Source organism: Tubulanus polymorphus, chromosome 10, assembly GCF_964204645.1.
Source record: "Tubulanus polymorphus chromosome 10, tnTubPoly1.2, whole genome shotgun sequence".
Taxonomy (NCBI): Eukaryota; Metazoa; Nemertea; class Palaeonemertea; order Tubulaniformes; family Tubulanidae; genus Tubulanus; species Tubulanus polymorphus.
The window spans coordinates 13059832-13131920 of record NC_134034.1 but is presented as its reverse complement, the minus strand read 5'-3'; the positions used below and the strand labels follow the sequence as shown (position 1 = coordinate 13131920).

Genomic DNA, 72089 nt, shown 5'->3' with positions numbered 1-72089 from the left:
ACATTTAAAATTTAAGCGGACTCCAAAACGCTGTAAAAACAAAACGATAAACAAATCGAAAAATTCCCATACATTTTCTTCCGTTTTTTTTTTCGGAGTCTATACCAAACCCAGCTGACGACACATTCCATATATCATCGTCTGTCACGACGGATTTAGCGCTGAACGGAAATACCGGGTCCTGTCACCATAAATGCTTCAGAGAATTAGCTATAATCAGTTTAAGTGAGCAATCACGTCCGCCAGGCTGTTTAGACATTGTTCTAGCGTTGCGATGGGTGTTTAGATGAAGATGGATGATAGTGCGCGCGGGCGCCTTCCCTGTCACTCAATATCTCTATCTACTTATCTCATGGTCCGCTATTTCCCCCTCTCTTCTTTCTCCCTCTCCATCTCCCTCTCCCCCAATCTAACCCATTCATTGTAGGCCATCTGTCGCTGAAATTATCTGCCAGTAACAATAACAGTGCCGCCCCCTGGTGTCGGCTTCCTGTTGCGGTTTTCAATAGCTTAATAGAACAGCATGTTACGCCCCCTGGTGACAAAACCATTGATCAATTGGAAATCGCTAACTCCCCCAGGAGGCAATTAACCTCCATCAGTGACCTCTCGGTTATGTCACAACCCATCGGTGTCAATGCTAAACTCCCAATCACTATGTAGGCATTTTGATGATGTCATTCATAGTGTTTGACACAATGTCTGCTTTAGCTCTACTTGAGGTCGAGCCGGCCACAATCGTTCAGCCACAATCGTTTATATCATTATTTACTGAATAGATTTCTAAATTGAAGAAAAAAAAAACAACACGGAGAATTAAGGGGCATCTACAACTTTTGAAGGAGCTGAATGGATGAGATCACTGTAGTTCGCAATTAATGACGTCATACGGAGACTCACAAAACCGCCCTAACTACTCTCTCTTTTTCATTCTAACCTTTCTTATCATTAGAGCAGGCAATTCGATGACGTCATATCTCCATATATCCCTCTTCCGATCGAGACCGAGGCGCTATAATTAGCCTTTCTTAAAAAAAAAAAAATGTTTCGCCGATCACGATAATGACGAACATCCATCATCGTTTAAGACAATATTGTAGCGATATAACACCGGTGACGGTCCCGCAGGGCTGGCTGTACATCAATATCGCCGACAGTTCACGTTCATTTTATGATGACATTTTCGCACCGGTATTTGAAAAATTGATATGGCGCACGAGCGAAGAGTAAAACGGGCCTACTCATTTCATACACTTCAGGTGATGTCGGAAAACTGCTACTCTTGAAATTCGGCGATTCTTAGAAAACGTTTAATTTTTCGCGTGAGTATTTCTTAACCAGTCTCGATTCGATAGAGTTCTCCGATTCTCAACTCGGTGAAATATTTACAGCAGTCCCAACACGCTACCGAGTTCCCTGATTCTCAACTCGGTGAAATATTTACAGCAAGTCCCAACACGCTACCGAGTTCCCTGATTCTCAACTCGGTGAAATATTTACAGCAGTCCCAACACGCTACCGAGTTCCCTGATTCCCAACTCAGTGAAATATTTACAGCAGTCCCAACACGTTACAGAGTTCCCTGATTCTCAACTCGGTGAAATATTGACAGCAGTCCCAACACGCTACCGAGTTCCCTGATTCTCAACTCGGTGAAATATTGACAGCAGTCCCAACACGTTACCGAGTTCCCTGATTCTCAACTCGGTGAAATATTAACAGCAGTCCCAACACGTTACCGAGTTCCCTGATTCTCAACTCGGTGAAATATTTACAGCAGTCCCAACACGTTACCGAGTTCCCTGATTCTCAACTCGGTGAAATATTAACAGCAGTCCCAACACGTTACCGAGTTCCCTGATTCTCAACTCGGTGAAATATTTACAGCATCATATAAATATGAAGAGTTAATGCTATTCATCTCTGTCGACGATGTTGTTGCCGACTCCTGGAGGGACTAATTTGTTTTATTACGTAATAAGAGAAAACGTTGCCTGCCATAAATAACTTTGCTCTCGTATGTCGAATGTGCGCTGTTGAATTTTGAGTAGATTTTCTACTTACAGCGAGCGCATTAACGAAATTATTCGACAGTCTCGGCACTATTTTCCCTAAAAAATATATTAAGACTGACACGATTTCAGGCTCTTGGGGATAGTTTGACAGGATTCCAGGCTCTTGGGGATAGTTTGACAGGATTCCAGGCTCTTGGGGATAGATTGACAGGATTTCAGGCCCTTGGGATAGTTTGCACTTTGACAGTGTTCCACAACGTGGATTTAATTTAACTCTGAATCCAGTTCCACATTTATGTGGGGGGTTTAATTCACCCTCGAAACGCCTAAGGCTTCGTATAATTTCTACACGTTCATGAAGCGAGTTTCAAATAGTAACTAATCTAAAACGACTTGAATTTCATTTCGTCGACACTGATCTCGAAAATCGTTAAGTTTTCGTCACGTTTCAAGTCGCCACACCAAACTCCAGTCACGCCGGTTATTTCTAACGTGTTTACGCAACCCGCACTTAGAAAACATGACGTTATTGTAGCCGTTTAAGGAAACATCGTTTTGTCGAGTGTCATGCGCGTATACGTGTCGTCGTGAGTCTAGTTTGCACTGCGCCGGGTCGAATGCGCACCGCCCGAGGTCGAATTATGATTCGCAAATAGATAAATATTACCCGGCGGGTGTTTTATATTTCTAATCGATAAACTGCACGCGACGCAGGTAAATTCTGTTGTTGGTGTGATGTAATACATTGGTATATAATAAACGTGTGTACGTGCGTGTCATATCTTCCCGTCTTGAAGTCTGCCCGCCGGCAGCACGCTACATTCCGCCCCTCACCCTCCCTCTCTCCCGGTCTACCCCCTTTCTGCCACGTCGATGACTCCCCCTAAACCTACCAACTTAATTCTCTATCCCATTTTCAAATTTTGTCCTCTCCCCTATCTCTCCCCTATCTCTCCCCTATCTCTGGCCCTCTCGGTTACACTGTAGGATCGTAGAGCGATGGAGATGTCGACACTGTGGAGACAACCACACAGCTAGGACTGTATGGGTGAACTCCACTCCGACCTCTCCCTTCCTCTCCCTCCCTTCCTCTCCCTCCCTTCCTCTCTCTCCCTCCCTTCCTCTCTCTCCCTCCCTTCCTCTCTCTCCCTCCCTTCCTCTCTCTTCCTCCCTTCCTCACTCTCCCTCCCAAGCACTAATAATAGTAAAATTCAAACTTTTATATTTCATCGTCTGTCCGTTTATCATCATCATCATCGTCATCGTCATCGCTTTAACGTTGAATCGATACACTGGGTCGGAGAGTGGGTAGTAGGAGGAGGGGTGGAGGTGGTATTAAACATTGATCTGAGCTAGTGTTGTAAACATCATTAGAAGGTCGAGTTATCAAAGGGAAAACCTCACAAGTTTCTGTTTACTATCGGCTGCAGTAACACAACGCGAGTTGAAGACGTCAGACTGGTGTGACGTTCGAGTCCAATACTGATTTACCGAGAACACATCGCTTCCTCGAAACCGCCGCCTCATTTCCTATACAACTCGTTGTCAATGTTATTTTTTACGATATATACTAACGAGTCGGGTGGATTATATAAATGAAGAAAATACGTTCGAAGTTAATTTGTGTAACTTTTTCCGACAGTTTGTAGCGGTTTTATCTTGGCTTTGTTTTAATGAGTCCTTGATTTGACTCCGAACCCGGTTCCACAGTAACGTGCGGGCTTAACCTGAAGCTAGATCGAGTTCAACAGTTGTGCTGGTTTAATTTGATTGCGAATTCAGTTCTGTCGTTTAATCAGAGCCATCAAATCTAGTGAAATAGAATTCGCCTATATGGTAACGTCGGTGGGGGGTTAATGTCAAGGTCACAACTTGAGGCTCCAGACGGCATTCGCCTGAACGTCTAAAAGTCGCTAGAACAATTTGTCGCCAGTGTCTCCTAATATAGATAGCTGTAGATTTGACGTATAGCCCTAGAGAATGAAGATGCTTATACCTCCGCTCGTTTGTAATCAGTCACAAAGACACAAACGCAGCGTCAGCTTTCATCTCCGTTGATGCCCTTTCGTTCGCTTTGGTGGATTGTGTTGTTTTCGGTATAGCGAACACACAGTAACACGAATCAGGCTTAGAATCCTTCCCTCGTCGTCGATATGTCGTCGCAAATTCCGATGACAAGAGCGCGCACGCGTGCGCACTCGCGGCGCGCCGACCGATCAAAGGCTTTCGTCGAACACAACGAGAAAAGGTCAAATCGCTTTTGTAAATTCGCGACGAGACCCGATCGGAGTATAGCGAGCAGACGAATTTCGGAGTAATCAGCGATTGCTTCGAAGACAAATATGAAAAAAGATTTCTATCCACGGAACTGGCCCCCAGGGGGATTTATTTACAAACTTCGAGAGTTCGTTGTGTAACCGCGAATACGGTGTAATTACGTGAATAAGCACAAGACCCTGTATATATAGGCCACCTGTTGCGGCCTATATTTACGCGACGCTGTAGCGAAAATCGAGACAGAAAACGACTTGAATCTAATTCTATTATCGAAAATGGCCGAAAGACAACGAAATTATAATGATCGCCTTGCCGACTCTCATTTCGCAGCGGGAAGTCGTGATAATTCTGTTGGCTCGTATAACTGAGACGCAATGTATAACCACCACGATAATCACACTTCTGTCGCAGACAACAACAAAAAAGATATGAATCCTAGCGGAAAATGCCCGACAGGCGCAGTACGTGATATTACACCGCGACGAACGAAGTTTTTTTTAGTTTATCCCGCGCTATACAGAAATTCTGGTGTACTGAAATTAACACGATATCTGCAGCAGTAGCCGACAACTCTACTCGATCGTGAGCGATACTCATTCTGGTTGACTATTACGATTCTACGAATCCTGTGAGAGGGAAAGGGGTTGGGCAGGCATCGGTGGCTTCGGCGATCGACCACGCTTTACTTCGGCACGCTCGAACAATGGTCTCTGCTAGTCCACGCTAGAACAAAACACGTGGGTAATCGGTGAACTAGCCTCACTGACACGAGTTCGCAATCAACCCCTCGTAGCGAAAAAAATAGAACATATTCCATTAACAGCACTATATACGACAGCACGGATCGGGTGGTATTTTCTCGAAAGTAGTCGCAAGAAAAGGGTTAATTCCCACACTATGTATGAGATGGAGTCCTCGTTTACGTCACGCCGCTGTTTGGCGCGCGGGATATCAAAACCTCGAAGACGAAACCAAACGGCGAGATGAGAGGAAAAAGCTGCGATGAAACCTGGGGTGGCTCCGACGGAACGATAATATTGTGACAACACTGACGAAAAATGAAAAATAGATACCGTTGCACAATCGTCGTACAATGCGTCAACCACAGTAACGCGTGAAGAAATCCAATTTCGTGTCGGTATTAAATAGGATTTGATTTAAATATACACTTCCGAATCAGCGGCACTTATACTGATTGAAACCGCTTTCAGACCATTGGTTTCTTGCGTAGAAATGCGCAGCAGTTTCTGTTTTCTGTTTATCAACTCGGGGTAGAATTTTACCAGTCTCAACTTTACCGCAGTAAGAGACAAAGTCTACTGTATTTCACAAACTCTTACTCAGTATTTGACACCAACTCGGGGTAGAATTTTACCAGTCTCAACTTTACCGCAGTAAGAGACAGAGTCTACTGTATTTCACAAACTCTTACTCAGTATTTGAAACCAACTCGGGGTAGAATTTTACCAGTCTCAACTTTACCGCAGTAAGAGACAGAGTCTACTGTATTTCACAAACTCTTACTCAGTATTTGACACCAACTCGGGGTGGAATTTTACCAGTCTCAACTTAACCGCAGTAAGAGACAGAGTCTACTGTATTTCGCAAACTCTTACTCAGTATTTGACATCAACTCGGGGTGGAATTTTACCAGTCTCAACTTAACCGCAGTAACAGACAGAGTCTACTGTATTTCACAAACTCTTACTCAGTATTTGACATCAACTCGGGGTAGAATTTTACCAGTCTCAACTTTACCGCAGTAAGAGACAGAGTCTACGCTGTATTTAACAAACTCTTACTCAGTATTTGACACCAACTCGGGGTAGAATTTTACCAGTCTCAACTTTACCGCAGTAAGAGACAGAGTCTGCTGTATTTCACAAACTCTTACTCAGTATTTGACATCAACTCGGGGTAGAATTTTACCAGTCTCAACTTTACCGCAGTAAGAGACAGAATCTACGCTGTATTTCACAAACTCTTACTCAGTATTTGACACCAACTCGGGGTAGAATTTTACCAGTCTCAACTTTACCGCAGTAAGAGACAGAGTCTGCTGTATTTCACAAACTCTTACTCAGTATTTGACATCAACTCGGGGTAGAATTTTACCAGTCTCAACTTTACCGCAGTAAGAGACAGAGTCTACGCTGTATTTCACAAACTCTTACTCAGTATTTGACACCAACTCGGGGTAGAATTTTACTGGAGCTTGTGACGAAACAGAAATGCACCGGTTTGACCGAATAGGTTCACAATTTCTCGCGCAACGTCAACGATACTTTGCTCCAAGAATAATACGCTCGGACGGTTTGCTCCCCATAAACAAATACCCAACTTAGCACGGGAACAATCCTCCTCGATTGCCACCGCAGTAGCATTCCCGTTACCCAATTAGGGAGTGCTCCGAGGAAAAGGTGCATGGCAATGCTTGGATATACCTGCAACCTGCAGCGGAGGCAGCAGAAAGATTATTATTGTTGACAGTTGAAATATCTCATAACGGTCGCAATGCTATACCGCGCGGCGATATGTCGACTCGAGCGGGGCGCTCATAAAATACAATAATATCGTTATATTATCGTCATCGATCGCGCAGACGACAGGAGTGCGAGCTATTACATCTCGTTAAACTCCGCGTGAATTGACGAGATTTTGTCGGGTGAAGGTCGTGATAGAGTAGAAGAGCGCTCTTCGCCGTAGAATTTTACCGGTCTCAACTTTACCGCAGTAAGAGACAGAGTCTACTGTATTTCACAAACTCTTACTCGGTATTTGAAACCAACTCTGGGTAGAATTTTACCAGTCTCAACTTTACCGCAGTAAGAGACAGAGTCTACTGTATTTCACAAACTCTTACTCGGTATTTGAAACCAACTCGGGGTAGAATTTTACCAGTCTCAACTTTACCGCAGTAAGAGACAGAGTCTACTGTATTTCACAAACTCTTACTCAGTATTTGACATCAACTCGGGGTAGAATTTTACCAGTCTAAACTTTACCGCAGTAAGAGACAGAGTCTACCGTATTTCACAAACTCTTACTCAGTATTTGACATCAACTCGGGGTAGAATTTTACCAGTCTCAACTTTACCGCAGTAAGAGACAGAGTTTACTGTATTTTACAAACTCGTACTCAGTATTTGACACCAACTCGGGGTAGAATTTCACCGGTCTCAACTTTACCGCAGTAAGAGACAGAGTCTACTGTATTTCACAAACTCTTACTCAGTATTTGACACCAACTCGGGGTAGAATTTTACCGGTCTCAACTTTACCGCAGTAAGAGACAGAGTCTACTGTATTTCACAAACTCTTACTCAGTATTTGACACCATCTCGGGGTAGAATTTTACCAGTCTCAACTTTACCGCAGTAAGAGACAGAGTCTACTGTATTTCACAAACTCTTACTCAGTATTTGACACCAACTCGGGGTAGAATTTTACCAGTCTCAACTTTACCGCAGTAAGAGACAGAGTCTACTGTATTTCACAAACTCTTACTCAGTATTTGACACCGACTCGGGGTAGAATTTTACCAGTCTCAACTTTACCGCAGTAAGAGAAAGAGTCTACTGTATTTCACAAACTCTTACTCAGTATTTGACATCAACTCGGGGTAGAATTTTACCAGTCTCAACTTTACCGCAGTAAGAGACAGAGTCTACTGTATTTCACAAACTCTTACTCAGTATTTGACACCAACTCGGGGTAGAATTTTACCAGTCTCAACTTTACCGCAGTAAGAGACAGAGTCTACTGTATTTCACAAACTCTTACTCAGTATTTGACACCGACTCGGGGTAGAATTTTACCAGTCTCAACTTTACCGCAGTAAGAGAAAGAGTCTACTGTATTTCACAAACTCTTACTCAGTATTTGACATCAACTCGGGGTAGAATTTTACCAGTCTCAACTTTACCGCAGTAAGAGACAGAGTCTACTGTATTTCACAAACTCTTACTCAGTATTTGACACCAACTCGGGGTAGAATTTTACCAGTCTCAACTTTACCGCAGTAAGAGACAGAGTCTACTGTATTTCACAAACTCTTACTCAGTATTTGACACCAACTCGGGGTAGAATTTTACAATTTTCAATTACTTCGATCAAGACACGGATAGTTCGACATCGAGTATCGGAAGTTGGTGCCATTCCAATAATCTCCTATCAGCAATCGCTGAGGTTTGAAGATCGTTCTATATTTGTATTTGTCGCCCTGTGTGTACACAATGCGCAGCGCGTGGTGAATCTCCGGCGCTATCGTGACACTATCGCACTCGATCGAAGAGCCTGTTGAGACCGTTATAAGTGATCTCGCTCAGTAACATCCGAGTGACCGTTTCGAAGAAAGCGGAAACGTTGATGGTCGTTATCACAACAACAAAACAATCATTACCAACGTCATAACGTCGTCGATGATCTATCCGACCTGTCACCGTATTGTGGCGCCATCTATCAAAACTGAACGCCCCGTGTGCGATTTATAGATAAGAACGAGGAACGCACCTGCGACCTGATATGAATAAAATCCCACAATAAATTAATTAATGATAAAATGTTTATTTTGAAAACATATGAGAAATATTTCAGATGGTTCCTACTACCCTACTTCAGTCTAAAATGACACACTTATCAATACATGAAATAGGACGCGAATCGCTGCGCATTACGTTATGGGGACTAGAGCACTGACATACCTTGAAAGAAGTTTATTATGGGGGCTGAAACCGTTGTTAAGGTTGACGGAGCGACCAGAATGAGTGGAAATCAAAGCAGATTCAACTATATGTCGTTTAGTGCGATTACTGTTGGGAAAAATAATATTGACTCCAGAAATGTCCGGTAACCAAAGAATGCGAGACTACCCCACTTTCTAATTTAACTCCCATTAAACACCTACGCCCTGCTGTAGGAATCGAAGATTAGGTTCGAGCCTGACTGAGTGCTTGTTACGACACCTGGTGGACTAACAGGCGGTTTTTCAGTTACCGTCGCATTATTAACTTTGACCTTGACACTGGATAGTGATGTTTACCCTGGATTCGAAGCGGACGAGACTACGAAAATATAACAATAACATTTCGCAGGCCCGCAGAGAAAGTGATTAGCAGAAGACAATATTAATGGCATCGTTCAGGTTTCTTAACGATGACTTTGTGAGCGGCGCACACAGTGCTCGGTATCAATGTATCTGATCTCAGGTGACGTGGCGGTAATGAAAATATGAATTAATCATTATCCCCGTCCATATTATATCACAATATATCCCTCCCTCTATCAATTCTCTCTCTCTCTCTCTCCGCATCTTACTCGCCTCTCTCCGTCTCCCTCTCTCTCCCTCTCACTCTCCCTCACCTTCCCTCTCTCCCTCCCTCTCACTCTCCCTCACCTTCCCTCTCTCCCTCCCTCCCTCCCTCTCGCTCATTATTGACCGTCTCTCCCCCACCCCTTCTCCCCGTCGCTCAATCCAGGTCTCTCTCCCAAAACCTCATTTCGTCGAATAAAATCCCGCAGGTGAATGAATATCTGGATATAGTTCGGCGCAGTGTATTACCGGGTCTGTCACCGGGGACTTTAAACACTATTACCCAATTAACTAGCCACGAATATGCATCGATTCCCTGAAGACACGTGATCGTAACCGGGTATAATAGCTACGGTAATTCACTTGCCAGAGTTGGCTCCTGACCCGTGAGATTACGCACATACACTGTGTACGCTTAATGAGTGATTGATGATCTCATAGGTGGAAACGGATAAAGGTGCGACCGACATTCATTCCATCACTTTGCCGAATAAGACAGGGGCGGTTCCAGGGATGGCATTAGCAGCACCTATTGACCGGACTGGGGGAATTCTGGATAAAAAAATAAAAATCGAGCCCAACTAGATGCATGGTATCTTGATGTATCAAATGCGCTGAAACGGTTGGTCAAAATGTTGTTTTCTTTTGTTACACCGTCACGAGAGCAAAATCCACCACTGTAAGTGGAAAGACTGGTTCGGTTAGGGCAAGACTTAACACGACCGACGAGAAACCCTGTCTCACGTGGAAGAGTATAAAGAGTCCTTCTATGTTTCCTTGGACCGGTTCACTCGAGCTAATCGTATGCTAGTACAGTGTACACCTGAAGATGATGAAGTAATAAATGAATAATGAATACATGTATTAATAGATTTATAGCCGCATTGGGGCAGATGGGATGGAGAGAGGAGAGAGTGAGAGGAGAGAGAGACAGGAGAGAGTGAGAGAGAGGAGAGAGTGAGAGGAGAGAGAGACAGGAGAGAGTGAGAGAGAGGAGAGAGTGAGAGGAGAGAGAGAGACAGGAGAGAGTGAGAGGAGAGAGAGAGACAGGAGAGAGGAGAGAGTGAGAGGAGAGAGAGACAGGAGAGAGTGAGAGAGGAGAGAGTGAGAGGAGAGAGAGAGAGGAGAGAGTGAGAGAGAGGAGAGAGTGAGAGGAGAGAGAGACAGGAGAGAGTGAGAGAGAGGAGAGAGTGAGAGGAGAGAGAGACAGGAGAGAGTGAGAGGAGAGAGTGAGAGGAGAGAGAGAGACAGGAGAGAGTGAGAGAGAGGAGAGAGTGAGAGGAGAGAGAGAGACAGGAGAGAGTGAGAGAGAGGAGAGAGTGAGAGGAGAGAGAGAGAGGAGAGAGTGAGAGAGAGGAGAGAGTGAGAGGAGAGAGAGACAGGAGAGAGTGAGAGAGGAGAGAGTGAGAGGAGAGAGAGACAGGAGAGAGTGAGAGAGGAGAGAGTGAGAGGAGAGAGAGACAGGAGAGAGTGAGAGGAGAGAGTGAGAGGAGAGAGAGAGACAGGAGAGAGTGAGAGAGAGGAGAGAGTGAGAGGAGAGAGAGAGAGGAGAGAGTGAGAGAGAGGAGAGAGTGAGAGGAGAGAGAGACAGGAGAGAGTGAGAGAGGAGAGAGTGAGAGGAGAGAGAGAGAGGAGAGAGTGAGAGGAGAGAGAGAGAGGAGAGAGAAAGCGAGAGCGATAGGAGTGATCGAGGCTTATACACGCAGCACGGCGATATTCATGTTTTATCGTTTATTTTCCTCATTTGGTTAATTGAAAAATATCATTCGACTGCGCAGTCTCGCGCCGCGGGGCGAGCGGGGAGGGGGCATCTATACGGGGAAACGAACCACGGGGAATTTTCATTAATTAACGAAAAACACTGCGCGCGCAGTACCATCGCTCCATATATCCTAGAATTCCTGTAAATTGCTGTTTAGATTTTGCGTCCAGAAATGAACGCGAGTTGTGTTTAACTTCGAGCACCAACTATTCCGCCAGATGGCGTAACTAGCACTCATACGGGCGCTCTATTCCCGAGTTCGAAACCAGCTCTTTACGTTCACAAAAATCAATTCATTTTCAACTTTGAACTGGCGAAGGGTGACATGGAAAATCTTATAAACCATTATAGGTTCCTTCATTCGTCGTTTTTGATGTTTTTTTTGGAGAATGAACAGTAATGCATTCTCGAATGATTCATTCAGGTGCCCTTCATATTTAAGATCAATACTTTTTTCGATAGGAAAGACAGTGTCCCCTTTTCACGGTGAAAAGGTACCCTTTTTCTTAATATAGAACTGTCCCTCAAAAATCTGGCTCCCGAATCCATACATTATCACACATTCAGAAGTAGACAAAATGCAATTTTCAATGAAGGTCTGTTTAAGTAAGAGAAAAGTTCATTCGTTTTTTATATTGAATTGTATAAGAAATCAAAGCGAGAAGAGAAAATAGTAAATACTAGCGCAGTTCGCGCTTCACATTCTCACAACAATACATAGAAAATCCGGCGCCACTCGGCAGACGATAACCGATTAATTATTCAACGATCAAGAACAAACATCGGTCAGGAACGAATGATCACGCGTCAAAGATATCAACAAAACAGCATCAGAAGAAGAGAGGGAAATATTAAGGACCAAAATTGTTCATCTTTTTGTAAAACCGATTCTGATTGGATACCCCGATCACTATTCTACTTGCGGGACTCTCTTATTGGCCCGTATTCGGACAAACCAGCCTATCGGAGCCGGTATATATGTGAAAACCACTCTGATTGGACTGCATTCTGGCAAACCCGCCAATTAGAGCCGGTCTATATGTGAAAACCACTCTGATTGGACTGCATTCTGGTAAACCCGCCAATTAGAGCCGGTCTATATCTGAAAACCACTCTGATTGGACTGCATTCTAGCAAACCCGCCAATTAGAGCCGGTCTATATCTGAAAACCACTCTGATTGGACTGCATTCTAGCAAACCCACCAATTAGAGCCGGTCTATAGCAAAACCACTGTGATCGAACTGAATTTCGTAAACTAAACCAGCGCCAATCAGTCGGATCTGCTAGTACTGTAACCTTCACCGATTGGACCCAGAACAAACAGGCCAATGAACGTGACTGAAACAAGAGCAGCCAGCATTTTAGCAATCAAAACGCTAGCAACATCAAAGACCGATTTGTAATTACTGACAAAACGGCGGCCGGTTTCAAAGGGAATTCTAAACTCGTTAGATCGATGATGATATTTTCAGTCGGTTTTCGTCCGATCCCCACTTGCCGGCGGCAATCGCGCGCGAACCAGTGTGATTCTGTAACCGCGTTTTGTAATTTCCGCAGACTGCTAGATTATAACGTCGAAACGAAGGTGACATTTCGACGGATGAAGCCGAGCGCCGAATTCGTTTTATCAATTAGGTTTTTCGTCGTTTCGTCGTTCCCTTGATGAGGATGATTCGCTCGCATTCGTTTCGAAGTCACCTTCGCGCCGTCTGCGTTCGTGCGTTGTAAGTGAGATCCGTGAAACGAACTAAACGCGCATCACCGTCACTCACACCCGAGGACCATAATCTAACCGCGTGTGGGTTTAATATGATTCTGTAACCAAGGATTCACAGTATCACAGTTGTGTGTGGGTTTAATTTGACACTGAATCCAGTTCCACAGTTGTGTGGGTTAAACTTGACACTGAATCCAGTTTCACAGTTGTGTGGGTTTAATTTGACTCTTGATCCAGTTCCACAGTTGTGTGGGTTAAACTTGACACTGAATCCAGTTCCACAGTTGTGTGGGTTTAATTTGACACTGAATCCAGTTCCACAGTTGTGTGGGTTAAACTTGACACTGAATCCAGTTTCACAGTTGTGTGGGTTTAATTTGACACTGAATCCAGTTCCACAGTTGTGTGGGTTTAATTTGACTCTGGATCCAGTTCCACAGTTGTGTCGGTTTAATTTGACACTGGATCTAGTTCCACATATTGCGTCCATCTTATGTGTCTAAGGATCCAGTTCCACTGTTGTCGATGCGGGCTAAAGCCACTTTAGCCCAAACATTGATGACGTATAGTGCACACACATGCCCGCATATGATACCCTCAATTATCGTTGAAATGCACAAGACATGAAAATTCATTAAACATAAAAAGAGAATAATGAAATCTTACTAATAAAAAAAATAGATGCAAATTCATATTCGCCGCAATCATCATTATGAAACGCCAATACTGATGACGTAGTGCACATCGTCTGAATCAATAAACGCATAGCAGTTAGCAATATACGAAAACATGTTTGCAAACGTTTTTACAGCTTTAACGAAAACATCACGTGGTTGATATATAAATGCGGCCAGACTATTTGCGCAGTTCGCAGAATTTCTCCTCGTGTTCGCATAATGACACATGACGCGCGTCGAGCTTATGACAACAACCAGGGACCGTAGAAAAAAAATATACGAAACTCGCTTACCGGGGGCCGATCCGTGAAAAATTGTGTACATACCGCGCGTGCGTGCCTACATCTTATCGAGACAAAAACAAAACACCCGTACTCGCTCGCCAGAGACTCGCTTGGGCCAGTGGGGGCAAATGTTTGGGGTCATTTATCGCTGAACTCGGAGCAAACAAGTGACATTGGATTGACCGAAAACCGGTTTAACCTCCCCTCGAAAAACATTATTAGAGTTCATCAGAAATAGAAATAAGAAATCTGACAACAAAAAGACGCGAACATTCACAATTGTATTTATTACTATGAAACGCCAATATTGATAATTTAGTCCGATTCCTCACAAAAACAACGATTAAAATTTATCAAAATAAGACTTATAATATCTTTTGAAATATCTTTTTTATAACAAAATAAAAACAATTCACTCTTATAATGATTGTTTTGAAACGCCAATATCGATGACGTAGTGCACATCGACTGACACAGAACCCCGTCGCATGCTATAGGTATCAATGTATATATAAACATTATTGTATCGGTTTTTACGGCGTCATGAAATTGTGTACACACCAAGCGAGTGTATACAATGTAGATCATCGTAAGCATCTTATCGAAAAATACCACCCGTACTCGCTTACCAGGGAATCATTCCAGCTAGGCTGTAGTTGAATATTGATGAATATCAGAATCATTGATCAATCGCGCTATACTCAGATAGAGAAAAAAAACGGTGTCGGGGTTACGCGAATCATGTAGATTTTCAAGACAGCCGCAAGGCATACACATAATATAATTGGATCAACCAGTGCACCGAATCGAAGTTTACTTCGTTATTCCGTTGTCAAAGGACGAACAACTCTTTTTTAAATGGCCGCGGGGGAGGCTGTTTGCCACCGACCGATCGATGCGAAAATATCGATTACGGAAACGTGATTGAGCTTCTCAAAAATTTTTAAAAAAAAACCGCGAGGCAGCAATCATCGTGATATCGTCAAAGTGTAATCGAATGTTTAATAGTAACTACACCTATTCGATATCGATATAGCTAAAATTGAATTTTTCAAAATGGCCGCCAGGCAGCAGCCATTGTAACATCACAATGGATTAGGTCATACTTCAAAAATAGTTGCAAGGCAGAAATTGATGCGAGATTTTCACAGCCGAAAGCAATATTCAGAATCGATGAAGTCTCGTCATAGCTAAAAAAGGCTTTCATTTAAAAGTGACCGCAAGGCAGCAACCATTGAGATGTCATCATAGATATCTATAGAGGCATACCTATGTTATAGCCAGAATGGCAGAACTAGGCACTAAAACTCTTTTGTCCACCGACATGACCTTGAAGATGACCTTGATAGCTGAGTGACGAGGTTGAAATTCAATCTCGACAAAAATTTAGGTATTTGCCCTAGAAACAACATATACAAAGTGCAATCGGAACCAAGGCATGGTAATTCCGGAGTTCGAACCCGGGCCCGAGAACCGTTGCCGTCGATATAGTGAAAAAATTAAATAAAAAGGGTCGCCAGGCAGCCATCCGTACTAGTGAGGTTGTAAACATCGCGGAAATGCTGCGAGGCGGGGTAGTCCTATTTTAAGGGCAGCTGAGAATGTTGATTTCAAAGTTGATAGAGATAATTCGATAAATAGTGAAAATAGTAAAATAGAAAAATGGCATCCGTACTAGTGAAGTTTAATGAAAATAGCCGCAAGGCGACGAACTTCGATTCGAGGAACGGCTGAGATTGTTGTTGACTTCATTAATACCAAATGTGGACATAGCAGAAGTAAAGCAATCGGCTCACCGGTTGTGTTATTACTGGCGCCAATATCGATTTCCGATAATACGCGCAGGTATATAGTACCGAGCTCCATTCATCAAGTTATCGATTAGCGACCGACAAGTCGTACGGGGAAAAAACCGCGAAAAAAGAAAAACACACGTCCCTCCCACGAGCTGTCAATCAATCAATCTGCTATTAGCCTCACCTCGGTTCGGGGATGCAGAAAAAATACATCATCGCACTGAGCACAAATCGACAGCCGAGCGGTAATGGCCGTCAAGAAGTAGATCGGTTTCTTCAAACCCGCCGAGAAAAAAATGGCAACGGATAACTAATCACGTAGAAGTGGCGGATCCGAGGGGAGGGGGTTTAGGGGGTCACCCCGCCCAGTGTTCGTAAATTTTCTGATAGTGAAGTCAATCATATCAATGGTGAAAGTAACTACAATTAAAATCCTTATCGATTACTTATTCTATAAAGGAAACTACTTAAGTTATTTCAATGATGAAATGAGTATTTTAAACGACAATGTTGACACGAACAATCTTCTCATTCTTTTTCGTTTTCGATATCATTTCAGTTAAGTAAAGCCACGCGAGATGTTCAACCTTCTGAACACGATGTCGACGACGGCAGGGCCATCTATCGTTCAATTCCTCGAACTAGCCAGCGCTTCGGCGACGACCATCAACATACGATGGGCGATCACCCGAGAATTTACGGTCAACCTGATCGGCGCTAAGGTGCACTACCAACGATACGGCAGCACGCTGGTGAAATACAGCGACCTGTTACCGCCGGAATCTACGAATTACAGCATCGACAAACTACTGGCCAACACGAACTACAAGATCTGTCTGGCGCTTTATAACAACTCGAGTTCTGTCGATTCGCCGAGTCGGCACTGTATGGACGCGATGACTACAACCTGGCATATACCGGTCTCAATCGGCAGCAGTATCGGCGCCTTCCTGGCCCTGGCAATTATCGTATTAATCGTGTTAATGTCGCAGTGTAAACAACGTCACATGACCAACCGCGTTCGTCGTAAGAGCAGCCGATACGACAGCCAGTTCGACAGCCAGTACGACTCGGTGGCGCACGATCCCGAATCGAGTAGCTATCACCCGGGCGCGCACGGCGAATTCAGCGATATTACGATACATGAAATACACGAGGAGTGTTGGGAGAACGATAAAGGCGGGGTCATGTTGGAGGTGCCGAATATGAATCACTGCGCCAACGTCGCGCCGCATATGCATATCTGCGCGCATAACCCGCGCTGTTTTAGCATACCGACCTACCCGGGCGACGTCGGTAGTTTACCGCTGTCCTCGGAGCGATACCCACCGCAGACTGTTCAATACAACCAACCGCAGCCGAGCACGTCGCAAAGTCGAATTATTGCGGACGATACCGCCGAAAACTACGACCGCCGCGACGAGCAGGAACAACGCGAGCCGGTCACCCCGACCCTCGACGCCATGTCGCCGGTTTTCTGTCCGATCGCTTCGTTGCCGTATCAACGGTCGTTAGACGCGGGCACGGCGCTACCGCCCCCTGGCGGTAGAATTCCGGGACCGGGGCCACCGCCGACGACGAAACCGTGGGTGTACATGAAAAAATCGCCGAATTCGATGAACGGTCGACTGTCGAATTCCGATCACCAGCTGTGCACGAGGGTGAATACTGTATGACATGTTCCAGATACCTGATGGTTCGTGCACTGTCAAGGTCAAAAAGTGAACGTTTAATTAAAAACACGTATAGTGCTTTGAATACGTTTCATCGCGAACGGCAAGAAATACCAATATATCCGATCAATAATTTATAAGAAGCTATTGCGTGTCCTCTGTGAATGTCAAGGCGAGAACGCAGCAGATCGAGATCAAGGTGAATAGAATGTCAGCGAGAAGAAACGTTCGAAAATCAATAATGTCAAAGTGCGATAATTCAGGTCAAGGTTAAAGTGGTATATCGATGATTTCAGGGGGAGTGTTCCCCGGATGGACGGTCCCCTTTAATAAGCGAGATAAAACGAATTTTGTAAAGGTAGAAATTTCCGAGAACGAAATCAGCCGGAATGGATGACTAAAAATGATACCTTGTTTCTCATTTCTGCTTAGCTAAAAAGTCGACCCGGTCGGTCGCCTGTCAACCCTGTACATTACGTTTTTAAAATCACGATCAGGCTAACAATAACAGACCCGGCAGCTATAGATTACACGTCTTATTGCAGTTTACAAAAGTGACCCGGCTGATTTGGAGAAACAAGGTATCATACTTTTAAGCCTAAAAACCGATGATTAACAAAACGTCTGAAATGATGGGCGTAAACGATTCTTTTTTTGCTGTGTCGTAAGTCGCAATGTTTGAGACAGAGGTAAAATGGATTAAACTGCTGACAAATTATAATATACAGAAATCTAGAAAATAACGATAGATTGATTTGAATCGAGCGGTCGATTATTATTGTACTACGCGTAGATTATATAGACTTCACATTTTATCCGCGTATATAGCTATAGTGTCAAGAGCCAGCTTGCGGTCGCAGTGTTTGCCCAATTTTGCCGGTCGGTCGCAGTGTTTGCCCAATTTTTGCCGGTCGGTCGCAGTGTTTGCCCAATTTTGCCGGTCGGTCGCAGTATTTGCCCAATTTTGCCGGTCGGTCGCAGTGTTTGCCCAATTTTGCCGGTCGCTTTAGCTACATTTAACTAACATGTATATAATTGAATTGGGAATCTAGTGTATCATATATCTATATTTATACATATATATAAGGAATATTATGCATTGTTATGTTATTATATTATGATGTTATGATTATTATTAAAATGAAGCAGCCAGCGCGAAAAAGGGCCCGGTTGAAGATTGACGAAAATGACGAGATGGCGGCCATCGATTCTTTCTTCGTCAGAGAGAGAGAAACTCCACGCACAAATTCAACCGAATTGTAAATAGTTGTAGCTTGTAAGAACTTAAATCAATTTCAATGTTTAAGATAGTTATAATTCTTATCGTTAAATCTGTTAATAGGCACGATTAATCTTTAATAGGATGCTACCGATTACTTGTGTTAGCAATTTGGGTGTCTGTAGAAATGGACGTATCAAGACAAAACATTGATACCTTGTCTCTCATTTCTACCGACCGCTTTTCATATCAGATCGAGATAATAATAACAGACCCGGCAGTAATAGAAATGAACTGATCACAATCTATATTGCAGTTAAAAAATGACCCAGCGGATGAAGAGAAGATATAATTTTTAGCCGTTTTAGGTGAATACTCTTCACAAGACAGTCATTTCAAAATCTGCTTTTTGAAAATTTTCTTCATACATGCATATCTGCGAATCCAATATCGTTTAATGCTTGTGTCGGCAATATAGGTTCCTATAGTTTCTAATGTACATATTTCTACCCTAATAGATTTGAAACGATGGCGATTATTTCACTAACACTGAAATCATTGACCGCAGTCTCTGGAAATCTCGTAGGCCTCGTAATGTCTTCCTCGCAAATCAATTCCTTGAACATCTCGAGAAAGTGACTGTGAAGTATTCGACTTGACAACTCTCCTGACAATAAATCATCACGAATAAATAGAACACAAGTCATAGTGTTTGTTTTCAGGCCGTGTTAATGTATCCGATTTAAGAGCGATATATGAGTTGGATGGTACAGTAGACTCCGCTCAAGTCGGATCTTTTGACTTGAGAGTGATATCTGAGTTGGATGATACAGTAGACTCCGCTCAAGTCGGATCTTTTGACTTGAGAGTGATATCTGAGTTGGATGATACAGTAGACTCAGCTCAAGTCTGATCTTTTGACTTGAGAGTGATATCTGAGTTGGATGATACAGTAGACTCCGCTCAAGTCTGATCTTTTGACTTGACAGTGATATCTGAGTTGGATGATAAAGTTGACTCCGCTCAAGACGAATCTTCGTAAACCGTTGAAAACAAATTCCGACATATCATTAATCAGTTCTACAAATCGATTCAAACTTTTTAAACTCCTTTAAATCTAAAAGGCGGTCCCAAAAATACTATGAATATATATTTTAGTAGATTTTTTTTTATAGTTGATTTTAGTTTAGACAAACATCTACTAATATTTTGTAGCATTTATTTTCTTATTTCACTACTAACACCGTATGATGACTCAGTAGACTCCGTTCGCTAGTACCTCGCGGAAAACGCTGTTTTTGGGGTCGTTTTATAGCAATATAAATGGAAAAATATTTCCATTGTATTCTCAAAAGGGCGCGGGACGGGAGCGCGTACTCCTTGTGCCCCCCTCCCCCCATGGATCAGCCCCCTTAACCTAAACCTGTTGTACGAACCAGATGAATTCTAGAGTAATTTTGTGGTTCTCTTCTTTCTAAATTATAATCGTTTTTATTTGTGTCAATTCTGTTTATCGTATTTTTTTAAATTGATTTATTGATTTATTGATTTATTTATCGATTGCACTCCGCGACGTGAAAAGTATATACGTGTTGTCGATTTACATCTAGACTTTGTCGTAAAAAAAATCTGGATAGAATATCAGGACATAATAACATTCCAAACATCTACTCGTATTATTAATTTAGTAACGTAGTGGCTGTAACTAATTAGTAACCATTTCTAACGAAACGAATTAGTAACTGTTTACATCATCGATCCGGCATAGAAATAGTCTAGATAATTTTTTTCAATTTGTACGCAATTTCGACTATAAGATCAAGGTGCATTTCTATATCGTCAGTGTTTAAACAACCCAACCGTCAGATGGCGTCACTGAGCCGGTGAATTATACAACGCCGTCTTTTTCGAAGTGGTCGCGATTGCCCCAAGGTCAAAAAATTCCCGAACTTTCCAAGACTTTTCGAAACCCGTGAGAACCCTGGTTCAGATGTGATTCCCAGGGTTAAAGCTCGGGCGAAACTTCTAAACCAGTCGGTCACGCCCTCTGGCGGCGGTAATTCTACGAACGTTCCAAAACCCGAGAGTCGGTCATAACTATCTTGATTTTTTTGAGAATCTTAAAATGGAATTTTTCTAAAAATGTCTCCCTATACGAACTTATAACTGTATATGTAAATAAATATTTCAAAAATAAAAACGATATATTATTTATATTATCAAATGCATTTTTTTACTTCCTTTTTTTATTTTACGGTAAAAGGCGGATCTGTATGACGTAGTCTCATGATGCCATCAGGTTTAAATCCCTGTAAAGGAAGGATGTGTCTACTAGGACAGGGGTTTGTACTGTGACAGAGTCTCGCGATGTCATCAGGTTCAAATCCCTATGAGGGAGGATGTGTCTACTAGGACAGGGGTTTGTACTGTAACAGAGTCTCGCGATGTCATCAGGTTCAAATCCCTGTGAGGGAGGATGTGTCTACTAGGACAGGGGTTTGTACTGTGACAGAGTCTCGTGATGTCATCAGGTTCAGATCCCTGTGAAGGAGGATGTGTCTACTAGGACAGGAGTTTGTACTGTGACAGAGTCTCGTGATGCCATCAGGTTTAAATCCCTGTGAGGGAGGATGTGTCTACTAGGACAGGGGTTTGTACTGTGACAGAGTCTCGCGATGTCATCAGGTTCAAATCCCTGTGAGGGAGGATGTGTCTACTAGGACAGGGGTTTGTACTGTGACATAGTCTCATGATGCCATCAGGTTTAAATCCCTGTGAGGGAGGATGTGTCTACTAGGACAGGGGTTTGTACTGTGACAGAGTCTCATGATGTCATCAGGTTTAAATCCCTGTGAGGGAGGATGTGTCTACTAGGACAGGGGTTTGTACTGTGACAGAGTCTCGTGATGCCATCAGGTTTAAATCCCTGTGAGGGAGGATGTGTCTACTAGGACAGGGGTTTGTACTGTGACAGAGTCTCGCGATGTCATCAGGTTCAAATCCCTGTGAGGGAGGATGTGTCTACTAGGACAGGGGTTTGTACTGTGACATAGTCTCATGATGCCATCAGGTTTAAATCCCTGTGAGGGAGGATGTGTCTACTAGGACAGGGGTTTGTACTGTGACAGAGTCTCATGATGTCATCAGGTTTAAATCCCTGTGAGGGAGGATGTGTCTACTAGGGCAGGGGTTTGTACTGTGACAGTGTCTCGCGATGTCATCAGGTTCAAATCCCTGTGAGGGAGGATGTGTCTACTAGGACAGGGGTTTGTACTGTGACAGAGTCTCATGATGTCATCAGATTCAAATCCCTGTAAGGGAGGATGTGTCTACTAGGACAGGAGTTTGTACTGTGACAGAGTCTCGTGATGCCATCTGGTTCAAATCCCTACTAGAGCAGTGAGGTTTGCGCTGTTACAAAAACAGATTCACGATGTCTATCAGGTTGAAAATCCCTCGGCAGAAAGAAACATAAATCGGTCATATTTCCTTCCATCTCTCTGAAGACTGAATCGAGGCTTTATCAATTTTACGAGAAAGCATTAACAGAAGTTACCCGTCACCCGTCGACCGAAATCGTGAAATATTAGCCCGGGTTGAATTTAGTTTATGGCGATATCGCGGGATGGAGAAATTGTTTACTCCCGTTGCTAGGGGCGATCACACACGAGGCAGACGATCATTTTTTCTTCATCATTAATTACTGGTGTACTCGGAATATTCTGATTTACGGCCGGCATTATTGATTGGGCCCGCGCGCAATCTCTCCGCGGATTAGAGAAATAAGAACATGCGCGCGCCGCAATAAACCATCCAGGCATCGAGGAACGTACGTTCAACCGTGTGTTGCGCGCGCCGTCGCTTCTGATCGGGGGAAAATTAGGCTAATAAATTCCACCGTGGAAGAACCTGACACCGGCGCGAAATCGATCGATTCTCGAGTTCATTTAAAGGCGATTTAACGACAACCTAACGAATAAAAACCTGATCTGTAGAAACAGTTTATTTCCTTACAGCTTCGAGGTTAAAACTACATCTTCAGAGGATCAAAAAAAAATTTAAAAAATTTTTTTTCGCTTAGTTTTAACCTCGAAACTATAAGGATATAAACTGTTTCTACAGTTGGTTTTTATTTGTAAACTCTACACTGAGATTTATATCAGTTCACTGCAGTCATAACGAGAACCTATTTAGGACAAAATGCTAGTTCCGAGCTATCAACATAACTTAACGAGCCTGCCTCAACGAGAAAACTAACTTCAGGGTCGTCACTGGGATCTTTTAAAGGGGGGGGGGGGTCAGAATTAATACAAGCCGGACTATGCCATACTTTGCACCGTATCCGCTGAGCATTTCTGAATCCTTGCAATTGCTTTATGAATACTCTTAAATAGTAATAATAATGATAATAATCTAATAAAAATAACTAAAAGAAATGTATATGCCGCACTACACTGCGTCTTGCGGTTTACAATTAACACGAGGCCATTAAACGCACTGCGCTGCTGCCACCACCACCAGGATCCGACTCTTTCTATAGCTGATTTCTGACAGTCGTCTCTTCTGCTTACCTTATTGAGAAACTTCAATTCGGCCGATATTTTCCGATGTAGTTTGTTACAGCCGCGGACCGCCGACAGTTCGTTACAACGCGAAATCAACAGCTCGGCCCAAACAATGTGATCCTCTAGCGTTACACAACTGGACATCATAATCTATATCTACAACAGATACGGCATATATACGGTCAAAGTCCGTTATAACGCTGCTGCCGAAAGGCGCTTAACGCCAAAACGCTTAACGCCAACATTTTTCAGCAGACAATCTTATTGAAAATCAAAGGGTTAAAATAACATGACGCGTTGTTTCTCCTAATGGGCCGGGTAATTTCGTAAACCACAATTCAATTTGTAATGAGTTCATCATCTGTAGTGTAAGATTCACCTTCTGGCCATGTGAGGGATGCCGGTGGCCTCCAATAGGTGACGATACGCACCCGGGCCGCTCCACCAGCAAGAGACATCATAGTTCACATTCATTATGTTCATAAATCCTAGGGAGTGCTTTTACTAAATCCTCAACCAGTGAATCAAAAAGTTCTTTAAAGGGCTTAAACCGCACGGTCAGTCAGTGGTTTCTACTAGGTCTTCGCTAGTTGAATTCACTTCTACCTAATAACTATAACAAGGAACTACTTTATTGACACCTTAAAAAAAATATCACATGTATTACGTCGACGAAATAATATAATATTATTCATATGATATGATATTTGGGATCAATAAAGCTCTACTTTCGATTTGAATATTTCAATAATTGAATTGAATTCGGTACCGGCAACCAGTCTAACTGCAGGTAGAGACCGGTAACCAGTCTACGTTCTGCACATACTCTCAAAAATATTAAACAAAATGTGATCAAATATAAATTAAGCGTTATGAAATATTTATAACCTGAGAAATTGAAATGCCGAAATTCGCTATTTTAATTGTAATTTTGAAACGTCGATATTGACGACGTAGTGCACGGCTCCAACAGAACCTCATAACGCATAGTAGTTATACGCATATCGTACTGTAGGCTTACTGCGTTTACAGCGTCAAAACGGGGATTCAAGCATGCACATACCACTGTGCTTGTAAGCATTTTAACCACTAAAACTAAAACGGCCACATTCCAATTCAAAATCTTTTTAACTTCATCTGTAGCCTAACCCTACGGCCTAGCCTCCCTAACCAGCAATTGAAAAAGCGGCCATTTTGTGAGACAACGTCACGCTACTGCCGGAAATGGAATGGAATATTCAACACCTTTGCTCCTCCGTCGCCTAACTAAAATGTCAGAAATTAAAATTGAATGGATTCGAATCTGCTGCTGATTCCACCACTGCCTCACCTTATAAATATGGTTATTATTGGCTTCCGCAATTTATCCACAGAAAAACAACACGCTCGACGACCTTGAGGTTGTATTTAAGACGCATGGACCGGACTTTTGAGCTGTTGCAGGTCCGGTCGACGCCGCGGGTGCCGGCTCGGTTTTTTTGTGTGGGATTTCCCCAGTTATATCTTCCGATAAAACTAGTAAAATTGTTTAAGTAACGTTTTGTCTTCGCTCTTTGCTCCGTTTTACTTTTGTCTTGTGTATTACATTTTGTTGTGATTTATGGGTTTTCATAATAAAGTTAATTCGAATTTGATACGGAAAACACAAATTCAATTCCCAATTCATAATTTATTGTAACATAGTACGGTGTCACATTTTTCCCTCGCTAGACGGAAATATCTTTCAAACCAGCTTAGTTCGGTGAGATCTGACGGCAAATAGCCTAGTTGAAATGATACTCGAAAAAGATGAGCCTTCAAAACTTAGTTGATTTAATAAATCAATAGGAAATCGCCCGATTCTACTTGTAAAGCTCAATTCAATTAACAATATATTGGACGTTTTTCAGAAAATGTGTACGTTTCGTCGATAATATGTCATGTCATTGTCATCGCTGTTTGTGAGATCTAATTATATTTCAATAAGAGAATCTTTGGTTGGTCGAAAAACACAATTGTTACCAATAATTATTGATAGGTAGGTGTGTGTAAGTAGGGCTAATATTTGTGAAAATATCCAATTCCTCTACCTACCTACCTATTACTGGGCAACTTCAACATGTTGAAGATATTTGCCAGGTACGGACTTTTGTTGTTAAATCCGTGAGTCGACCGGCACTGATATGTGTCCTATCTGAATGCATGGTTTCACTAGGATTCGAACCCTCAACCTCTCAGTTGTGAGTCCAACACCTTATCCACCATGCCACAGGACAGGACAATCCAATTCCAAGTGCGAAACTAAACCACAGACAGGTTACTGACTATAGTGTACGGCTAACATCGGTTTTTGTAGACTTATTGCAAACTTAATGACACCATGAATCACGTCAGTTTGTCGGAACTATTCAACCACAGGATTGAAGGCAGTCACCCAACAGGATGGCCAACATGTGAAATGCTGAACTATACGGCCTTCGATTATTTGCTTCGACGACAGGTCATGACTAACTATAAAAACCGAAATTTATTGGACTGCTGTCTATTGCGCTAGATCATTACCAAATCAATGGTGGAAACTTTCATTTAATTGATTAAGTTTTGTCAAAAGATGCCCAGTTTCATTTTCACATATTTCAGATTGTCAAGAGTGATGTCATCGAAAGCAGCGACCGATGGCACTGTCCCTGTTGGTGATCTGAGCCATTCGGAAGGGACTCAGGACGAGCAGAATAAGCGCCCACAGTTCGGGAATAGATTCCTGACCGGAGAGAAGAACGTATTCGAGCACAACGCCTGGTAAATATTCGTCCTCATAAACCCCTGTCCTAGTAGACACATCCTCCCTCACAGGGATTTGAACCTGATGACATCATAAGACTCTGTTACAGTACAAACCCCTGTCCTAGTAGACACATCCTCCCTCACAGGGATTTGAACCTGATGACATCACGAGACTCTGTCACAGTACAAACCACTGTCCTAGTAGACACATCCTCCCTCACAGGGATTTGAACCTGATGACATCATGAGACTCTGTTACAGTACAAACCCCTGTCCTAGTAGACACATCCTCCCTTACAGGGATTTGAACCTGATGACATCGTGAGACTCTGTCACAGTACAAACCCCTGTCCTAGTAGACACATCCTCCCTCACAGGGATTTGAACCTGATGACATCACGAGACTCTGTCACAGTACAAACCCCTGTCCTAGTAGACACATCCTCCCTCACAGGGATTTGAACCTGATGACATCATGAGACTCTGTTACAGTACAAACCCCTGTCCTAGTAGACACATCCTCCCTCACAGGGATTTGAACCTGATTACATCAATGGCAAATTTTATTTTTTATCCATCAGGGATAATGTCGAATGGGATGAGGAGCAGACTGTGGCAGCTGAGGGTAAAATAGCCGAGAACAGCGAAGTAATTCTTCCGAATGAAAAAATAGGTACATGTTATTTGAAAATCAATGAAGTGCCATATTACAATACATGTTTTAAAGTAAGATCTTTGAATCTCTGATAATTATCTTCCATTCGTATCTAAATATTCATTTCTGTCGTTTCAAGCCGAATACGAAACCGACGCCGACCGGTTTTGGCACGAATTCTACGAACAGCATCAAAATCGTTTCTTCAAAGATCGTCACTGGCTGTTCACCGAATTTCCCGAACTCGCTCCGAATTTGACGCTCGAAAAAATTCCGCGCAAAGTCAACGTGGGAGAGGAGAAAGAGACTTCTGTGACATCTAGTCCTGTGATGTCTGCTCCTGTGACGTCTGCTCCTGTGACGTCTGCTCCTCAGGCGTCTGCTCCTGTGACGTCTGCTCCTCAGGTGTCTGCTCCTGTGACGTCTGCTCCTCAGGCGTCTGCTCCTACGACATCTGCTCCTGGCCCTGTTGTGTCTGCTCCTGTGACGTCTAGTGATGTTTACCCGGGTTGTAATGCTAGTTATCGTGTTTGGGAAGTAGGATGCGGTGTCGGCAACACTGTATTTCCTGTCTTACAAACTAATGAGTACGTCTGCGATTTTGATAATCTATAAAGTGTGTTAGATTGATTCTTAACTCTATGAAATAATACTTCGTCCTAACCTCACCAGTTCCCTGATTCTCAACTCGGTGAAATATTTACAGCAGGTGCTGAAAATGTTTAAAAATCATCTTATTTATGTATTTTTAATCTTTTTTTTAGCGATCCCGGTTTATTTGTGTATTGCTGCGATTTCGCCAAATCCGCCATACAGCTAGTCAAGGTACGCAGATAAGAAATCAGGCCCCAGTTCCGAAGTTCTCATTTAAAATCTGACCCCTTGGACTCTGAGGCTTGAGTTAAATCAAAGTTCATTTCCAAACTCCTTGTCAACTCTTTAAAATCCAGGAATGACTGGTCTGTAGGGATCATGTCACAAATATGGAACTGGGTGCCGAGAGCGTAATTAATGCAGTCCTCTAAACTGTACACGGTTATTTTTTAGGAACACAATGAATATAATGAGAAAAGATGTTATGGTTTTGTTTACGATTTAACCGATGAAACGACTCCGTTACCGTTTCCGGACCGATCCATTGATGTCATCGTTCTTATATTCGTCCTGTCAGCTATTCATCCCGACAAGTGAGTAACAACCAGGAATTTAGATTAGTTGGAGGGTTGTGGAAATATTCTGGTGTTCATGCTTTGTTGTGAGATACTGAGTAAGAGTTTGTTTTATACGGTAGACTCTATCTCTTACTGCGGTAAAGTTGAGACTGGTAAAATTCTACCCCGAGTTGGTGTCAAATACTGAGTAAGAGTTTATGAAATACAGTAGACTCTGTCTCTTACTGCGGTAAAGTTGAGACTGGTAAAATTCTACCCCGAGTTGGTGTCAAATACTGAGTAAGAGTTTATGAAATACATTAGACTCTATCTCTTACTGCGGTAAAGTTGAGACTGGTAAAATTCTACCCCGAGTTGGTGTCAAATACTGAGTAAGAGTTTGTGAAATACAGTAGACTCTGTCTCTTACTGCGGTAAAGTTGAGACTGTTAAAATTCTACCCCGAGTTGGTGTCAAATACTGAGTAAGAGTTTGTGAAATACAGTAGACTCTGTCTCTTACTGCGGTAAAGTTGAGACTGGTAAAATTCTACCCCGAGTTGGTGTAAAATACTGAGTAAGAGTTTGTGAAATACAGTAGACTCTGACCGTCTCTTACTGCGGTAAAGTTGAGACTGGTAAAATTCTACCCCGAGTTGGTGTCAAATACTGAGTAAGAGTTTGTGAAATACAGTAGACTCTGTCTCTTACTGCGGTAAAGTTGAGACCGGTAAAATTCTACCCAGAGTTGGTGTCAAATACTGAGTAAGAATTTGAGAAATACAGTAGACTGTCAAAGTTTGGGTACTCATGATTAAAGTATTCTTAATTGGTTTTTCTGTTTTTTTCAGAATGCAGAGCAGTATAAATCGTTTGAGTCGCTGTTTAAAACCCGGTGGTCTAATCGTGTTTCGTGATTACGGTCGTTACGATCTCGCTCAGCTGCGTTTCAAAAAAGGCCGATGTTTGTCCGATAATTTCTACGTACGAGGCGACGGAACTCGTGTTTATTTTTTCACGCAAGGTATCGCACGAAAAATACGCATCGGGTCCCTACGACTCCTTCATTCCTAAAATGAACTCATTCTGAACGGAAATTGCATTTAGAGGTCCTCGAAACTACAGTCGACCCCCGATATACGATTTTGGCGGTATAGAGAGTATGGCGGTATATCGGGGGTGTTTTACTATGTATTTGTATAAAGATGTACGGGAAGGTGGGGTGGCGGTGTATGGGAGGGCGGTATATTGGGGATGTTTAACTATGTATTTGTATAGAGATGTACATTGAGAAGGCGGGGGTGGTGGTATATGGTAGGGTGGTATATCGGGGGTGTTTTACTATTATGTATTTGTACTGAAATGTACATTGAGAAAACTTGGCGGTAGGCAGGGGTGGCGGTGTATGGTAGGGTGGTATATCGGGGGTGTTTTACTATTATGTATTTGTACTGAAATGTACATTGAGAAAACTTGGCGGTAGGCAGTGGTGGCGGTGTATGGTAGGGTGGTATATCGGGGGTGTTTTACTATTATGTATTTGTACTGAAATGTACATTGAGAAAACTTGGCGGTAGGCAGGGGTGGCGGTGTATGGTAGGGTGGTATATCGGGGGTGTTTTACTATTATGTATTTGTACTGAAATGTACATTGAGAAAACTTGGTGGTAGGCGGGGTGGCGGTGTATGGTAGGGTGGTATATCCGGGGGTTGACTGTAGTTAAATTTTTCATCAAAACGCCAGAAACTCCTTCAATTTTGACGAATAGAAAATTAAAAATGGTGAATGAGTAAATCGGTACATTTTGACCAGGAATTCTTTTTCCCCGATTACTTTTAAAAATGTTAATTTGAAGAGGGCAGTTGGCAATGCAGGGGCTGAAAGCACGAAGTATAAGGCTAAACAAAAATGATGATACCTTGTTTCTCCGCAGCGGCCGGGTCATTTTTGTAAGATATGATAAAATTTGTAAACAGTTCATGTCTATAGCGGCCGGGTCTGTTATGGTAAAATTGATCACGATTTTAAAAAAGTAATGTATAGGGTAGATAGGCGGCCGACAGGGTCAACTTTTAAGCTCAGCAGAGCGGAGAAACAAGGTATCATTTTTTTAGCCTAAGTTGCAGTATCAGATCAGTCCGCATGTTCTCAAAGTGTGTATTGTCATTTATTGCAGACGAACTGCGGGACATGTTCACTAAAGCCGGGCTCGTCGAAGAACAGAATCTGGTTGATCGACGACTGCAGGTCAATAGAGGGCGCCAGTTGAAAATGTATCGCGTTTGGGTGCAGTGTAAATACCGGAAACCGTCGTCAGTACCGGAAGCGGACAATAGATGACGATCTCGATGACAATATTTTAGTTGAAATGTATTTTTAATTTTAGTCTAATACGATGAGCATTTTTAAAAGATTTTTTTAAATAAAACAAGAAAAAAGGGTATGAAGTTCAAAGATAGTGCTATGGCTTATTTTTATCGTTTCGCTATTGCTCGTTTTTCGCTTGGAATCTACGGAATTGGAATCCCCCCCCCCCCCCCCCCATTGGAAACGTCCTATCGAATACAGTGAACAGTGGAACCTCGTTATAACTACCCCGAATATGAAGATTTATCAGTTATTACAAACCTAGGATTTCATCCCAAAGAAGACAATTTAAATGATTTCAAACTGGATATGACGAACTATCGGTTAGAAGGAAGGTGTCAATCTGGGGAAGAATTCGCACCTTATAGTTTGAGAGGTTGGGGGTCTTCCCCAAAGAGTCTTTTTAATATTGTTGCATTTCGAAGGCTCGTAGGGCTATTTGAGACCACGGTTTCCGGTGATTGAGGTTGATTGAGTCGCTGATACGGATCATAATGTTTTAGAAGCACAAAGCTGTTTCATAGTCCATTCCAAAACACGTTATCTGAGGCAATGGGAGCAGGTCTAGCTGGGGTTTTTTTAAAAAAAAAAAACCTTCATGAAAAACTCTTCATCGGCAGAATCATTTGCCCGGTCTAACCATGGCCCTGCGATCTTCGATACATTGATAGAAATTGAACTACAAACACCAGACACACCAGCATTCTTTCTGAAGCTGATTTATTCATTATACAAGATAGGTCTTCTCCGGTCAAAATCCGGGGCTAACTTAAGATGGACGGTCATCACACGACAGTCGGCTGGCTCCCGCGGTCTGGTTTGATGAAGGCGAGGATAGAATTTCGACCAGCCGGAAATTACTGAATCACAGCAGTCTACTCACTAATAACGCATCGCGCACCGCGTGAGCGCGTGTCGAAATTCATTACGCTGAATCCAAACTCATCGCCACACGGCCGCGGCCGGATCACCACTGCTCGCAAAGGCTGACAAAAAAAAGAAAATGGTAGGTGAAAAAAAGGTGTTTACGTGTCTGTGTGTATTTAGATCGGAATTATGTACACCGATACTGACAACATTGGTTACTCGGCGATATAAACATGAAACTATAGCACCCACGATAGATATAAATAAACTGATTACGCTTTGTAGTTTATCTAGATGACCTGCCCGATTAGGAGAAATATATTGATGATGTCATTTTTCTAGCCTTTTTCCGCCACTTTTGAGCGTGGTTTTTCGAACAATCGTTGTTTTCTAATATAGGCCTACGATGCACAATGGAACAATCCATCATTTTTTGGTTCGATTATTTGGTTCCATAATTTTCATGGCCATTCATAAACACGATAGTGCTCAGCCACGCGTGGCTGATCGTTGCATTTTAACATTACAACCCCGAGAAAACACCCGGGTCTACCAAATTTACCCCCCCCCCAAAAAAAAATAAGAAATTCATTTCAATTATAGTTAATGAATAACTAATCTTAGAAGTTTGGTAACATATTTTCTGAGACACCCTCGTTTTTGTTGTATTAAGCAGGCGATTGCATCGACGTCATCGGCAATGCCGAAGGTGAGATTGGAAAAGAATTCGATAGCGGTTCCTGCAAGTGAACAACACGGCCGTCAAGTATCGCACAGTAAGACGGGAAGTCAGAGACATTCCGAAAGTAAGGGATTCATGAATCTGATCCCGCGCGGTAGGCCTACGCGGGGTATTCAGTTTGAGCAGAATTGCCACACAAGTAGAAATTCAATCGTTCATAAAGAAGATGATTTCCTGACCAAAATATAATACTCTCTTAAACTTTCGAATCCCGACGCCATATTTTCGTGTTTTCAGATCACGCGTTGACGGTCGCAGCGGGGTTAGTCAGAAAGGTATCGACGGTCAACGAACAAGTCGAACTGCGAGAAATTACCTCGGAGACACCTAGCGGTGAAATATCTGATGATATACTGGAAAACATTAGCAGCGATCAACTTGGCATATTCGGTAATTTAATGTTGACATTGTTGACCAGAATTGACCGTTGGTAACAGGTGTAGCTTTGAAGTTAGTTTTGTCACATCCTCCCCTAGTAGGGATTCGAGCCCTTCTCCACATTAGACCGGGTGCGTAGCCGCATACGAAGCTTAGATGATGTCAATATTAGCCAGTCAGATATCCCGTTTCATTTTATCACGGGTTTCAATTTATAGTTGATATCTGTGAAATTTGCCTCAACGATTACGCAACAGGCAATCTGATTGATGCGGCAAGTTTTCGTGCGCATGTACCTGCGCATGTACCTGTGCACCCGATCTAGTAATTTGATCGATATTTTCACTTCGTTTCTATCGTCATCCTATCCAGAGATACGAACGAAATAGAAATAAGAAAATTAGAAAAAATAGGGACAACAAACATTATAAGATTCAACAATGCGGACCCAGGGGTACCCAAAAACAGCGCCCGGAAACTGTAATAAGTCTTATTAAATTCATTTAGATTCCAATAGATCCAATTTATCATTGATACACGTGATAATATTATTAAATCCGTTTCTAATGATTATCGATAGGTTTCTCGTGCAAGCCTCCGGATCCTTTGTCGGAGTCCGGAAAGCGCAAACAATTGATGAAAATGCTCAGTATCACCTTGGTGCCGACAGTTGCATTGGTTTGCGTTATCACTTACTCACTGGTGATCAACACAGAAGCTCGTATCACTTTATCTTCAGTAAGTTTGCGCTAGACGCGTCTTTATTTCTTTCAGTTACATGTGTACAATTGAATTCGATGCTGAACCCAGTTCCACAGTTGTGTGGGTTTTATTTTACTGTGGATACAACAATTGTGTGGGTCTTTGATATGACTCTGGACCCAGTTCCACAGTTGTACGGGTTTAATTTGACTCTGGATCCAGTTCCACAGATGTACGGGTTTAATTTGACTCTGGATCCAGTTCCACAGTGATGCGGGTTTAATATTTGAATGTGGATCCAGTTCCACAGTTGTGACTCTGGATCTAGTTCTACAGTTTTGTGGGTTTCATTTTTACCCTAAACCCAGTTCCACAGTTGTGTGGGTATATCCTATCTGTTCAATTTGACTCGCACCTTCACCCAATATCCAGTTGCGTGGGCCCGACTTGACCATGGATCTAATTCGACACGGTCGTGTGGGTTTAATTTGACCTGGGACGGTGTAGTAATTCTTTGCGAAATCGGCATTGTTTCATTCTAGTGACCTGTGTTACTATTATTATTGTTACCCAGGCTAAGAACACGGTGGAGTTCTCGATACAAATCGGAACTTTGCTGCACGAGCTGCAGCGGGAACGCGACATGTCGGCGTTCTATTTGAGTTCGATCGGACCGAATACAAACCAGTTCTTGCACGCTCTCTGGGCCAGCACCGACGCACAGGTACGTAGAAAAAATAGTCGTTGTACGCACACTGTTCCCATAGACATAGACGTCATGATCCACAAGTGGAGACGCTGGGATTCGAACCCGGTGGTATCGCGAGACTGGGAAACTCGCTCATGTGACAATCGAGGATTCCACCAGGTACATAGAAGATAAAACATTTATAAAAATCAATATTACTGTAACTGTAACAGGTATCGTTGGAGATGCGGGGTTTCGAACCCCGGGCCTCCCGCATGCAAAGCGGGCGCTCTACCACTGAGCTACATCCCCACAGACAATATATCGAATGCTCGTCACGCCATCTGGTGAATAACTGTGTTGCAATTTCCCCTCCGCCATGTTGTGACGGGTGACTAGTCAAACCTTGTTGTGACAGTTCCGTATCGCGCTTTTAAAGATAACTCTCTCGTTTACCAATAGGTGGCCACGATCCCGAATTGGCCGGAGAACCCAGACCTGATCGCCCGACCCGAGTTCAAAAACAAATACTCGTTCATCGCTCACCTGGCGAAACACCGCAACGAGATCGGGCGCAAGGACCTGAACTCTTCGCAAACGATCACCGAAGAAATCATATTCTACTCGGAAATCCAGTCCGTTCTCGTTCACTGGCTATACGACGCCATTAAAGCCACTGGCAGTGGCCTGCTATGGCGGCCGATGGTCGCCTATCAGAAGATTCTGGCCAGTAAAGACGAATGCGGCGCCGAGAGGGCGATGGGTACGATATTCTTCGCCATGAACGGATTCGCCGACACCGACAATTTCACCTTCTACATGAACCGCTATCACAGCTACGTGACGTTTTTCCGCGGCGCGCAAAACTATTCGAGCATCGTCACCGAAGTGTCGAACGCCATCACGAACCAGTCGGGCATAGACGTCGAAAAGCGCATCAAGTCGTATCGATATCAGATCAAAAATCGCAACACGACCGGCACGTCGCACGAAATGGCCGCCGATTGGTTCGACGACATGACCGAATACATCAACGCCCTGTTGAGTATGCAAATTAAGCTGGCTGACGTCATAACCGACGCCATTGATCAGAAGATATCATCCACGGATCGGTCGCTGGTTCTAAATTGCGTGATGATCATCATAGCGCTGGCCATCAGTCCGATCGAAACGAAACTGGTCGTCAAAATTACCAACGACATGCAACGGTACGCGTTGACTTTAGCCGACAAGACGAGAGAACTAAACGAAGAGAAGAAACTCACCGATTCGTTGCTGTATCAAATGTTGCCGCGCACGGTGGCCGAACAGTTGAAGTACCATCGCGAAGTGAACGCCGAATATTTTCGAGAGGCGACGATACTGTTCACGGGAATCGCCGGTTTCAACAAGATCACGGCGAAAATGGTTCCCATCGAAATCGTCGGTTTGCTGGGTAATTTGTACAGTCTTCTGGACGAGAGGATCGACTTGTACGACGTTTATAAAGTGGAAACGGTCGGGGATAAGTATATGGTAGCATCGGGTAAGTAAACGCCAAGACCCGGTTACTGTTAACTTTGACCCGATCAGTGCATCTTCGATGTTTTTAAGCCCCCCCCCCTTCCCTCCGAGGAATTTTGGTAGAAATGATGCCCTTTTTGGAAATATTGTTATATCCAACACGCCTTTTTATAGTTTCCAGGCGCCATGTTTTTGGGACTCGCCGGCGTACAATGTTAGAATCCTTCACTTGGGACTGACTTCACTTGGGACTGACTTCACTTGGGACTGACTTCACTTGGGACTGACAAGCACTTTTCAATGCCTAACAGAGTTATTGATAGGGTCTTTAATCGATCGATGTTTGACTCGTAATTGCCAAGGGTTTCTCTGCCCCCGCTGCCTTCTACAACTTTCAAATGCACAATATCTGGAGGAAATAGCTCTTGAAAATGGTGAATTTTCATCCTCGTGGGTTACGTTTGTGGAGTAGAAGACATTGCAGGCTTGGGTGGAAAGCGCTCTTCTAGCCTGACCCTTACTATTCGATTCTCAATTTCTGAATAGTTTTTGATAAATCGTTTTTACCTTTTTCCGGATTTTGCTTTATGTTTTTCACGTGAAATGAATACCGAATATTGAAATGAATATCGTTAGGTCTGCCGCAACATAACGGGCGACGTCACGTATCAGAAATAGCCCGGATGGCCCTGGATGTCATGAAGGTAGTTTCCGAAAAAGAGTTCGACACTTCCGGTAAATTGTCTCTCCGAATAGGAATACACTCCGGTAAGTGATCCTTCCCTGTTAAAAAGCTAATTCCCTCTCCCTCTCCCTCTCCCTCTCCCTCTCCCTCTCCCTCTCCCTCTCCCTCTCCCTCTCCCTCTCCCTCTCCCTCTCCCTCTCCCTCTCCCTCTCCCTCTCCCTCTCCCCCATCATCAGGAGTGTTTAATCTTTTAAATGTTCTATAATGGGTCTCCTCAATATTATCACTTATTGTAGGAACTGTTGTAGCCGGTGTTGTGGGCACAGCTTTACCTCGATATTGCCTGTTCGGGGATACGGTCAACACGGCCTCGCGTATGGAGTCACAAGGTTTACGTAAGTTCATCAGGAAATTGGCACACAGCAAAAAAAATATTCTTTGGGATGAACACCTAGGTTTGAAATATTTACAGCAGTCCCAACGCTACCGAGTTCTCTGATTCTCAACTCGGTGAAATATTTACAGCAGTCCCAACCCGCTACCGAGTTCCCTGATTCTCAACTCAGTGAAATATTTACAGCAGTCTCAACACGCTACCGAGTTCCCTGATTCTCAACTCGGTGAAATATTTACAGCAGTCCCAACGCTACCGAGTTCATTGATTTTCAACTATTTATCATAGATTATGCTCGGAACCTTTCCATTGCAGCAAATCGCATCCACATCAGCGCCAGAACAGCGAGAATGTTAGAGAAAACGGACATGTTTGCAGTGGAACAGCGCGGAAAAACTGAAATTAAGGTTTGTTTCGAGCGAGAAATCAGCGCGTGTTTTAATAATGACAAAAACGACTGTTTGATATGAACTACAATCAGCAACCATATGAACCACAATCAGCAGCCATATGCACCACAATCAGCAGCCATACGAACCACAATCAGCAGCCATATGAACCACAATCAGCAGCCATATGCACCACAATCAGCAGCCATACGAACTACAATCAGCAGCCATATGAACCACAATCAGCAGCCATATGCACCACAATCAGCAGCCATATAAACCACAATCAGCAGCCATATGCACCACAATCAGCAACCATATGAACCACAATCAGCAGCCATATGCACCACAATCAGCAGCCATATGAACCACAATCAGCAGCAAAATAAACCACAATCAGCAGCCATATGAACCACAATCAGCAGCCAAATAAGCCACAATCAGCGGCCATATGAACCACAATCAGCAGTCATATCAACCACAATCAGCTGCCATATGAACCACAATCAACAGCCATCATTTACTATTCTGATTTTCTGTGTTGCAGGGTAAAGGTGAAATGGTCACCTACTGGTTATTGAAATTCGAATCACAAATCAAGTTGAAAATCGGCAAAGACTCGACGATCGAGCTGAAACCGGAATGCGGCGTGCAACAGCCTATTAGAAACTTCGTCGCGCAAGAATCGTTGACGTCACGTTCGATTAAAACGCAACAATCGCAAGTTTCTGAATAGATGGTCAAAAAGGCCGGTATGAACCCTCGATTGCCGCAGTAGCATTGGAAACCAAATTCCCCATCGGATTGATGTTTACGCCACCTAAGATACGAGAAAGTCTGTATACCTAGTTTCCAGACAAAAAGAGCTAACGTACTCCACACAGACTAGTGAAGAGCCACCTCACTATGCAACTATGCTCATCTCGCACCCAAGACTAGTTAGGAGCTATCGCACTCTACATGGGTGTCACACCAGAGGGGTCGGGGAGGGGGGGGGGGGTAGTGCGGACGATCCCTTTTAAGAATCAACGTTCGCATCGTTTAGTACCGAATTTTCTTGTTTTACATTCCGAAATTTCGTAAAATGTTTCGCCATAAAAGGTCCAGTAAACATCGCTCTAAAAGAGCATCGAATTTCGAACTTAGGCTTTTTAAAGAACATTCAAGCAATTTCAATTGCTTTGACAGCGAATACGATGTAAAGCATATGTGGCATATAGTTCCACGTGTATCAATTCGGATCCTTTAAAATCCTAGTTACGACGCTGTCTACGCGACGGGAGTCGGGCTAGTTATGGTACAATTCAATCGGTCCTTCCTTATCCACAGGAACCCACGCGAACAACCACGAAGCCCCAGCACTTATATAGCCTACTGTATGATCAGGAAATCGTCAATAAATGTACACATAAATAGATATTATATATATTTCGTGATTTTTCTTTTTGGGCGATTTTTGGTGGCAACCAACGCTCGGTATACATCGAATTTAGTTAGTTACCTAATCGTTGGTGGTAAGCTTTTTATAATCGGATGAGTGGTTTGTGAAAATATCCGATCGTGAAACTAAACCACAGACAGGTTACTGACTAACATCGAATTGGGATTTGAGAAGTAATTTATGTCCGATGCTGACGCAACCGATCGAATTGGTCGACGACTGTAGCCGGCATCCGGTCAACTATAAACGACTCGTTCACACCGGTAATAAACACGTGACCGTCGACTGTCGATTCGTTTGTCGCAACGTCGTAAAGTGCACTCGTAAAAGAGTCAGGGCGAACTTCGATTATCGGAGCTAGTCGATTATAGTCGAACTAAACGAAAAGCGAATGTCAGTTAGGCGGAACTATGGTCCGGAAATGGTCGACCACGGGATTGAGCACAGTCGCTGTAGTTCCGACCCATTTCCCATTTCCGCGCTATGGTGCGTTCGGTTATTAGTTCCGACCACTAGTCGACTAGCCGGCCGCGAAAACCGAAGTTGGCCCTGGTCGACTACAACAACTCGATCATCGCCGGGTCTATAAGTCATCGTAGCCAATCAGGGAGCATCACATGAGTCACTCGATTCGTAACTGGTCACTGATGGCTACGATCGGGTCGTAGGAATAGAAAGTGTTTATCCTTGCGATTTGGCTTACGATTGGTCTGCGATCAGTTCGTCGCGATCGTAAGTACATTCAACGTCGAAACGGTTCCCAACAAGTAGAATTCGCGACTTAGAGCTAAGAGATCATTCATGTATAACGTACGCATTAGGGGAGGGGGAGGGGTCAGTGCAATTGTGTACTGTAATGCTTAATGTATATTAAAAAATGGCCGATTTTGTGTTGAGGGAAAGGGGGTTGAAAAAGTCGAATTGAATGAATGATGATCCTCTAATTCACCGCGATGTGGCCAGGTATTCATATGCAAATCGCAGACTGTTGCGACGATAAGGGATCGGGTTGTATAAGTCGTCCTGAGCTAGCGTTCAGTTCACGATCTTCAGATTTTCCAAGTCACGTTCAATCATCGACGACGATGCAACAATAAAAGACAAAATAGAAAACGAACTATTTCAAATACGATTCTTGTAAACTTTATTTCAAATTTCTTCGCTTGCTCGTAGTTGGCCCCCTGTTTTATCTTGTTTAACTCGTAACAGTCATGATGATAAATTGTCATACTTTTTCTTAAACCTACCATTTCATCACACAGATTGATTATTAAGTAAAGCGCCCGAAATATGCAGCGGTAGATCCAGAGGTCAGTTCTGAGAGACTTGTCAAAAAGGCAATATCATATCATGTTGTGTACTACTAATTTTGAAGGATTTGTCACATTCCAAAAGGGAAGTTGCTGATTAAATAGAAAAGGTCACTCGAAACATTTGACGAACTTGTACAAGTCCCAACAGTCCCCCTGGATCGTTCCGCGTATCACATTCCAATAATAACCCAGTCACGCTGGACGATACACGATGAGACAGGTGTGAGAATTTCCAGGTTTCAATTACACGATTCCTGCCCGTGTACGAGGGAATGAAGAATAAGATGATTATACAAGATTATTTCAAATATCTAGAAAATGTTTATACTACACGAATTAACGTACATCATCACCAAACCCTGGCAACCGTGATAATATATCGACTAACTTGAACCCCAGGGACCTGTTTCGTAATTATGACTTGGGATTTCAGACCAGTTTAAGCTGATTTTGGTTCTGTAGCCAAGCTATGAACTTAGAACCGGTCTTCGACCATTCTATAACCAACTTAGCAGCTTGAGACCAGTCTAAGCTCATTCTGGCTCTATAACCTATCAATCTAACAACTTAAGACCAGTTTAAGCTCATTGTTTCTGGTTCTGCAACCAATCTACCGACTGGTAGATTGACCAGTCAAAACTCAGTTTGGTTCTATAACCAATATCACAACTTAAAACCAGTCAAAATTCATTTTGGTTCTATAACCGATCAAACAAACAACTTAAAACTAGTTTAAGTTCATTCTGGTTCCATAACCAATCTTACAACTCATGACTAGTCTAAATTCATTTTAGTTCAACTTTAGGCAAGTCTAAGCTGATTTTAGTTCTAAAACCAATCTAACAACTTAAGACCTGTTCTCAACCATTTCCAAAGACCAGTGAATTCAACGATTCAGTAAAATTATTATTAATTTCCGTACGACAAACTTTCTCATTCTCAATGAGTTCAATGATTCAAAGTGATCCTTAAGCTCATAGGATTTTCTAGTCTACGAAAATAAGGTCCCTGCTATAATATCAATACAACTTTAGCACCTTAAACAACAAATGTTCAACATTTTTTTTTTCAAATACAAATTTCCCAATACTTAACGATCGATTCACCATAACGCGAATCAACGATTACTATATAATTATTTTTCTTAGAAAAATAGCGTCACATTTCACTGCAAAAACGTTTCACACTTGAATGACTATTAAAACATACACGGTAGACTCCTTCCTATCCCTTGAGGTAAAGCACTCAAGCTAAGGTCAATTCTACTAAAAACCATTCGTAATTTCCCCGATTCTCAACAGTTATTTACGGTCCCGATGCTACTTTTTACCGTGGCCCGAATCAACCGCCGTAGTTCTCAGATTCAGAACTCGGCGAAATATCTACGGTCCCTCTACGGAATTTACGACCCAAATCTGGTTTATGAGAAATCCAGATTAATCGTAATATTTGTCTGTACACTAATGTATAAAATGAACCTGAGCTTGGATTCGAGGGGTCTACTGTATGAGGTACCGAATTTACATAGAATTTTCTCTCGTAGAGAAAATATTCTTATTAATCTTTATCGTAACGCCTTAAACCTAATCCCGTCGAGACTTAAAACTGACGACACATACACTGCCCATTCTTTCCCAAACCGAAAAAAAACTTGTGACGTACAGGGGCCAGTTGGTTAGAGTTAACCAGTGGATAGTTGGCATAGTGACAATTAAAGGTTCATTGTTACTATGGTATTCATCGGCCGGTCATCTTTAACCAACTTTTGAGCAACTGACCCCTGTAATGGATTTCTTTGAAGTCACTATTTTCATACGAAAGTGCAACGCAAAATGTTGACAGAATCAAAAAATCTTTTTACACAAATTCGTTCGGAAATAATTCAAAAATACAAAAGATTATAGAGAACATAATTATAGTCGATACACAGAGGACTTGAGAGCGATTCCGATGGATTTTGTTGAAGTTTGACTCTGGTTTATTAGTTCATACCGAATGTCTATTAACCCTATTTCAACGCTGACTAATTATTAACCCAAGGTGCTGGAGATAATTTGAAAATTTTGAAAAATTTAACCACAGTGGGATGTATAAAGGACGTACCACTAAAGCGCAATCTACATTGCGGTGCGATGTATTGTTCGTTACAGATACTGCATAATGTCTGACAGGTGCTGCCATCTTAAAATAGAGATGATAACTAATACCCTATTGCATAGATACCCCACGACACAGTGTACTCGCAAAGTTCATCGGCATTATATACACTGCACTACAGTGTAGACACAATGAATCGGTTGTAATAACTAATTACTTATCATATCAAATACACTGCCATGTGATGTACTAGTGAAATTCATCGGCAATTTATACACTACACTGCAGTGTGGATGCACTGAAAGGTTTATAATAACTAATTATATATCAAATCAAAATACACTGCGATGCGATGTACTAGTGAAGCCCCTCACCAATTTATACACGGCACTGTGGTGTAGACGCACGGAAAGTGTTAATACTAAGAGTCAAATTCCAACGATGAACCGCCGAATTGGATCAAGATTATTGACATAGTATAATTTGTACATGCATCAAGATAATAGAACGTTCGAATAAGATTTTAAGCTCCCGAGTTTTTTTTTGTGCACATGATTGAAATCGGCAGATTTTAGTGACTCGACGACGATCAATCATACGTTTTCAGCAGTCTGTTGAATTTTCTATTTACACAAACGGATTCAATTCAACGATTCAATTTACTAGAAGAAGGAGGATGAAGATGATGAGTCGATTGAATCGGGAAGTAGAAAATGGTGGAGGGAAAGGATCCGTTGTTCGACTTCAGTTGAATTTCACGCCGCAAAACCACGAATGCGGAATCAACTCGTTCAATAACCAATTATCCTGAAAAGAAGAGAATACCGAATACATTCAACGTTAACTCCGTATTCTGACGCCGTAAAAAGCATTTTATCGGAACACTTTCAAAAACTGATCGTCCACATTTCAAAGGTGTTCGGGATTTCACCCGAGACATTTTTGATTGAAAATGAACTGCAAACACCAGACATTAGACATTTTATCAGCACACTTTCAAAAACTGATCGTCCACACTTCACATGTGTTCAGTACTTCACCTGAGACATTTTTGATTGAAAATGAACTACAAACACCAGACATTAGACATTTTATCAGCACACTTTCAAAAACTGATCGTCCACACTTCACATGTGTTCAGTGCTTCATCTGAGACATTTCTGATTGAAAATGAACTCGAAACACTAGACATGAGACATTATATCAGCTTACTGATGGAAAACTGATCATTTACGCGTAACATGCGTTCAGTAGTACTTCATCTGAGACATTATCGATAGATATAACCCCAGGCATCTGACATTTTATCAGCAAAATTTCAAAGACTGATCGTACACATTTCACACAATCCTGAATATCTGAAAAGGGTAGTATTAAATTGTGTCGCCTGCAGAAAATAAATGCCTACAACGACGCACTACTTACAGAAATAGCCGGACAGTTCCGCCGAGCGTACCACTCCATGGAATATAGGGCAAACAATGTTCCGGTTCCGGAGAATAACATTACCCACATCATAATGTTCCCGATACGTCTGTTAGCTTTATCGCTAATGAACGCTAAACCGACTGCAATAGAACGACGATAAAAATGAAATAAATCTTCAGGAAGGGAGTTCAGCTATCGACGTACGCATAGAAGAGATACCGATAAAAAACTCTTATGCGTAATACAGTAACTATTGGTATCGCTTTTATGGATAAAATGAAATAAGTTTTCCGTACTAACTAAGTCCAAAAGTGGTCTTAAATCTTAAGACTGGTCTTAAGTCATTAGATTGGCTACAGAACGAAGTTGGTCTTAGATTGGTCTTAAGTCTAAGTCATGACTATGCAACTGGCCCCAAGAATTAAACTCAAAGAAATTTGATCCTTTTTTTAAAACAAGCCCTAACTCAAGAAATTCATTCTTTTCTAGACGCGTTTTCCCCTGTGCACGCTTTTACGAAAATATCTAATTCCTTCATGAACTGAAGCACTTTGCAGCAACGCGGTCAAATAATAGGCGAACTTGGTAGAGTTTTTTTTCTCGAATACTTACACCCGACTCCACCAAACATGACGAACAGAATAGGATAGAAAAATCCGCACGCGACGCAAATCACGTATTCATGAACAAATGCCGATAAACCGAATACAGCAGCCATCGATAAAGCTCGACATCGGCCTTTCATCAACTACAAATATATATATATACTACATTTTAAATACAGTACCAGTTATAGAAATACAATACCGTAACTACCATACAATAAAGAATAATCTACATGACAGTCAATATTCTGTCCCTATTCTTCCTTAGAAAAGTCGATATCTTTAAATTACTGTATGTCATTATTTTGTTATTTTCATTTCTCTGATGGGTCGGTGAAGTTTTGTTAAAACTTTGAAACTGTCAAATTGTTAAATCAGCAACTGTGGGTTTTGTTCATTAACTCTGACATACTGCGATTAATATCAGTCTCTAACAGTTAAATCTAATGTCCATTTATTAATGGATGAGACCGGTTTCTCTGGGATATTTCACTTTCTTTTTAGGGTATATACCTCATTTAGGTCTTAACAGAATGCCAATAATCGTGGACAACAACTGAATATCCGATATTATTCCAGTTCTGTACCAATTAGAAGGATTGGCAAAAAGTCTCCTTTAATTCAGTTGAATAGGAGAGAAAATCCTCCATTTTGTGAAATTTCTTGAATTTGAAAATTGTCACCATGCCTACGAAATGAAGTCATTTTTCTTGTGGGTTTCAACAACTAAATCAGGGTGGCGTAGAATAATATCGGATATGCAGTTGTTGTCCGCGATTTTTGGCATTCTGTTAAGACATAAATAAGGTATGTACCTCAAAAGGTAAGCAAAATATCCCAGAAAGACAGTTCTCATCCATTAATAAATGGACATTAGACCCTGCCGGTCACATTTCGACTCTGTATCGAGTTCGAATCGCAGCGGGGGTTACTCATACTCACGTAGTCGACGTCTTTATAAACGTAGCTGTAAAGCCAGTCGTGAACGACGACGTTCCACGTTCGGTAATAGTTCGAGAACGACGACGAATTCCACCAGTCTTTATAAAACAGACGATCGCCGAATCTCAACATCTCGGCGAACGCGTTCAACCACGAGTGCAACAACGCGAAAAAACCTGCAAACATACGATCGACGATGATTTGTAAACGATTCATGTTTTCAATTTGGTATTAACCCTTTCAGTGCTGACTTAATAATACCCTTTAGTGCTCGTGATAATTTGAAAATTTTCAAAAATTCCACCCGTGTGTTGAATAACGGGAATACCACTATAGTGTGTCTACACTGCGGCGCGGTGTATCGTTAGTTACTAGTATTCCACTGTTTTAGAATCATTTTAAGCTTTTCCCTTTCAGTGCTGACTAATCAATACCCTATAGTGCTGGAGATAATTTGAAAATTTTGAGAAATTCCACCCTCGTGTGTTGAATAACGGGAATTCCACTATAGTGCGTCTACACTGCGGTGCGGTGTATCGTTAGTTACAAGTATTTCACTATGTTTGACAGGTGCTGCCATTGTTCGAAGAGAGATTAATACTAATTACATCAATACACCGCACTGCGGTGTACTAGCAAAATCTGTCACTGATTTATACACCGCACTGAAAGGGTTAAAAGGAAGATTTAGAGTTTGTGAAATAACAAACGGTTTCAATTACCGGTAAACAGCACGAGGGTCCCGGGAAGCATACAACCGAACATGCCGAGTACCATTTTACGCGCGTTGATCGAACTGCTGTTGAAATTCTGGAACACTGGTATACAAAACCGCGCGAATATGTAGTGAATGTAGAACAGACACGCGACGACTTGCAACAGATTACTGATCACGTAGTTCCATCGTACCGTCGGAGTTCTACGAGTGAGAAAAAGAATCGGAGATAAAAAAATTCAAATCTTAAAAAAAAAATTAATTAAATTTAGAATCGGAAAATTAGAAATTTTGAAAATGTAGATACAAAGTAAGAGGTAAGTTCGTATTTCATTTCTAAAATCTGAGATATAATTTGAAATCGAATAAAAGATGTTTTGGAAATTTGAAAATCAAAAAAAATATGAATCATTGAATGAATTAAATTTTGATTTTAATAATCAAATTTTGATTGAAAAACGAACCTCGGGTAACTGTTTCTGTAGACTAAAGTCGGCGCGAACAGGAAATAGAGATATTTCGAGAAATCTGGACACGGTCCACCGACATCTTCAACATCGTCATCTACAAATAAAACAGCACTTTACAGTTTTAATCCACTAGAAACTTCAGTGCACTAGGAAATCTGTTCGCGATATAACTGATTCAGTGGACCCTCATTACAACGAGCTTCAAGAGACCAGAAAATCTGTTCATTATAACCGATAGTTCAATATAGTTCTTAATATACACAGGAACCTGGTTACGACAAACTTCAGGATCCAGTTCCGCAGTTCAGAGTTCAGATTTAACTCTGAGTTAACCCATCGAAAATGAACTAAATCTAACTCAGAGTAAACTCTAACTCAAAACTGTGGAACTGGGCACCGGAAAATCTAACCGATAGTTTATCAAACTCAGTTATAAAACCCAGTTTTTACTTAGTCATTTTTTGTCGAAATTCTATTAATTCTGCAGAATACATCGCGTTAGAAAAAGCGCAGCTCGGCCCACGGGAATACGTACCAGATTTTGGTTTATAGTTGATCGCTCGTGGAATGTTGTATCTTACGAACGCGTGAGCTTTCATTATCAAACGAACCTACGAATGAAACATTAAATCATTAAAGCAGCGCATTAGAGAAACTTTACCAATAACTTAACTCGACCCAGGGGCCAGATTGATGAACTCTGGAATTTTCACTTTTTCCTATCCTGACAATATCGGCATTTTTCACGACAAAATAACAGATGAAAATAAACTTTCTTATACTTGAACAAAGTTTGTGCATAAATTCTCAGCTATTTTGACGGACACTTCTCGACACACATCACCGGTCATAGTTTTCAGAATTTTTAGAATGCTTGATTAGTATCCACTCTAGCTAACCTGTTCAAGAATGGCGATCAGTTTCGACGCAATCGGCAGTTGATGTTGAAATGACGTGATCACGGGAAGAATCAAAAACGCCAAAATATACGCGATGTAAAGAGCCAAATACACGTAGTCATAGTAACCTAAAATATAACAATGCACATCGTTTCTTCAGAAATCAGTATCAATGATACCCTCTCTGAGGCACCAACGCCAGGGGTGATAGGGTTGCAGTTCCTTCCCAAACTCGGAGAGGAATTGGCAACAACACTGCGGCAAGCGAGGGTATCTCTCGCGTGGCAAGTGAGGATCCACCAGGTGTCGCTAGCGAGGAGAGCAGTAGGATACAACTACCGTGGCAATAGAGGATGCCACTTGCAGCAAGTGAGGATCCAGGTGTCGCTAGTGTGCTGTAGGACATCAACTACCGTGGCAATAGAGGATTCCACTTGTGGCAAGTGAGGATCCACCAGGTGTCGCTAGTGTGCTGTAGGACATCAACTACCGTGGCAATAGAGGATTCCACTTGCGGCAAGTGAGGATCCACCAGGTGTCGCTAGTGTGCTGTAGGACATCAACTACCGTGGCAATAGAGGATTCCACTTGCAGCAAGTGAGGATCCACCAGGTGTCGCTAGTATGCTGTAGGACATCAACTACCGTGGCAATAGAGGATTCCACTTGCAGCAAGTGAGGATCCACCAAGTGTCGCTAGTGTGCTGTAGGACATCAACTACTGTGGCAATAGAGGATGCCACTTGCGGCAAGTGAGGATCCACCAGGTGTCGCTAGTGTGCTGTAGGACATCAACTACCGTGGCAATAGAGGATTCCACTTGCGGCAAGTGAGGATCCACCAGGTGGCACTAGTATGCTGTAGGACATCAACTACCGTGGCAATAGAGGATTCCACTTGCAGCAAGTGAGGATCCACCAGGTGTCGCTAGTATGCTGTAGGACATCAACTACCGTGGCAATAGAGGATTCCACTTGCAGCAAGTGAGGATCAACCAAGTGCAATCATAGTATTCATTCACGTTACGAGCCTTTGAAAAATAGAACATACCAACTTTCTTCGGTCGGTTCCATGCCCAATGTTGGAATAGCGGATACAATACTACAGTATTAGCCAGAAGCATACACACCCATATCGTCATCACTATCGGCAATTTACCGAAACCCCAAACAATCACTTCGAAATTAAACAGGTCCGGTCTGAAAAATACAAGAAAACATCGAAATTTATGATAGATTTCTAGAGTTTTCCGAGTTGTCCAGGTTAGGTGACCCTAATATAACGATATCAACTGATTACTTTAGTAGCTGATTCGGGCCATGTAAAAATAAACTTAAAAAAGTCACACGCATTGCAATTTTTAATGAACGCCTAAAATTACGAATTCTTTTCGTCGTATCGCCCCACACAACAAAAAAGACCGGAGGGGGGGGGGGGGGTAAAAATGAAAATCACCGCGATAAAACGCGAAAAAAGTTTAATGCATGATAAAACACAGTTTTATCGAATCAGCCACCATTACTTGAAATTAAGAATGACCCAAATTTTCAATTTACGAACAGTGAAATCATTTCACTAAAAAGTGCTGTGCTGGCAATTTTATATCATATATTTATACTGATTTACTATACTTATGCTATGTACTTTTTCATCAGGTTATAATTTGTATATTGTATATTTTTTTGTTCTGCTCAATGAGCGTTGTACTTAGCTGTACGAATTTAAAAATTCATTATTATTATTATTATTATAGATTACCGATAAAATCACGCGGAACGAAACACGTCACACGGCGAGGCAACACGAGACGTTTCATCGAATACTTACTTCAGACCGTTTTCAAAGATGTCGTAGACGACCGTGTTCAGAGAGAAAACGATCAGAATCGCGACGAAGATGTGATATATCGTTCGTATATGATCAATTTCGAGCAGCTCGCTGAGAATAGAAAAACAAAAAACAATTAATAAAATAAACAATTAATCGAGGGTGAAAACAATTAAAACCCGAAATCCTAATTAACCGTTACTTCGTTAAATATTCAGTTCACGTAGGATAGTTGATTCGCGATAATGTCTACGGATAAAGTTCCGAAGTTCTAAGATTTTATCAGCACACATTCAAGAAACTTATGAAATATCTAATGTCTGTTGTTTGTAGTTCATTTTCAATTGAAAATATCTCAGGTGAAGCACTGAACACATGTGAAGTGTGGACGATCAGTTTTTGAAAGTGTGCTGATAAAATGTCTAATATCCGACGTTTGTAGTTCATTTTCAATTAAATATGTCTAACGACGCGACACAAGTAGAATCTTAAAGTAAAATTGAATACTAAAAACGTACGTCAGTATAGATTGCCGCGATACGAATTCCTTATCGGGAAGTTCGCCGTTTTTGCCTCGTTTACGCCGTCGTTCGGCACCAGCGGCATCGCGCGTCTCTTCGATATCCTCGACTTGCGTGATAATCTCGTCGACGAGTTCCGTGAAATTACCGCTCAACTGTTCGCACAGTTCTCGTCTACATTTCTGAAATACGAACGCGACAATGCAAAATTCAATACGGCCGCATGGCAGCCATATAGGTAAGATGGCCGACATTACGAGACAATTGTAGTTTTGATATTCATTATGAAAACGTATTCAGTATAGCAATTCAATGTTTGTCCCGAATTTAAGAAATTAGAAAAATTCAATACGGCCGCATGGCAGCCATATGGACAAGATGGCCGACATTCAATAATCGTAATAGTCTTGATAATCATAATGCCAAAATCGGACAAACTGGGACCAACAAAATCAGTCAGAGGTAAGCAAAGTCCGAGCTAAAGATGGGAAATTAGAAAATCAGAAAACTGATTTCGTTTTTGTCTGAGATAGTTGAAAGTGCGATTTGGTATCCAAAATTAGTGATCTTTGCCGGTTGTTGAAGTATACGCACGTATCCCCCGTAGGACCCAGATTTAAGAACACCTCCTACCTGCGCTTTTTCTTTTATTTGTTGTAGATTATGTTTTCGGATGAACGCTTGTTTTTGCGGACTCACATCTGAAATAATACAGGAACAACAAATAAAGCAAGTTTACTTCAAATATTTGGGTTTTCTAACAAAATTTTCCAAAACTATAGCCACGATCAAACATGCACTTTTTCTTTTGCGAAATTACAAACTTGGCATGAACACACAAAAAGAAAATTAGTTTATTTCCCCGGTTGAAGTTTCATTTCAAAACTTTTCTGCTGCAAGCAACAAAGGGTAAATTGCAATTTTTTCACAATTCTAAATTTCAACGAGAATCTTAGTCGACAAAATTTTCAGCGATTAACTGAGAAAAGTTTTGCAAATTTCAACTTGAAAAATTTCGTTCTAAAAATCTAAATTTCAAAATAAAATTTAACAAAAAAATTTCAAATTTCAACCATTTTAACCTTACAAGTAAACACCTTCGAATTTCATTGATTTTAAAGTTAATTGCGGAAAGAGCTTGAAACATCCAAAGCCCGTATTGAAAAAGACCCCATTTTTTTCCTAAATTGAAATTTCAATCGTAAAAATGCGACCGACCTGAAATCTTTCGCCACCAAATCGACCGATATCCGTTCGATTTCATGATTCTAATCTACGCCGAAAAAACAAACGAGACGCGCCTCTCGTATTCCTACATGCAATCAGGCGTTAACTGTACGCGATTTAATCGCGATAGAAACATCGAAAATCGGCAAAATTCAGCAGCACTTTTCGCAGTTTAAAAGTCAGCGCTTTCGACTGCAATCAAAGACCGAGTTTCCGGCATTTTCTATTTCACAAAAGATTTAGGCATTTAACATGAAATTCATGTTCACTCGCGTACCTCAAATTTTATCAATTCTGATAACAAAACAAAACTGTTTGAATTTAGCCTAAGTTGAAACTGGAGAGACAAGTCCGAAGCAATTTCCCAGGATGACGACTTGAGTCCGAAAAATCCATTCGCGATTTCTCCCCAATAGCGAGCACCACGGCCTATCGTAGATTTTTCGAAACAAAGTTTAAGCAACTTCCAGAATTTATCAGACTCGCCGCAATTTTTTCCACAGTTTCTAGCGACGCCTGACGCCTGATTTCCGAAGACGCCGCGAATCTCGGAATCTCAATATTCCTCGCGATCTTTATCGCTTGGAAACTCGCAATTGATCGGATCACGAATACCAACCGATCACAGTAGAAGAAATGCCGATTTTATCGAACTGCCTGAATAGGCGAGCTTTACGACGCGACGATACAACACTCTACAGTAAGGTATACAAATCTCTACCGAAGCCGTCGTCCCTTGACAAAAAACCTGCTCATTCATGCACGCGTGCATAATTGATCCTGTACAAAACAAACGACGATATTTTTTTCGTTTATCTCTTTTTTACGAACAAGAGGATTTCAGAACTAAAACCCCCCCGGTGGTAGAACTACTACGCAATAAACGCGCGCTCGGTCACCGATTAAAATCTCTGATAAACGAAAAACACCGATCTGATAAGATATGGGGGCGGCGAATATCGATTATCGCGACGATATCATTATTCGAAATCAAGAATCGCGATAATCGCGCAATTTAGCGGACGTAAACAACCGGCGGTGAAATCTTCATAAATACGACCGCGTTCGTTTTTGATCTATATCTTTAAGCAGCGATCTCGTTGAGCGTTTTTGGCCCGGCCACGAACGTCGGACCAGGCTGAATTATTGGACTGGTCAAATTATTGTGCGTGAATGGCAACTTGTTTACTTCAAATAGAATCTGGAAATGATTCACTTCACTTTGTTGGATCATTGTTAAGTGGTTTACCTGTGAACGCACGCGCTCTCTAATTAGACACGGGTCAAATATGACTCGGGCCTGATCCGCGCCTATTTGGCCTGGGTCAATGAACCTTCTAATAATTCACTCAGCCTAAAATCTAAATGAAATACATACACTGGGTTAAGCACCCCCATCCCCCCACATGGATTTTTAGCCTGTACCTAATTAAAAAGCGCATTCACAAAGCGGCGAAGTGAATCATTACCGGGGCCGTTTGAAAATTTTGCTCTCAAGCCTGGTGCGACATTTATGGCCCCGAAACGCTCGTGTGATCGCGACTATAGACACAATCAACGCGGTAGAATTCATAGCATCGGACATATAAAGGATCGTAATATATTTCAACGAGGCTAAACGAGAAAAAAACTTTTTCTTTAAAAAAAATAAATAAAGTTCGAATGAATGGTAAACCGGTTTGATTTGACCTGCAACGCGTTGTTACACCACAACCGCAATAATATCAATATCTAGTCTACGATGAGTACTTTTAGGTCAGTTGTAAATGCGCCATTAAAGAGACCGTTGCCAAATTCGGTGCATTCGCACTGAAACTAACGAATAAAATATTTACGACTCGATCGATGACATAAACAGTTTATATATAACCCCCTTGAACTTTTGATTCCTAAACACACGTAATAAAACTTCCACAAGTAGCGGTGAACGAACGAACTCCACGGCAAATTTTCAATAATTTCAATAAGATTATCGATAACTCCTGAGTGCCTAAAATTAGTAGCTGCTCGGATGTTACTACTAACTATTATTAACTAGACTATACGTCTATACGTCCATGCTACTGGTAAGGTAGAAATGACATATAATATATATATATATATATATATATATATATATATATATATATATATATATATATATATATATATATATATATATATATATATATATATTCATGAAGGCATTAGTAGAACAGTGAAAAAGAGATAATGTTAAATCGCCTCCTTACCAGGATTGGACGCCATTTCATGTTTTACAATACGTGTAACATATGTCGCGGATTTGACGTTCATGAAATACGGTATCGAATAAGAGAACATCATCCCGTACAGCAACAGCTGTGTCTGAACGAACGCTTAAGAATTATATCGAATATCTTTGAATTGTTCTTTATGCATCCGCAGTAGACTCCGTTTATCCCCCCTTCCCCCCCGGGAATCTATTGTCTCCGATCATCGGTTCACCCCCCACCTGACAAATACATCCCTTTAAACTGATCAAATTCATGAACAAATCCTACCTGTCAACTCGTAGTTTAATGTATTTTCCATATTAGTTCTATAGGAATATCCTTAAATTTATCACTGCGAAAAATTGCGCATTCCCTCTATACATGAGAAATGACAGCAAGTCTTTCGTTTACAATGCATCAGAAGCACTAGAATCAAATCGACAAGCTCCACTCAGCATCAGGCTATAAATACATCACTGACAATATACCGCGTCTAATATATTATGTCAATTTACCAGTATTTTTGGATCAGAAACATTTTTTATCCGAGACTAATTCCGGTATGAAACTGTTAAGTACATCGTCCTTACTCGGTCTGTGAACTGAATCATCCTGATTAAGCTGTACTAGGTTAACTATAATAAAATCAGTGCCGAACCAGTAATTCGGTGGTTTTGTGAGCACAGTTTTATCCCTTACACGACCTAAACTCGGTTTTTTCAATTCAGTAACCACCTTATAACGAAAAAAATATCCCGGTCCTAACTGTACCGACTTAGGCGCAGTCTGATTTAAAAGATTTCTTATAATAGCCTAATTCTCAAAATTGAAAGTGTTTCGGGCAATTTACTCAAATTCAAGCAGCTTTAAAATCATTTTCTGTTTAGCAGTTTATAAGCAACCAAGGGACGCTGATTTATTACACACACGCACTTGACGTTTCCTGGCAGTCAAACAAACCCGTGACATAAGTACTTTAAATTGAGGTTACATATACGCACAACTTGAAAAACGTTGAATCAATAGTTAATTCAAACACCTGATGATGATTCACATTCAAGTACGTACACCCAGTCATGAAATAATCACAATTCATTATATCAAACCCAATCATCAACTTGTGGCTGTTAGGGTTATTCATCAGGATAAAACCCCTGTCCTAGTAGACACATCCTCCCTCACAGGGATTTGAACCTGATGACATCACGAGACTCTGGCACAGTACAAACCCCTGTCCTAGTAGACACATCCTCCCTCACAAGGATTTGAACCTGATGACATCACGAGACTCTGTCACAGTACAAACCACTGTCCTAGTAGACACATCCTCCCTCACAAGGATTTGAACCTGATGACATCACGAGACTCTGTCACAGTACAAACCCCTGTCCTAGTAGACACATCCTCCCTCACAGGGATTTGAACCTGATGACATCACGAGACTCTGTCACAGTACAAACCCCTGTCCTAGTAGACACATCCTCCCTCACAGGGATTTGAACCTGATGACATCGCGAGACTCTGTCACAGTACAAACCCCTGTCCTAGTAGACACATCCTCCCTCACAGGGATTTGAACCTGATGACATCGTGAGACTCTGTCACAGTACAAACCCCTGTCCTACTAGACACATCCTCCCTCACAGGGATTTGAACCTGATGACATCCATGAGACTCTGTCACAGTACAAACCCCTGTCCTACTAGACACATCCTCCCTCACAGGGATTTGAACCTGATGACATCACGAGACTCTGTCACAGTACAAACCCCTGCCCTAGTAGACACATCCTCCCTCACAGGGATTTAAACCTGATGACATCACGAGACTCTGTCACAGTACAAACCACTGTCCTAGTAGACACATCCTCCCTCACAGGGATTTGAACCTGATGACATCACGAGACTCTGTCACAGTACAAACCACTGTCCTAGTAGACACATCCTCCCTCACAGGGATTTGAACCTGATGACATCACGAGACTCTGTCACAGTACAAACCCCTGTCCTAGTAGACACATCCTCCCTCACAGGGATTTGAACCTGATGACATTATGAGACTCTGTCACAGTACAAACCCCTGTCCTAGTAGACACATCCTCCCTCACAGGGATTTGAACCTGATGACATCATGAGACTCTGTCACAGTACAAACCCCTGTCCTACTAGACACATCCTCCCTCACAGGGATTTGAACCTGATGACATCATGAGACTCTGTCACAGTACAAACACCTGTCCTAGTAGACACATCCTCCCTCACAGGGATTTGACATCATGAGAGTCAGACAGGAATTTGAACCCGGTAACATCATGACTCTGTCAGCTTCCTGGTTTGAATAGGATGTGTCTCTATGCTATCTACAGATTTCAAAGCTCTTAATGTTTTACAATTATTGCGTTAAAAGATCAAATATGAAAATTCTATGATAAACAACGTGCAATTAAGATGAAATGAAACACATCCAAAACAAAAAACCTCCAAAACTAAACTAAATAACGTAAATGAAAATGTTCAAGCAAACAAATGAACAAATAAAAATAATCAATCCGTTTGATCTAATGGCAAAATAAAAATCATCCATAACACATTTCGAGACTTACCATTAAAATTTCTCTTTCTATCCTTCCTGAAACCTGAGAATCAATAATATTCTAAACGCTGTGGCTACCCGTACGGGGATCACTCTGGAGGCTACCCGTATGGGGATTACTCTGGAGGCTACCGGTACGGGGATTACTCTGGAGGCTACTCGTACGGGGATTACTCTGGAACCTACCCGTACAGACCCGTACGGGGATTACTCTGGAAGCTACCCGTACGGGGATTACTCAGGAGGCTACTCGTACGGAACTAGGATCTGTACGCTAATAACTGTCGCTGATTGGACGCCACGCATGCGTACAGAGGTGCGCGACTTAGAAAATTCAAGGAAAGCGCGGAGAATATAGTTAGAGAAAAATAGCGGATCGAGCGAGACTGGAACCCGCGCCAGTAAATTACTAGCGCAGCATCATACCACTAGACCATCGAGCTCGCTGACAGTCGATCGAATGTTTTAACTACATATAGCCTCACCTTACCCTAACCCTAACCCTACGAATAATTCCAGAGTAATCCATACGTGTCCGTATGAATAGCCACTTGATTTTTTTTTTTTTGGGGGGGGGGTGACTGGCCACTACATATTCTAAACAACTGAATCAAAGAAACATGTATCATAGGAGACGGCACTTTAGAACAAGCAGGAGTCAGTAACCTAGAGACATTGAATTTAGTCAGTAGCCAGACTATCATTCAGTCAGTAACTGGACCGTAGTTTTTAGTCAGTAATCGGACTACACTGTGGACTGTACGACTTAAATAATCGACCGCATTGCATTGTAGTCAGCAACCAGGATTCAGTTTTGATCTTGTATATCATGACACTCAGTAATTAGGCCTGATTATCAGGGGCGGATCTAGGGTTCGAATCAGGGAGGGTAAAACCCCCCCAAAATAGGGGATCAATTAAAATGGCACCCTGAAAGCAACCTCGCTCCGGAAAATATTAACTCACTTTTGAAAATATAGAGAACAAGCTTATGAATGTCAACATTTTTAGATATCAATCCATCATTTATATTTTCCCGTGAAATTTCAGGGCATCTTGACTTTTTTGGGATGGTCGGGAGGCGGACCCTCCCATGAATGATGAGGCATTCCCATTCATTGTCCGCCCCTGAAAGTCTCAGGACGTTTAGGCATTAATTTCTAAGATTTAGGTACTCGAATGATTCAGGAACGGGTCGGGAAGAAAAGGGTAAAATTATCAACGGGTAATCATCGAAGAATTCGACTAATTAGCTAAAAATCATATTCGGAAGGAGTAGACACAGACTAAGCTAATACTTCGTTCTCTCATCGGAAACTCCGGGTTCCAAAGCGATTTCGGAGCGGAAATTTTTCTCGACGTTCGACGATAAACTCCGAATGAAAATAAATTCGGTAAATTGATAATCACTGACCTGTAGAGTTGTAATTACCGTTCGCCAATTGAACTCGATCGGCGCTTTCTTCCGCCATCTTCGCTAGTTATGACTCAATCGAAGCTAGCGCGACCCGGTCGTACTAAGAACCGAAAGTTACGCGTCGGAACGTATATTAGTCATACTCGCTTGCCAAAGGATGTGGCTTTAACGGCAGCGGCATCGTGCCATGGCAAGCGAAGTCTGAATACCAGACCTTCTTACATTTACCAGTACTTGTTCAAGGAACAGCGGCTTGATAATAGACTATAGCAAGCGAGGCGGGATCCGATTTCACTCAGTGATTTCACTCAGTTCAATGAGGCATAATTAAGACCTTAGAAAATAACCCGACTCTGATGCCTGTGAGACAAGAAGACATTTGCTATTCTTTTGGATGAAAGTTTTCGAAAATCTTTCAGCATAATCACTGATAAGAATTTCTGAGAAAACGTTTTGTTACTTATTTTCTTATTACTGAAAAAATTATACGGAAGTGCGTTTTCGACCTGAACCAGGCGCCGGGGAATTAAAACTGATTGGAAAAATTGTAATCGATCGAAATCCACTCACAGATGGTGACCATTCAACTCACTAATCCTATACCAGGCTCATCAATCACCAGGAACTTCGAGCTACCAAAAACACGCCACCGGCCCAAGAATAAGTCCCAACCACAGCTTCAGTTGCTAATTGGGCAGCCATATCCTTAACCCTAGCTCCACAATAACCATAATCTTAGCAGAAGAATTCGGTTTGCCAGCCGAAGAATGGTAAAATATGAGAATGGTCTATAATTCCAGGGGCAGCTATACGGAGCGATTTGAAGATGCCCTTTTCATTTCAGAGTTTGTTAAAATAAATATATTTCAAACTGATTCTGTCGGAAACTGCATCTCTTCGTCGGATGGAGCGGCTTCAGTGATGTCTGAATCCCGATTACACAACCTCAGTCTGCCATACCTTCAACATGGCTGCTTTATCCGTGTCAGGTCCTTACTCGGTCTTTCAGACCCCGGCAGTCTTCCAATATTCATAGTCCACCCCTGCATTCAACTATTACAAGATATCTAACCTCAAATCAGTTTTACTTTATTTAAGACTTGTGGAACCGGTCGGAAGATCTGGGGATAGTGGCCGGTCCAAAATATGGCAACGAAAAACGTGTTTATGCTTTGTGTAGCTTAGAATAAAACTTCCATTACAGTTTTAGAATTTAGGATGTAGATGATTCATGTAATAATAGGTTATAGAATTATATGTGTTTTATTGATCAAATTCAGAATTGAGAAATATCGTATATCATACTTTACGTGGTCGTGCACTCTGCACTCGGCTAACAGAAATTCGAATCCGATTGAAATCAACTTCACGAATCGATGATCAAACAATGTCTCGTTTCCGAAGTGCTTCGTTTTTCGATATAAAGTTCTCATAATTCGATTGCAGTGAACGGACCACGCGCAGCAGCCGAGGAACCTCGCAGTACAAAACCGTAAGTAAATGTCCGCTGATACTTTAGGTAGAATGTCTGTTTTAGTTTATCTCCAATTGAAAATGTCTCTGATGAAGCTGTGAACGCTAGTCGCTGTTTTAAAGTGTGTACATGAAATGTCTATTTAATGCTGTTCGAAGTTCATTTTCAATAAACAATGTCAAATTGGAAATTGCAAAATTATCTAACTCCGATGGTGAAAACATCACTCACAATCCTAGCTATATATCAAGCTTTGATACATTTATGAGTCGTATACGTGAATGATAACTGATGTTTTTTGAGAAGTGTCAGTCATAGAATATGAAGGAGTATTATAGACTTTGAATACAATGTTGTATTATCTTTCTTCCTAGGCCTCAATTCGCCATATTCGACTCACTTTACGGGTGTCTTACCAAAGGTAAAATGTTTGGTAAGTACATATTTAGTCGTTTTTGGTTATATGGAGTAGTATAGTAGGGGAGGATATATAGGAAATTCATGTATAATTGCTGAACGTATTTCATCTATAGATTGTATTTGTTAATCGTTAAACTGTCTGTATTTTATCATATAGTTTTTGCGTGTAAAATGAAGTAAATCCAGTTTTCACTGTCAATTCTCTTAATCGTTTTAAGCGCATATACGGGATGGGCGTAATGAGCAGTATCTTTGCTTATGTGTCCCGTATCGGTAGTATTTCAAAATGAAATTCTGACATCCTATTTCTATGAATCTACTTGTAGTATTTTCTTTCCTTTTCAGGACAGTTAACCAAATTTGCCGCACAATTTAACGCGATATTCCTTATTTTCCTCTGGTTTGTGACGCTCGCAGCAGGCAAGGAAAAGCGTTTTGATAGGTTTTTTTTTTCTAACTTTTTTCAACGTTTTTTCATGAGTCGAGGCTAAGCATAATGATAACTCTTTCTAAACAGTGTTAGATTGGCTGTAATAATGTAAATTAGCCACCACTGCTTACCTTCATAGTTTGCGATACAATTTTGTTTATAAGACATAGATTCAAATAACCCAATAAACATCTTGTTCTATCTGTAACGATGTAATTGTATCTATATGTTATAACAAAAAATAAAGTAATTGTCATTCCAGTGCATATATTTTGTCGACTATTGTCTTGAAGGTTTAATATTGGCTAGGATTCGAATTGATTTAGCCCAGTCGTTTCAATGGGTATCCTATGATTTCTTGTGGCTTTATTTCATACAATTATAAACGGTACGTGTTTAAAAGCGTACATATGTCAAATCACACCGTGGTAGGAGCAGTTTTTTATTGGTCTCGACCACGATTTTCCCCAGAGAGTAGATCACGAGACGAGGCGCATGCGCGAACGTATTCTGTCACATATTTTCGATGAATTTCGTAAAGGGCAGTTTCGGTATTTTTTCGGCAATGCCGGTAAATCGTCGGTCAAAGTTACTCTGCATATCAGTGTATTACTTGCTTCCATCTGGATGGTAATACTCGAGGCAAGCTAAGGAAAAGCAGGATTTTCCTAGTCAACCATATCGCGCGCCAAAGTTCGCCAGGGCTCATGGTGGGACTTCGTCTGAAAATGAAATGAGACTTTGTAGAATCCGTTGTCTAAAGCGACCAGAGTAAGCCAAAAGACGAAGCGACAAAAATGTTGTGATGGTAGTCGTAGTGATGGTAACGTTAATCAAGGTAAGGATATCTCACTTTATCAGTAGCAGCTCGTGCGATCGCGGCTTTTCAAAAACAATCCTCTTCACATTTGGTTTTTTTTTTCATGTACGAATTAAACGGTTCTATCCTCAGTCAGTTGGGTCGGTTGATCCTGACTTAATCTGTTATCTTATACCGATCTTAGAAAACTAGATGTCTTAACCCGATGATAGGTTTCTGCTACCTTTCGGCTTGGCGGCTTTTGAGTAATGACCTTCCTTTTCTCTCTGAACGCGGCGGTCTTCCAATTTTCCTAGGTCCGCCCGCGTATTCGACTAAGTTACATTTACCACTACTTGTTCAAGGAACAGCGGCTTGATAATAGACTATGGCAAGCGAGGCGGGATCCGATTTTACTCAGTGATTTCACTCAGTTCAATGAGGCATAATTAAGACCTTAGAAAATAACCCGACTCTGATGCCTGTGAGACAAGAAGACATTTGCTATTCTTTTGGATGAAAGTTTTCGAAAATCTTTCAGCATAATCACTGATAAGAATTTCTGAGAAAACGTTTTGTTACTTATTTTCTTATTACTGAAAAAATTATACGGAAGTGCGTTTTCGACCTGAACCAGGCGCCGGGGAATTAACTGATTGGAAAATTGTAATCGATAAATCCACTCACAGATGGTGACCAGTCAACTCACTAACCCTATGGCCAGGCTCATCAATCACCAAGAACTTCGAGCTACCAAAAACACGCCACCAGCCCAAGAATAAGTCCCAACCACAGCTTCAGTTGCTACTCATTGGGCAGCCATATCCTTAACCCTAGCTCCACAATAACCATAATCTTAGCAGAATTTGCCAGCCGAAGAATGGTAAAATATGAGAATGGTCTATAATTCCAGGGGCAGCTATACGGAGCGATTTTGGAGATGCCATTTTCATTAAAACAGAGTTTGTTAAAATAAATATATTTCAAACTGATTCTGTCGGAAACTGCATCTCTTCGTCGGATGGAGCGGCTTCAGTGATGTCTAATCCCGATTACACAACCTCAGTCTGCCATACCTTCAACATGGCTGCTTTATCCGTGTCAGGTCCTTACTCGATCGTCTTTCAGACCCCGGCAGTCTTCCAATTTTCATAGTCCACCCCTGCATTCAACTATTACAAGATATCTAACCTCAAATCAGTTTTACTTTATTTAAGACTTGTGGAACCGGTCGGAAGATCTGGGGATAGTGGCCGGTCCAAAATATGGCAACGAAAAACGTGTTTATGCTTTGTGTAGCTTAGAATAAAACTTCCATTACAGTTTTAGAATGTTGAATGTAGATGATTCATGTAATAATAGGTTATAGAATTATATGTGTTTTATTGATCAAATTCAGAATTGAGAAATATCGTATATCATACTTTACGTGGTCGTGCACTCTGCACTCGGCTAACAGAAATTCGAATCCGATTGAAATCAACTTCACGAATCGATGATCAAACAATGTCTCGTTTCCGAAGTGCTTCGTTTTTCAATATAAAGTTCTCATAATTCGATTGCAGTGAACGGATCGCGCGCAGCAGCCGAGGAACCTCGCAGTACAAATCCGTAAGTAAATGTCCGCTGATACTTTAGGTAGAATGTCTGTTTTAGTTTATCTCCAATTGAAAATGTCTCTGATGAAGCTGTGAACGCTAGTCGCTGTTTTAAAGTGTGTACATGAAATGTCTATTTAATGCTGTTCGAAGTTCATTTTCAATAAACAATGTCAAATTGGAAATTGCAAAATTATCTAACTCCGATGGTGAAAACATCACTCACAATCCTAGCTATATATCAAGCTTTGATACATTTATGAGTCGTATACGTGAATGATAACTGTGTTTTTTGAGAAGTGTCAGTCATAGAATATGAAGGAGTATTATAGACTTTGAATACAATGTTGTATTATCTTTCTTCCTAGGCCTCAATTCGCCATATTCGACTCACTTTTCGGGTGTCTTACCAGAGGTAAAATGTTTGGTAAGTACATATTTAGTCGTTTTTGCTTATATGGAGTAGTATAGTAGGGGAGGATATATAGGAAATTCATGTATAATTGCTGAACGTATTTCATCTATAGATTGTATTTGTTAATCGTTAAACTGTCTGTATCTTATCATATAGTTTTTGCGTGTAAAATGAAGTAAATCCAGTTTTCACTGTCAATTCTCTTAATCGTTTTAAGCGCATATACGGGATGGGCGTAATGAGCAGTATCTTTGCTTATGTGTCCCGTATCGGTAGCATTTCAAAATGAAATTCTGACATCCTATTTCTATGAATCTACTTGTAGTATTTTCTTTCCTTTTCAGGACAGTTAACCAAATTTGCCGCACAATTTAACGCGATATTCCTTATTTTCCTCTGGTTTGTGACGCTCGCAGCAGGCAAGGAAAAGCGTTTTGATAGGTTTTTTTTTTCTAACTATTTGCGACGTTATGTCATGAGTCGAGGCTAAGCATAATGATAACTCTTTCTAAACAGTGTTAGATTGGCTATACTAATGTAAATTAGCCACCACTGCTTACCTTCATAGTTTGCGATACAATTTTGTTTATAAGACATAGATTCAAATAACCCAATAAACATCTTGTTCTATCTGTAACGATGTAATTGTATCTATATGTTATAACAAAGAATAAAGTAATTGTCATTCCAGTGCATATATTTTGTCGACTATTGTCTTGAAGGTTTAATATTGGCTAGGATTCGAATTGATTTAGCCCAGTCGTTTCAATGGGGATCCTAGGATTTCTTGTGGCTTTATTTCATACAATTATAAACGGTACGTGTTTAAAAGCGTACATATGTCAAATCACACCGTGGTATCGTAGGAGCAGTTTTTTATTGGTCTCGACCACGATTTTCCCCAGAGAGTAGATCACGAGACGAGGCGCATGCGCGAACGTATTCTGTCACATATTTTCGATGAATTTCGTAAAGGGCAGTTTCGGTATTTTTTCGGCAATGCCGGTAAATCGTCGGTCAAAGTTACTCTGCATATCAGTGTATTACTTGCTTCCATCTGGATGGTAATACTCGAGGCAAGCTAAGCAGGATTTTCCTAGTCAACCATATAGCGCGCCAAAGTTCGCCAGGGCTCATGGTGGGACTTCGTCTGAAAATGAAATGAGACTTTGTAGAATCCGTTGTCTAAAGCGACCAGAGTAAGCCAAAAGACGAAGCGACAAACGATTTAGCTCAGTCGTTTTAATGAGAATCTAGGATTTCTAGTGGCTGCATTTCGTATACTGTTCTTACTGTACTGATTTAAGAAATGACTTGAAGATATATTAACTGTTGATATAACATCCCTCTCAAGTACCGAGGTAGTAACTCAAATTCTAACGAAAAACAATTGAATATGTTTGCATCTATATTGAAAGGGCGTCCTTACGAGGTAACGGTGACATGAGTATGTTATATTTGTATGAAACATTGTGTTTTGCGAGCCTTTTATAGGCTGGTTCTACTTGATGACATTTTGATAAACTATAAGCGTCGAAATCACCGTGTAACTGGTATCGTGAGCAATTCACATCGTGATGACGTGATAAGCCGTGTTGGTTTTATACGTTGTCAAAATTAGATCGGGATTTTTCGACTCCCGAATCCATATATCATCACAGGACCTGTCGAATAAAAAATTGATTCATTTTTCTACTCCAGATATCGATATAATTTCCATGAATGACTGATTTATCCCAGGAAAAGTTTCATTCAGTAAATTATTACAAGATAATCCACATCGATACGATTTTAGACCCGTGGTATACGTAACGTTTTTAGCTTAAATTTCCTTGCTAGAACCATTTCTTTACATATTCTCACACATAGTTTACTCATCAATTATATGCTGATACTATATAAAACAGGTAATATCAACAGTATCATTTAAAGCTTAGCTTCAATTATTGCTTATGACATCATGATTTCGATAAGGACAACAATTCAGAAACTAAACAGAATGCAGATGATCCAGACGACTCACGTATGTTATAATGGATGATAGAATTGTAAGTGTTTTATCGAACAAATTCAGTTTTCAGAAATATCAGATATCATACTTATGTAATAGATAGGCACGTAATCCGAAACGGATCTCGGATGTTTTATCGATCAAATTCAGAATTGAGAAATAGATATCATGACATGATACCAAAAAAATCAACTGCATGAATCGATGATCTAACTTCCGAAGTGCTTCGTTTTCGATATGAATTTCTCATTATGTACTTTCACGAATCGCTGTGAACGGATCACACACAGCAGCCGCAGAACCTCGCAGGACACAACCGTAAGTAAATGTGAATAAGTCGAATGTCTTGAAGTTCATTTTCAATTGAAAATGTCTCTGATGAAGCTCTGAACACTCGATGAAGCCTCCGACGCGCAGTGGCCGCGTGGTTGAGGCCGCCGGTCACTGGTCTCGTCAATCCAGGGTTTATGGGTTCAAACCCTGGTGGCGACAGAGTTCCTTGGTCGAAGGTTCTTCTCTGGTCTCTCCCCCATTGGGAAAAAGAAGCATCGAACCCACTTATAATGCCCTGCGTGGCGCTAAGCGGGTTGAAGCCTCTGTACGGGGCGGTATTTCAACGTGTGTTCATAAAGTGTCTATTTTATTTCAAAGTGTTGATTGTTGTCTTTTCAAATAAGAAATCTCACTGGGCACATTCTCACGAGCCTATATCGAACTTCAACATATTCATTATTTGTTAAGTATAAGCAACAGAACATGAAGAATTACGACATCGATCTTGATGACATCTTCGCATTGTATTCCATTTATTCCAGGCTTACAATTCCTATTCATTCCCGCGTTATTTCAGGAGTGTTATCACAGAAAATGAGTAAGTGAAATATTTGGTGTTTTCTTGTAATCGGTCAAAGGTTTTAATTGATATAATTTGATTTCATTAAGTTCCATAATAAATAGTGAAGATGAAATGTTCACTTTTTACCAAATTCAAATTCAAATCAACTTTCTTGGTCCGCAATGTGGAACAAATACATCATTGGATAAACAGCTCGATAAAGTACAGAATATAGACTCCAGCTCGTGCTGTCCATGTGACGTGCACAAACTGACAAACTGAGCAGTTTCTCAAACGAAACTTTGATAGTATTTTCACTCATTCTTATTTCCTTTTTTAGGCTGGTTAGCCAAAGTCGCTATAAATGTCTGCGCAATATTCATCTCCATCTGGGTGACGACGCACGCAGCGGGCAAAGAAAAAAGGATCTTTTCTATCATTCCGTCAGTGAATTCCCAACGTGTCAGAAAATGATAACTGGTCCTGAATGCTATAGATTGTCATCCTGCCAAATATAAATTTAATTCATTTTGCCTATTCAGATATCGGCTTAGTTATCATTAATGATTGATTTCTTCGAGAACAGTTTCATTCGGTAAATATTACAGGAAAACCTACATCAACTGTGGTACGGAACAGGAGATCATGGGGGGGGGGGGGGGCGGCCGGCCTAAGGATGTTGTACCGAAAACCCTTGTTCCTATGTAGCTGAAAAATAAAACTTCCAATGCAGTTTCAGAATGCAGATATATCCAGACGACTCACGTATGTTTTTAGACGATAGCATAGAATTTTTAGTGTTTTATTGAACAAATTCAGAAATATCAGATATCATGCTACGTGTACTCAGCACTCTGGTCTCGCCGGATCTCGAGTGTTTTATCGATCAAGCCACGTGATCGTGCCGTCTGCATTCGCGTTTTTTCAACTGAAATTTGAATCCGAAAAAATCAACTTCACGAATCGATGATTAAACAATGTCTCGTTACCGAAGTGCTTTGTTTTTCGATATGAATTTCCCATCATACTTTCACTGATCGTAGTGAACGCCTTTAACAGCCGAGGAACCTCGCAGGAACAAAACCGTAAGCAAATGTGAATAAGTCGAATGTCTTGTAGTTCATTTTCAATCGAAAATGTATCCGATAAAGCTGTGAACACTTAATGAAGCCTCTAGAGGAAAGGGACGATATTTTAACGTGTGTTCAAGAAATGTCTATTTCAAAGTGTTGATTAGTCATCTTTCAACAAAAAAATCTCACAATTCTGGGCACATTTTCACGAGCCTATATCGAACTTCAACATATTCATTATTTGTTAAGTATAAGCAACAGAATATGAAGAATTACGACATCGATCTTGATGACATCTTCGCATTGTATTCCATTTCCAGGCTTCCAATTCCTATTCATACCCGCGTTATTTCAGGAGTGTTATCACAGAAAATGAGTAAGTCGAATGTTTGGTTTTTTATTCTCTACTCGGCCAAAAATTTCAATAAACATAATTTGATTCCATTAAGTTCCATTATAAATAGTAAAGATGAAATGTTCGCTTTTTACCAAATTCGAATTCAGATTAACTTAATTAGTCCGCAATGTGGAACAAATACATCATTGGATTAACAGTTCGATAAAGTACTGAAGATAGACTACAGCTCGTGCTGTTCATGTGACGTGCACAAAATGACAAACTGAGCAGTTTCTCAAACGAATTTTTGATAGTATTTTCACTCATTCTTATTTCCTTTTTTAGGCTGGTTAGCCAAAGTCGCTATAAATGTCTGCGCAATATTCGTTTGCATCTGGGTGATGCCGCTCGCAGCCGGCTGGGCGATGCCACTCACCGTAAGGAAAAGAGGATCGGTCCTATAATTTCGGCAGCGAATTCTCAACAAGTTAAAAATCGATAACTCGCCCTGAATTTTTAGTTATTTAAGATATAGATTCAAATAACCCATTAAATAACTTGTTCCATGCGTAACAATGTATTTAGCGATCATTCTGTATCTATATGTTATAATAACGAATAAAGGTGTCTGAAATTCCAGTGTAAATATTGTATCGCCTGTTGACTCTGGGGTATTTTTGTATCGGCTATTTAACTCGATCTAGCGAAGATCTACGTCTTCTTAACGAGAACCTAGGAATTGTTTTTATTTCACAGTACATATTTCATAGCGTCGCCTTTTCGGTGGCGATCGGGTCGTGTTAAATAGCATTCCTAAATGTCAAATCATTTATATCAACCGCCTTGACTGTGACTGGGAGTTATGAGCCTGGTTATGTTCAGTTCACTGCTGTTGTGAAATAAGAGAAATTACGCGTCATACAGAATGATACTTATCGTATATCGTACCAGGCGATCGTGTATTCTGCAATCGGGTTACTGAAATTTGTATCCAAAAAATCATTCTTATGAATCGATGATCGAACAACGGAAGTGCTTCATTTTCAATATGAATTTTTGTATACTTTATACTGAACGGCAGCCGAGGAACCTCGCATGACAAAACCGTCAGTAAATGTGTGACGATACTTTATGTCTTATGTCTGTTTTAGTTTATTTCCAATCAGAAAATGTCTATGACAAAGCTCTGAACACACGTGAGGTCGCTGTTTTAAAGAGTGTCAAATAAATTGTCTATTTCAAAGTGTTGATCAGTTCATTTTCAGGTGACAAATTAGCGAATGACAATTAAGGAATCGCACAATTTTGGGGTGTAGTTTTAAGAGCCTATATCGAACTTCAATATATTCGTTATCAGTATAAAAAACAGAATATGAAGAATTACATTGACTTTGATAACATCGTATTCAATCTCCAGGCTCCACATCCTACTCGTTCTCGCGTCATTTTGCTGCGTCAGAAAATGAGTAAGTAAAGTTGTAATCGATTTTTGATTTCATTGCGTTCTATATTCTGAAATTGTAAAAATGGAACGACCACTTTTTTACCGCGCGTTTGAGTAGACCGTGTTCATGTGACGTATGACGAATCGAGCAGTTTCTCAAATGAAACTTTTTAAGAATTTTCGCTAATTCTTCTTTCCTCGTCAGGCCGGTTAGCTAAAGTTGCTAAACTTTTCTCTTTGTGGTTGCAATCTACCATCGCTCCCACGTATTCACTGCATAAGTACATAATATGAAGCAAAGCCACCAGAAATCCTAGATAATCTCATTGAAACGACTGGGCTAAATCGATTACAATATTAATTAGCCAATATGAAATCTTCAAGTCAACAGATGACACGATACAATACACGGGAATGATAATTACTTTTTTAATAACTTAATAGATACAATATTGTTCGCTAAACACATTGTTACAGATTGAACAAGAGTTATTTAATGGGTTATTTGAATGTATATTTTTGAGAATTGTATTGGAAACTGTGGCGAGGTGAATGTATGCACAAAGCGGCGATCTTGATATTTAGGGAGAGTGATCATTTTTCGAACCGTTCAGTTTCCAGTGGCAAATTATTAGGGAACAACCGTTTTTCCTTGCCTGTTGCGGGCGTCACCCAGATGGATATGAATATTGCGCAAAGACTTATAGCGACTTTGGCTAACCAGCCTAAAAAGGAAAGAAAAATCAGTAAAGTCAATATATTAAAAGTTTCATTTGAAACTGCTCAGCTCGTCTTTTTGTACACGTCACATGACCAACTGCACGGTCGCCCTACTCAAACGCGCGGTAAAATAGCGGACATTTCATCCTTATTATTTCAGAATATAGAACTTAATGAAATCAAATCAATTAAAACTTCAGGGGCCGGTTGCATAGTCATGGCTTAGACTTAAGACCAGACTAAGACCAACTAAGTTCTATAGCCAATCTAACAAGTTAAGACCACTCTTAAGATTTAAGACCACATTTTGACTTAAGTCTCGACTGTGCAACTGGCCCCAAAAATTGGTTAATGATAACCGACGAATGAATATCATAGCAACAATGATATTTCAATTGTCACTATGTCATCTATCCGCTGACTAACTCTAACCAACTTTTCAGCAACTGGCCCCTGGACGATTAGAAAGATAAACACAATACTTAACTTACTCATTTTCTTTGATGAGACACTAAATGTACGGGAATGAGAAGATGTGAAGCCTGGAAATGAAATACAATACAACATTGTTATTCAAGTTTACGTAGTCCTTGTGACTGACACTTAAGGGGCTGTCAATAAAAGACGTCCACACATAAGTATGGAAAATCTGACCCCCTCCCCCTATGTCCACATAAGATCCATATCAGCTTGACCCCCTCCCCTTGTCCAACGGACAGTGGACCTTAAGTTCCACACATTATAAAGATTTGATGCATGGTATCATTATCATAACTAGTAAAGTTCTGGTAACTAGTCATAGGTGATTTTACCTATACTTCTATCCACAAAAGATGTCGCTAACTAGTGAACGATGTCGCTTTCAAGATGGACATCCATATCAGAGGAACCCCTCCCCCTTGTCCACAAAAGTCCAAAAAATCTAAACCAACCCCCCCCCCCCTACAGCGTGGAGGTATTTTATGGACGGCCCCTAACCGAAAATTCACTTATCTAAATATGCAAATATGTCGTGTAGGTATGATGATAAATTTATATAATTTCGATATATAACACGCACACACGCACGCATGCTCGCACGCACGCACGCACGCACGCACACACACACACCAAAGAATTTACAATTTATGAAAACACTCTAAAATAGCGAACGTCCAGACGATGTTCAGAGACATTTTCGATGAAAAGTATAAATCACAACAGCCAAAAAGGTGGTCTTACGGTTCGGTCTTGCGAGGTTCCTCGGCTTCTGTGCGCGGCGGCGATCCGTTCAATGCGATTAGTGAAAGTATAATGAGATATCTATACCCGTACACTCGGGTAAATGAAATTTGAAGCCGAAATCATCTTCATAAATCGATTTCGGCTTCAAATTTCATTTACCCGAGTGTGAAGTACACGATTCCGGAATGATATTTGATATATATTTATTTCTCAATTACCTGATGGGTGGATGGACTAGAGTGTAGATCGATAACTCTCCATAAATCTAACTATGGTTAACGCGTGAAAGTGAATTCGCTATTATCAAATACGAAGATGATTTTTCGAGCACGAATTTCAGTAACCAGTATCGTATATATATTTCTCAATTCTGTCAATTGTCTCAGAGGGCTGGTGAGACGAAAGAGGCATCGACAAACATATTTTGTTGCATATTTTCAGACGGATTTCGTTAGAGGACTCTCAGGGCTTTTAGACAGCACTTTGCGGCGCGAACGAGCATTCCTAAATGTGTGTAATTATTTATATCAACCTCCAGCACTTGCATACTCTGGTAGAGTAATAAATACTATTTTGAAAAACGTTTCTCTTTAAGATACGTACTACATAGACTTTGTTTCCAGTAAATGATTTTTGCACGGAACCATAAGCGGACTTTTGAACGCGAGCAAATATCTGGAGTTGACCAGTTGTCACAATTTGATCAGTTAACTCCAGTTGACCGGGCATGCCAATGCTAATGCGAACACAAACCCTGGCCGCAGACCCCCCCCTCCCCCCTCGTTGGTCTATAACGCCGCCCAAGGTTGCGCCCGGACAAGATGCCACTCAGCGGCCACCAGTCTATTCGTCTAGCCAATCAGATGCGTTCCTTTTTTTTTACCCGGCAGTTATCCAATTAACCTACATCTTCCAACCATGTATTCAATCATAATGTTAGACTTAGATGCATTTTACCATATCCAACTAGTATGGTACCGCCTGGGAGACCCGTGGTTATGGCCGGCCCAAAATGTGGTACCAGAGAGCCCGTTTCGAGGTAAAACTTATTCCAATGTAGTTTTAGAATGATGATAGATCCAGAAGACTCACCTATATGTTATATTAGATGATAGACAAATGATGATAGAATATTCTATTGAACAAATTCAGAATTGAGAAATATCATATCAGATATCATACGGCACGTGATCGATCGTGCACTCTGCACTCTGGTAACTGAAATTTGACTCCGACAAAAAATCATCTTCACGAATCGGATGATCAATAACGTCTCGTTTTCGAAGTGCTTCGTATAGTTCCCATACATAGTTAGTTCTCATTACGTATAGTTCACTAATTCCAGTGATCGGATCACAAGGAACAACCGAGGAACCTCGCAGGACAACCCGCAGTAAGTTATTATACGTTACACTACGCCTGATGAAGTTCATTCAAAAATTGTCTCAGTGAAGTCCTGAATACGAAGTCGATCGCCATTCCAAAGTGTTCTGGTGAATATTGTGTAATTTATGATAGCGCTATAGCAGTCAAAGTTGGATGAAAACCTCATTCCTCACGCTAACTAAAACTTGACGTTTAATAGCGTCCTAGTAGATACATATCAAACTTATTAGGCTAAGGAAATGATACATTGTTTTTCCTGATCGGCCGGGTCACTTTTGTAAATAAACTCCAATAAAATTTGTAATCAGTTCATTTCTATAACTGTCGGGTCTGTTATTGTAAGCTTGATCATGATTTAAAAAACAAGTAATTTACGTAGTTATAGATAGACGGGCCAGCTAGGCTAACTTTTAAGCTCAGACCCAAAAAGGAGAAACAAGGTATCAATAATTGTGTATCCTTAAATATCTATATTTGTTGACTTTTCGTCGGATGTCAGCTACAGGGTCCAGTTCCACAGTTCCGAGTTAAGATTTAACTCCGAGTTAACTCATCGAAAATGAACTAGCTTTAACTCAGAGTTAACTCTAACTCACAACTGTGGAACTGGGTCCAGAATATGAAGGAATGAAAATAGATTTTGATAACAATGTTGTATTTCATTTCCATAGGATTCACTTCAATTCATTCCGTTCATCTTGGTCGTAATCAATGGGTAGGTATTAGATTTCTTAATATCCGCAATTTTCCCACTTGCTACTGCATTGGGGTCGGGGATCTGCATACGAAAAGAATTACGAATCGAGATCATTTCAAAACTAAATTCATATTCAATTTCGCGCTATCTTAATCCGTATTTCCATAACTGTTTCATTCGTCATTTTTTTCAGACCAGTTAGCCAAGTTTGCTATTAGAGTAATACTGGTTTCCATCTGGGCGGTTACGCTGGCAGCGTCAGGCAAGGAGAAACGATTTCTTCCTTTCGGCCTGCAGAAGCCAGCTCCGATCGGTCAAAATGTGGTATTTTTTTATAATGTCATAATGTATCCAATATAAATAAAAAAACTTCAATGGTATTTTAACGTTTAGCCATCTCTGTGCATGCCTCGGCGCAGTTGCAATGTAATTTGACATAATCCCTATACTTGATCATGAGAAATACGTAGATTCAAATAACCCGTTTATGGAACTCGCTTCATGTATAACCATATATTCAACTCACATCGTTTATCTATTTATGTATCATGGCCGAACCCTGGCCGCAGACTCCTCCCCTCGTTGGTCTATTACGCCGCCTCAGGTTGCGCCCGGACAAGATGCCACTCAGCGGCCACCAGTCTATTCGTCTAGCCAATCAGATGCTTTCCTTTTCTTTTTTACCCGGCAGTTTTCCAATTTACCTACATCTTCCAACCATGTATTCAATCATAATGTAAGACTCGGATGCATTTTTCCATATCCAACTAGTATGGTACCGCTTGAGAGACCACGTGGTAATGGCTGGCCCAAAATGTGGTACCAGAGAGCCCGTTTCTGGGTAAAACTTATTCCAATGTAGTTTTAGAATGATGATAGATCCAGAAGACTCACCTATGTGTTATATTAGATGATAG

The 72089-nt window shown here is 41.2% G+C and overlaps 4 protein-coding genes, 1 long non-coding RNA gene and 1 other non-coding gene across 8 annotated transcripts; 4 read left to right on the top strand and 2 right to left on the bottom strand.

The window, feature by feature from the left end:
* Window positions 1–16419: 16419 nt before the first annotated feature.
* Window positions 16420–17517, top strand: LOC141911638 (uncharacterized). The gene has a single exon (XM_074802627.1). The coding sequence runs from the start codon at window positions 16420–16422 to the stop codon at window positions 17515–17517; it is 1098 nt and encodes a 365-aa protein (XP_074658728.1).
* A 7411-nt stretch (window positions 17518–24928) lies between these two features.
* Window positions 24929–30304, top strand: LOC141911715 (tRNA N(3)-cytidine methyltransferase METTL2-like). Its single transcript, XM_074802729.1, has 9 exons — window positions 24929–25039; window positions 25188–25315; window positions 25918–26076; window positions 26643–26734; window positions 26856–27303; window positions 27481–27541; window positions 27764–27903; window positions 28718–28890; window positions 30044–30304. The coding sequence occupies exons 2-9, from the start codon at window positions 25218–25220 to the stop codon at window positions 30205–30207; spliced, it is 1335 nt and encodes a 444-aa protein (XP_074658830.1). The 5' UTR covers window positions 24929–25039; window positions 25188–25217; the 3' UTR covers window positions 30208–30304.
* Window positions 30305–31801: 1497 nt separating this feature from the next.
* LOC141911637 (uncharacterized) lies at window positions 31802–37524 on the top strand. Its single transcript, XM_074802625.1, has 9 exons — window positions 31802–31937; window positions 32081–32233; window positions 32802–32959; window positions 33498–33647; window positions 34074–35136; window positions 35751–35882; window positions 36096–36194; window positions 36509–36600; window positions 37130–37524. The coding sequence occupies exons 1-9, from the start codon at window positions 31802–31804 to the stop codon at window positions 37316–37318; spliced, it is 2172 nt and encodes a 723-aa protein (XP_074658726.1). The 3' UTR covers window positions 37319–37524.
* On the bottom strand, window positions 33852–33923 carry Trnaa-ugc (transfer RNA alanine (anticodon UGC)). Its single transcript has one exon. It is a non-coding gene; the product is annotated as a tRNA-Ala (tRNA).
* Window positions 37525–39143: 1619 nt separating the features above from the next.
* LOC141911853 (sterol O-acyltransferase 1-like) lies at window positions 39144–56395 on the bottom strand. 3 transcript variants are annotated; one of them, XM_074802924.1, is made up of 13 exons: window positions 56307–56395; window positions 49473–49540; window positions 48837–49021; window positions 48319–48429; window positions 47542–47690; window positions 46493–46620; window positions 46129–46204; window positions 45588–45687; window positions 45131–45327; window positions 44399–44584; window positions 43474–43599; window positions 42859–43001; window positions 39144–42240 (listed from the first exon to the last, which is right to left on the bottom strand). In XM_074802924.1, exons 1-13 carry the CDS (start codon window positions 56362–56364, stop codon window positions 42178–42180), a joined length of 1590 nt encoding a protein of 529 aa, XP_074659025.1. In that variant the 5' UTR covers window positions 56365–56395; the 3' UTR covers window positions 39144–42177. The 3 variants fall into 3 exon arrangements, with proteins under 3 accessions (XP_074659025.1, XP_074659023.1, XP_074659024.1); XM_074802922.1 differs by having other exon boundaries at window positions 43474–43609; window positions 44409–44584; XM_074802923.1 differs by lacking the exon at window positions 56307–56395 and adding an exon at window positions 50058–50855 and having other exon boundaries at window positions 43474–43609; window positions 44409–44584.
* Window positions 56396–64971: 8576 nt separating this feature from the next.
* LOC141911688 (uncharacterized) lies at window positions 64972–66107 on the top strand. Its single transcript, XR_012620071.1, has 3 exons — window positions 64972–65056; window positions 65685–65740; window positions 66047–66107. It is a non-coding gene; the product is annotated as an uncharacterized LOC141911688 (long non-coding RNA).
* Window positions 66108–72089: the final 5982 nt, after the last annotated feature.

Excerpts from the sequence above, each read along its gene's own strand:
- LOC141911638 (XM_074802627.1), top strand. The coding sequence starts at position 16,420 with ATGTTCAACCTTCTGAACACGATGTCGACGACGGCAGGGCCATCTATC.
- LOC141911715 (XM_074802729.1), top strand. The coding sequence starts at position 25,218 with ATGTCATTGTCATCGCTGTTTGTGAGATCTAATTATATTTCAATAAGA. Across the intron at positions 26,735-26,855 it reads TCTTCCGAATGAAAAAATAG|CCGAATACGAAACCGACGCC; the intron begins GTACATGTTATT and ends TGTCGTTTCAAG. Across the intron at positions 27,542-27,763 it reads CCGCCATACAGCTAGTCAAG|GAACACAATGAATATAATGA; the intron begins GTACGCAGATAA and ends GTTATTTTTTAG.
- LOC141911637 (XM_074802625.1), top strand. The coding sequence starts at position 31,802 with ATGCCGAAGGTGAGATTGGAAAAGAATTCGATAGCGGTTCCTGCAAGT. Across the intron at positions 35,137-35,750 it reads TAAGTATATGGTAGCATCGG|GTCTGCCGCAACATAACGGG; the intron begins GTAAGTAAACGC and ends GAATATCGTTAG. Across the intron at positions 36,601-37,129 it reads GCGGAAAAACTGAAATTAAG|GGTAAAGGTGAAATGGTCAC; the intron begins GTTTGTTTCGAG and ends TCTGTGTTGCAG.
- LOC141911853 (XM_074802924.1), bottom strand. The coding sequence starts at position 56,364 with ATGGCGGAAGAAAGCGCCGATCGAGTTCAATTGGCGAACGGTAATTAC. Across the intron at positions 49,541-56,306 it reads CGGTAATTACAACTCTACAG|ATGTGAGTCCGCAAAAACAA; the intron begins GTCAGTGATTAT and ends GTATTATTTCAG. Across the intron at positions 42,241-42,858 it reads GGAACTGTCCGGCTATTTCT|GATAATTGGTTATTGAACGA; the intron begins GTAAGTAGTGCG and ends TCTTCTTTTCAG.